Below are 68,839 nucleotides of genomic sequence, written 5' to 3' on the forward strand. Positions count from 1 at the left end.
GCTCTGAAAATGGACCTGTATCTTTTGGCTGGGCTAAAAATGAAATGTTTGAAAATGCTATACAAAAGTAATAGGTATCTAAGAGGACTAAAGAAACACTTTTTTGAAACTTTCTGAAAATGGGTAAATAATTTTTTTTTTTTTTTTCTTGAATTGATTATACATGTAATATATATTTTTCATTTCTGTGTGTTTGATTTTGGAAGTTGGTTTCTTTTTCACGTATTTTTTTCTGTTAACATCATTTTTCTATATTTTATGTCAAGCCCATGTAAGTATTGATTGCTGTTCATTTTGGAAACAGATAAACAGATATGCAGCATGTTGATTTTAGCATGTTTTTTTTATACAGTGTTTGTGCCATGGTTTTATATTTCTTTGACATGCTGTAGAATGAAAAGACATGATGGTAAACAACAAAACATGACATCATTTTTGCAGTTTACAGAAGTGTTAGGTGTTCTGCAGTTTTTATTGACAGAGTGCTATGTGATACAGTATGTCCTGACATTTTGTGCTTTTGTGTGTGAGAGAGAGAGAGAGAGAGAGTTACTGTATTCAGTTCTTTTTTTTTTTTTTTAGTACCCCAGAGTTTTGGACTTTTTTTTTTTTTTTTTGTCTTTCTGTATTTGGATGATGAATGATGTTCCTGCGATGGGGTTTTTGGATCTCCTGACAAGACTGAACTCTCATGATATATCCTGGCGTCAACCAGGCGTGCAAGATACAGACACTCGCAGAGTTGGTTAACAAACTCGAACAACCATGAAGTGGATGGCCCTCGACTATGAGGTCCCAGTCTTTCCAATGTGAGCTCACAGCACATTCAACTTTGGGTTGGAGCTGGCCACTGACCAAAAAAAAAAAAAGAAAAACAACAACAAAAAACAAAAACAAAAAACAACAACAACAAAAACCCAACCCCACCTGTGATAGGGTTCAAATCTGCATTTTCACAGTTGTCGGTCAGTCACACTAATCATTTTGCAACGGTAGCTTGTCAGGAACTGATTGTTTGTTGACCGACATTTAATGCTCCTAACTTCCTTTAAAACTAGTTTTTCATCATCATCATCATCATCATCATCATCATCATCAAAATTATCAGTAGAAAAAACAATTTTCCTTATTTAACCTGATACAAAGAACAATGAACCATGACAATTTCCATGGAAAATCAAACTTACTTGTCAAAGAAATATTATCAAGTGACCAATCTTATTCTTGGTTGTTATTCCAAAGATTTTTTTAAAATTTTTTTTTTATAAATTTTTATTTATTAATTATATTATTTTATTTTATTTTATTTTTTCAATTTATTTATTTATTTTATTCATTTATTCATTTTTATTTAATTTTATTTTTGTTTGTTTATTTATTTATTTTATTTTATTTTATTTTATATTTTTTTCTCAAGGCCTGACTAAGCACGTTGGGTTACGCTGCTGGTCAGGCATCTGCTTGGCAGATGTGGTGTAGCGTATATGGATTTGACCGAACGCAGTGACGCCTCCTTGAGCTACTGAAACTGATCCAAAGAAGCATGAGTTTTACGTAAATGAACAAGATGAGTAGTTTCAGTAGCTCAAGGAGGCGTCACTGCGTTCGAACAAATCCATATACGCTACACCACATCTGCCAAGCAGATGCCTGACCAGCGGCGTAGCCCAACGCGCTTAGTCAGGCCTTGAAAAATGAACAAGGTCAAGTTGCTACTGAGCGTGTATTGTTATGTTTGAAGATTTCAACACACAAGTGGTGTATGTGAATATGAAGAACTCGTAACTGCAGACAAACAGGGTGCACAGAAATTTCATGAAAAAAGATGAATTTTGATTATGATTATGTTTGAAAACTTTTACACACAAGTGATATGTGAATATGAAAAAAAAACCCTGTGATTGCAGATAAAGGATGAAGAGTCCCTGAAAAGGGAATTTGTGTGTTTGAAGTTTTTAACATACAATTGACACATGATTACTACTACTACTACTACTACTACTACTACTAATAATAATAATGGTATTTATATAGCGCTGGATCTTGTGCAGAGACAAATCAAAGCACTTTCACACCAGTCATTCACACGCATGCATAACTCTAAAACTGTAGAAACTAAAGACAAGGAAGATGCAGGCAAGGGAGGTTATTTTGGGAAGAGGTGGGTTTTAAGGCCAGACTTGAAAGAGTTGAGTGTGGAGACTTGACGAAGCGAAAGAGTTCATTCCAATCGCAAGATCCAGAGACAGAGAAAGAACGGCGGCCTACAGTCAAGTGTTTGAATCTGGGTATGCATAAACAAAACAGAGTGGATCCGAAGCCGATCGTAGTGAGCGAGATGGAGTGTAGAGGTGAAGGCAGCCACAGAGATAGGAAGGGGCAGTTTTGTGAATACATCTATAACATAGAGTGCTGATCTTGTACTTTATTTGGTGTGAGATAGGGAGCCAGTGGAGATGTTGCAAAAGACAATCAAGGGTATAACAACATGACAAGGGACTAAACTTTTAGTAAATTTTACAGATATTTGTGATGGATCAACTACCTCCCTTGAATATTGTGATAATACCTGTCTCTTTTTAAGTAAAAAAAAAGAAAAGAAAAAAAGAAAATCAACAAGCCAGCAAAATTATGACACACATTGTTCAAAATTAATGTTTGTTTTTGTCAACCTGGTTTGCAAGAATTGCTATGGTGACAAGTTTTAATTTATTTGTTTGTTTGTTTACAAGTAATGGAATTATATTGATATTTACAAAGCACTTATTTTCAAACTCGGTGTGTTTCATATTGTCAGGCTTGGCAGTCAGTATATGAATAAAAGCTTTGTTTTTGCAAATGTGATTATATAGCAAATTTCATATGTATAATTATGATTCATGTAATGTTTCAGATTGACATTTTGTTGTTGTTGTTGTTGTTGTTGTAAATCAATGGAATTTTAAAAATGTAATTAAGTGTTTTCTGTTTGTCGGCTAACACACTCAACACACACACGCGCGCACTCATACATGCGCGCGCATGCACGCACACGGACGCACGCACACAAATACACACACACACACACATACACAGACGCATCTTCTTTTCCCCTCTCCATGTAGAGATAGCTGGGGTTCTGTCACTTGTAAATCGTATTTGAATCTTTTGGAAGTTTTATGCTGGTTATTCCCCTTTTCTGTTCCTCTGCTTTAAGTCTAGAACAATTATTTTTTTAAATCATATTTTTGTAGATATTTTAGTTGTAAACTTCTCAGTGTTTGTTTTTTAAACTCAGATATGGCACTGTCAGCTAGATGATAGATCAATCGATCGATCAATCAATCAGATAGATATTTTTTTTTAAACAAATATGTTTCTGGTTTTTGTTGTTATATACTCTTTTTTTTCTTTTTTTTAAAAATTTACTTACACATGATTTAGGAATCAGCTTTTGCTTGAAGATGTGTAAATACCCCTGCAAAGCGAAAGTTAATTTACTATTTTTGTTATAGTTTAAAAGATGTATTGTTTTGACAGCTAAACTGGTGTCACTTGTGAATGTCTCCAGTGCATGTTCATTATGAATTTTCTGTTTTTGATTCCAAAACTGTCAAATAAGCTGTAATAATGAAAGTGTGACATTTTAAAGAAATATATTCCTATTTTTGTAGAATTCAAACAAGTCTTTTTTCATGGGGTGAATGGTATAAAGTCTGAACTAATTTTGATTTACAGTTGTAAGTCAGAAACGTTTTCTTGGTGAATGATGAAATGCTTTGGAAAAATAGACTTTGTTGAGATAAACACAGACTTCAGTCACAAGTATACAGTAAGGGCTACTATTTGAAGTCTTCCAACCCCCTCAAGAAGGTAAAGACCTCAGATTTAATGAGGTTATTTCTATCTGACATCTGTTGAATGACATAACAAAAGCACAGTCCAGTTTCACTTTCATAGAGGTATCAGAGTGTGCACTGACTGTGCCACACCACATCGATAATCAGTACGTTGCATCTAACCAAAGATCACATTGATCTGCTGTTACAAAAAAAAAGGTGTGTGTGGGGATCAGGGGGCACGGGCGGAGGGGGGGGGGCAGTGTGGGGGAATGGGGGGGGTGGGGGGGGGGGCAGGTGTCCAGTGGTGGTGAGAAGGGAAAGCAGATGCCTGATCTTTGATTAGATGCATCGTACTGATCAGGCCCAGAAAGCTTTCTATCCCTAGGTTTGTATGACGTATTAACATGGAAAAAAACAACACAAAATTGAGTAAATAGAACAAGATATAAGAAACTGAGGAGAAACATACACAGAGGGCGAACGACAGAAATAAAACTAAAAGAAATAAATGAAATATATGAATGAAATAAAGGGAAAGAAAGGTAGAAAGAAACACACACACACATGCACGAGCGCACACGCACACACACTCACAAATATGCGTGTGTATATGTGAGTGTGTGTGTGTGTGTGTGCATAGGTGGGTGCATGAGCGCATGCATGCATACACTGTGTGTGAGTGAGTGAGTACAGTTGTCCCCGCTTAAGTCGACCCATCGGGTAAGTCGACACATTTCTTTGGCCCCCCGGATGGATGATCATCCGCCTTCGTTATCTCTGTAAATTTTCCTCGCTTAAAACGACCTCGTGTAAGAGGATTCCTTGCATACGTTGACCAAATTCTTGTGCCCGAGTAAAAGCTTATACACGGATAAGGCGACACTGACGTCACGTTCCAGGTTGAAACAGAATGTTGCAAAAATTTGCCGCGTCAAACCCGATGCAACGTCACAAATCCCCGCCACCCGTCTTCCGTAGATCCTGAATCGTCACGGGGGGGATGTATCAGTGTCCTCCTTAATCGTCCCCCTGGGAACTAGTCAAGTCCTTAGCTGTCCCAGAACTTTGATCTGATTAAAAATAGAAGTAAATCTGACTGAGGGAAGTGAACAAAGAGTTAGCAGGGACAATGGAAGGATGACCCCGGCATTCGAACCCGTACCCCAAATTGTGATTGTGATTCCAGGAGGTGTTATTCACAAGAAAGACGTGCGAAATTCATGTTCTTCAAAATATCAGAAAGCCAATAGCACTACTTTTTTTCTTTCTTTTTTTTTTTTAATACCCTTGACAGGGTGTAATAATTAATTTGATTAAAATCAGTGAATTCATTCACGTTAATCTCTGATCCTGCTAACCCCTTTTTTAATCCTCACCTTTTTGCGCGCGCGCGCGCGCGCGCACACACACACACACACACACACACACACACACACTGACATACTCTCTCTCTCACGCAACACGCGCCTGCGCACACACACACAGATACAAACACATCATACTCGTGCGTGTGCGCATTCATACAAACACACACGCTCGTGCGCACGCTAACAAGTGCAGATTAATATATAGTAGTGTGTGTGTGTGTGTTTGGTTGGAGTGGGGTGGGGTGGCGGGGAGGGCGGGGAGGAGAGGGGGGGGGGGGGGGGTTAGGGGATGGGACATGTGCTTTTGTGACATTACATGAGGCTGAAACAGCACGCGGAAACGTCCCAGAACGTCGCCTGGGAGATGTCTTAACTCTTTAAGGATCCGAACGTTCCCTCGGGGAATGTTTTTTCCTGGGTGAGCTGCGGAAGTGGGGGACGTTCTGAGATGTTACACCGGTGCTGATGAATACATTTCCTTACCGAGTGTAACAGAGATAATAATAATAATAATGTTATAGTGTGTCAGGCACCTATGGTGGAAGCCTGGGATTTTCTCAGACACACTGCTCACTGATGGACCCCTCCTTCCTACCTCCCTACTCTTCTCCCCCCACCCCCCTTCCATGGCATCTATCCCCACCAACACCCCTCCCCATACCCTCTCTCCCTTTCCCCCCTTCCCTTGGCCAAGTACAGAGGGAGCAAGTTATCAAGAAATACTAAGTAAAGATGGTATCTCCTCTGACCATTCTCTTCCTATACACCCCCCTGCCCTTTTCCCTTCCACTCCCATCACCCTCAACCCCGTCCCCCCCTCCCCCTCCCCAATCCCCCTCCTTACCACCCCATGTCGATCTCTGACAGGATGGCATCTGCCTCAATGGTCACCACATGGTGTGGTGTGTTTATCATGAGCTGTTTAGAGCAGAATCAGGGCTGGGCGATCTTTCCTCCTCCTTACCTTCCTCTTTTCACCCCCCCCTCCCCTCCCCTTCTCCTTGACAATGCTTGGTTCTGTGAGAAAAGTGTTGGATGTGCAAGTCTAGCACCGTTGGTCCCAGATTGGTCTGTTAACTTCAGCCAATTGGAAACGTTCTGTGTCGGAAGATAGTTTGCATACGGCGCCAGCTTGTGAAGAGGATAAAATGAATAGGCAAGTGGGGTTTCTTTCTTTTCCTTCCTTGAAGCAGGCCAGGAGAGCCAGACGGTCAAGACAGTACCATGGGGGCTGTGTGCTGTTAAGTTAGAGAAATAAACACCTCAATTCATCTTTCTAAAAGACCCTGCTGTGGTACGAGGAGAGAGTGGATTGTGCACCTATCCTCTGCCTGTTATCCTACTCTACCTCTTCACCTTCTACACCTACCCGTACATACCCCTACTCAACCCCTACCCCCACCACTACATCCCCCCTTTTTAACACTAGTATTCCGAAAAATAAAACATACAAGCAATCTAGCAAACTGACGTTGAAAGTTTTGAAAGCTGTTTTACCTATTTGAAATTAACAAATAATGAGACCAAAAGATGAAATGACTGACAAATAGTAAAGAGTGATAACTCTCTCCATTCACGAGGTACACAACGTCTGGGTTTGTTCCAATGTATCTTTTATTTACCTCTGTGCTAGCTGAATCGGTAGCGTAAGCAGCACTGACTTCCGAAAAATAACACATACAAGCAATCCAGCTTGCAAGCAATGTTATACTAAACTAACAGCACATAAGTGAGTGCATGTCTTCTTTCAAAATTGAAGTTGAAAGTTTTGAAAGCGACGTTTTACCTACTATCCTGAAAAATAAAACATACAAGCAGTCTAGCATGCAAGCAGTTTTCTACCAAGCTAACAGCACATAAATCAGTGTCTTCTTTCAAAATTGACGTTGAAAGTTTTGAAAGCGATGTTTTACCTACTATTCCGAAAAATAACACAAGCAATACAGCATGCAAGCAATTTTATACCAAGCTAACAGCACATAAATCAGTGTCTTCTTTCAAAATTGACGTTGAAAGTTTTGAAAGCTATGTTTTACCTACTATTCCGAAAAATAAAACATACAAGCAGTCTAGCATGCAAGCAGTTTTATACGAAGCTAACAGCACATAAGTCAGTGTCTTCTTTCAAAATTGACGTTGAAAGTTTTGAAAGCTATGTTTTACCTACTATTCCGAAAAATAACACAAGCAATACAGCATGCAAGCAATTTTATACCAAGCTAACAGCACATAAATCAGTGTCTTCTTTCAAAATTGACGTTGAAAGTTTTGAAAGCTATGTTTTACCTACTATTCCGAAAAATAAAACATACAAGCAGTCTAGCATGCAAGCAGTTTTATACGAAGCTAACAGCACATAAGTCAGTGTCTTCTTTCAAAATTGACGTTGAAAGTTTTGAAAGCTATGTTTTACCTACTATTCCGAAAAATAACACAAGCAATACAGCATGCAAGCAATTTTATACCAAGCTAACAGCACATAAATCAGTGTCTTCTTTCAAAATTGACGTTGAAAGTTTTGAAAGCTATGTTTTACCTACTATTCCGAAAAATAAAACATACAAGCAGTCTAGCATGCAAGCAGTTTTATACGAAGCTAACAGCACATAAGTCAGTGTCTTCTTTCAAAATTGACGTTGAAAGTTTTGAAAGCTATGTTTTACCTACTATTCCGAAAAATAACACAAGCAATACAGCATGCAAGCAATTTTATACCAAGCTAACAGCACATAAATCAGTGTCTTCTTTCAAAATTGACGTTGAAAGTTTTGAAAGCTATGTCTTACCTACTATTCCGAAAAATAAAATATACAAGCAGTCTAGCATGCAAGCAGTTTTATACGAAGCTAACAGCACATAAGTCAGTGTCTTCTTTCAAAATTGACGTTGAAAGTTTTGAAAGCTATGTTTTACCTACTATTCCGAAAAATAACACAAGCAATACAGCATGCAAGCAATTTTATACCAAGCTAACAGCACATAAATCAGTGTCTTCTTTCAAAATTGACGTTGAAAGTTTTGAAAGCTATGTTTTACCTACTATTCCGAAAAATAAAACATACAAGCAGTCTAGCATGCAAGCAGTTTTATACGAAGCTAACAGCACATAAGTCAGTGTCTTCTTTCAAAATTGACGTTGAAAGTTTTGAAAACTATGTTTTACCTACTATTCCGAAAAATAAAACATACAAGCAGTCTAGCATGCAAGCAGTTTTATACGAAGCTAACAGCACATAAGTCAGTGTCTTCTTTCAAAATTGACGTTGAAAGTTTTGACAGCTATGATTTACCTACTATCGTGAAAAATAAAGCACACAAGCAATACAGCATGCAAGCAGTTTTATACCAAGCTAACAGCACATAAATCAGCGTCTTCTTTCAAAATTGACGTTGAAAGTTTTGAAAACTATGTTTTACCTATAGTTCCTGAAAAATAAAACACACAAGCAACGCAACGCAACGCAGCATGCAAGATTGTTATACCAAGCTAGCAGGACATAAGTCAGTGCATGTCTTCTTTCAAATTTACGTGGAGAGTTTTGAAAGCTGTGTTTTACCTACTATTCCGAAAAATAACACATACAAGCAATACAGTATGCAAGCAATTTTATACCAAGCTAACAGCACATAAGTCTGTGTCTTTTAAACTGACGTTGAAAGTTTTAAGTCTCGTAGTCTTGACGGGCGCAATAGCCGACAGGTTAAAGCGTTGGACTTTCAATCTGAGGGTCCGGGGTTCGAATCTTGGTGGCGCCTGATGGGTAAAGGGTGGAGATTTTTTTCCGATCTCCCAGGTCAACATACGTGCAGACCTCCCAGTGCCTGAACCCCATTCGTGTGTATACGCACGCAGAAGATCAAATACGCACGTTAAAGATCCTGTAATCCATGTCAGCGTTCGGTGGGTTGTGGAAACAAGAAAATATCCAGCATACACCCCCCCGAAAACGGAGTATGGCTGCCTACATGGCGGGGCAAATAAAAAAAAAACGGTCACACACGTAAAATGTAAAATGTTACATGTTTGAATGTGTAGTCGTGTGTGCCTAAAATATGGTTGAATGGCACAGGAAACGAATGATGAGCGCCCAATGGCAGCTGTCAGTCGGCTCTACCCAGGTAGGCAGCCTGTTGTGTAAATGACTCCGTGTTTGTAAAGCGCTTAGAGCTTGGTCTCCGACCGAGGATAGGCGCTATATAAGTATCCATATCAATCAATCAATCAATCAGAGTGATGGCCTAGAGGTATCGCGTCCGCCTTGCAAGCGAGAGAATCTGAGCGCGCTGGTTCGAATCACGGCTCAGCCGCCGATATTTTCTCCCCCTCTACTGGACCTTGAGTGGTGGTCTGGACGCCAGTCATTCGGATGAGACGATAAACGGACGTCCCGTGTGCAGCATGCACTTAGCGCACGTAAAAGAACCCACGGCAACAAAAGAGTTGTTCCTGGCAAAATTCTGTAGAAAAATCCACTTCAATGGAAAAACAAATAAAACTACACGCAGGCAAAAAAAAAAAAAAAAAAAAAAAAAAAAGTGTGGCGCTGTAGTATAGCGACGCGCTCTCCCTGGGGAGAGCAGCCCGAATTTCACACAGAGAAATCTGTTGTGATAAAAAGAAATACAAATACAAATAATAAGATACAACACGCGCGCGCGCGCGCGCGCGCACACACACACACACACACACACACACACACACACACAGCAGCAGCAGCAGCAGCAGCAGCAACAGTAGCAGCAGCAGCAGCAAATACAAAATTCAACAGTGAAGCCTGAAGGAAAACAACAACTAAATGTCGCTTTAAGTTGTGTGCTGCTTTATTTTCCAGTAAGAATAACAGCTCTAATGTGAATGAATACAGTCTAACTTTGTTTGTTTGTCGGATTTGTGTGTGGTGGAAATTAAAAAAAAAAAAAATCTTCATTCTTTACCTGTTTGTTTTGGTGCAGTTTCCTTAATTAAGCCACAGCAAGACTCTTGTCATTCACAAATATTGCAATATTAGTAGACTGAGCTTTGCCATTTCTATTCATCAAGATAATAGAGGTGTGTGGCCCGATTGGTTCGTCTGATCCAACGACAGAGGGTGTCTGCATGATGGTGTGTTCTTGGGAAAAAAAGTGGAGTGATGGCCTAGAGGTAACGCGTCCGCCTAGGAAGCGATAGAACCTGAGCGCGCTGGTTCGAATCACGGCTCAGCCGCCGATATTTTCTCCCCCTCCACTAGACCTTGAGTGGTAGTCTGGACGCTAGTCATTTGGATGAGACGATAAACCGAGGTCCCCTGTGCAGCGTGCACTTAGCGCACGTAAAAGAACCCACGGCAACAAAAGGGTTGTTCCTGGCAAAATTCTGTAGAAAAATCCACTTCAATGGAAAAACAAATAAAACTACACGCAGGCAAAAAAAAAAAAAAAAAAAAAAAAAAAAAAAGTGTGGCGCTGTAGTATAGCGACGCGCTCTCCCTGGGGAGAGCAGCCCGAATTTCACACAGAGAAATCTGTTGTGATAAAAAGAAATACAAATACAAATAATAAGATGCAACACGCGCGCGCGCGCGCGCGCGCACACACACACACACACACACACACACACACACACACACACACACACACACAGCAGCAGCAGCAGCAGCAGCAGCAACAGTAGCAGCAGCAGCAGCAAATACAAAATTCAACAGTGAAGCCTGAAGGAAAACAACAACTAAATGTCGCTTTAAGTTGTGTGCTGCTTTATTTTCCAGTAAGAATAACAGCTCTAATGTGAATGAATACAGTCTAACTTTGTTTGTTTGTCGGATTTGTGTGTGGTGGAAATTAAAAAAAAAAAAAATCTTCATTCTTTACCTGTTTGTTTTGGTGCAGTTTCCTTAATTAAGCCACAGCAAGACTCTTGTCATTCACAAATATTGCAATATTAGTAGACTGAGCTTTGCCATTTCTATTCATCAAGATAATAGAGGTGTGTGGCCCGATTGGTTCGTCTGATCCAACGACAGAGGGTGTCTGCATGATGGTGTGTTCTTGGGAAAAAAAGTGGAGTGATGGCCTAGAGGTAACGCGTCCGCCTAGGAAGCGATAGAACCGAACCTGAGCGCGCTGGTTCGAATCACGGCTCAGCCGCCGATATTTTCTCCCCCTCACTAGACCCCTCCACTAGACCTTGAGTGGTAGTCTGGACGCTAGTCATTTGGATGAGACGATAAACCGAGGTCCCCTGTGCAGCGTGCACTTAGCGCACGTAAAAGAACCCACGGCAACAAAAGGGTTGTTCCTGGCAAAATTCTATAGAAAAATCCACTTCGATAGGAAAAACAAACAAAACTGCACTCAGGAAAAAATACCAAAAAAATGGGTGGTGCTGTAGTGTAGCGACGCGCTCTCCTTGGGGAGAGCAGCCCGAATTTCACACAGAGAAATCTGTTGTGATAAAAAGAAATACAAATACAAATACAAAAACACTTCACCTTTCTTCACTCTGCACAGGTGGGTAAATCCACTTGGAGCACCGAAAAAGAACCCAATGGCAACATGAATAATTAATGCTGTCCTCTGGCATAATTCTGTAGACGTTCAGTTTATTTATTTATAGTCTGTTCATCTAAGATGATGATATTAGACTGAAAATAAATGATATTATTATTACTATTATTATTATTATCATTTGGATTATTATAATTTCTATCAGTCATAATGATGATTGTTATTATTAATTAGAAATCGACATTTCTGTATATTCGAATGAAAAGGGGGGCGGTTGAGGTGGAGGGGAGGGGGGAGGTTGGGGGGGCTGGGGGCAAGGGGGAGGGGACTAAGAAAGGGTGAGAGTGATTGGAGAAAGAAAAAAACATTATATTGGAAGGGTGTGTGTGAGAGCCGGGACGGGGGAAGCGGGATTAGGACAACAACAAAAAATAATCAATAATCAAATATTGTATGCACTACTTCTGAAGATTATTATTTGAAAAGAGGTAGGTCATGTGGGGACCTACAATAAACAACCAAATGGACTATTTAATACATAGCTAAGCTAACCTTAATCAAGGAAGTTTGAAATATATTACTCTGACAGGCACACAAACATATTTAACACATGCACTCAAGGCTTGATTTCGGATCGTTGGGTTATGCTGCTGGTCAAGCATCTGCTTAGCAGATGGGATGTAGCGTATATGGATTCGTCCGAACGCAGTGACACCTCCTCAAGAAACTGACACTGAAACTATCAGCACGGGAAAGTAGTGGTCAGTGATACTCAGGAGTAGTCAGCAGTGCTCAGTTAATGGTCAAATCCTGTCAAAAAGTCCTAATACTTAACATCCATCACAAACTAATGCATTCTGAACAATCATATAAAAAAACCCACAATACTTAACATCCATCACAAACTAATGCATTCTGAACAATCATATAAAAAAAACCCATATTTAACAACCATCACAAACTAATGCAATCTGAACAATCATATCAAAAAACCCATAATACTTAACAACCATCACAAACTAATGCAATCTGAACAATCATATCAAAAAAACCCAAAAATCCTTAACAACCATCACAAACTAATGCAATCTGAACAATCATATCAAAAAACCCATAATACTTAACAACCATGACAAACTAATGCAATCTGAACAATCATATCAAAAAACCCATAATACTTAATTCCAGGCTGACATCTACAAGTATGGAGGCGAGGGGTGCTGACAGACAAGCTGATCGCCCTGTTCCAGTCTATCTGAGAGAGAGGGGAGGTCCCCCAGAATTTCAAGGATGCTTCAATTGTCCACATTTACAAACGGGAGACAAAACATCCTGCGATAACCACCGTGGAATCTCTCTCCTCTGCATCGCCGGCAAGATCTTCGCCCGCATCATACTGAACAGACAGGTTGACCATATTTCCAACACAGTCATCCCTGAAGCACAGTGCGGCTTCCGCTCAGGCAGGGGAACATGTGACATGGTGTTTGCCGTACGCCAGATGCAAGAGAAGTGCCGTGAACAGAACAAGGAGCTCCACATGGTCTTTGTAGACTTAAGACCTTCGACACGGCCGTGAACCGGCGTGGTCTGTGGAAGACCCTCCTAAAGTTCGGCTGCCCAGAGAGCCTAATCCAGCTGATTGCGTCATTCCATGATGGCATGCAGGCGCAAGTACGGGAAAATACTGACATACCGGATCCCGGTTCCCTGTGTTAAATGGAGTGAAGCAGGACTGCGTCCCGGCACCCACACTGTTCTCCATTCTCTTCTCTGCCATGCTGATTGACGCTTTCCAAGACTGTGACCGGGGCATCTATATTCAGTTTCGCACAGATGGCAAACTTTTCAACTGCGGCGACTCCACGCCAGGTCCAGGGTGTTTGACTGAGGCACTGTTGAGAGAGTTCCTCTTCGCTGATGACTGCGAAAGCCTGCTGATCCAGTGCGGCCAGCTACGCTGGACAGGACACGTTGTCCGCATGACAGACAGCAGGATCCCGAAGATGCTTTTGTATGGTCAGCTGAAGGAAGGCCACCACGAACTTGCCGGAACTGCCGGCTCAGACCCTGCAAGCACTTCAAGGACACCTTGAAGACAAACTTCAAAGTCTGTTACATAGACATCGCTTCCTGGGAAACTGATGCCCTTGTGACCGCTCTCGCTGGAGGATGCTGTGCTCTAGTGGCGGCATAAAGACGTTTGAAAACAAGCCAAGAACGCTGGCCGGCCATTAAGGAGAAGCACCAGAGCGAAGGAAGCAGCCGGGCTCAACTTCTGGAGAAGTTTTCCCTTGCAACACTTGTGGGAAGTGCTGCGCATCCAGAACTGAATCGGCCTCTAGTTCTCCCATATGAGGACACACTGACACCGACAGATAAGCCTGCCTGCCAACTCATCCGTCGGTCCGACGGGAGACTCCATTGGGGGCGTATATATATATATATATATATATATATATATATATATATATATATATAGATGAATATACTACTGATATACACACATATATGTGTGTGTGTGTCAGTGTGTGAAGAATGAATAAATAAATAAATACTTTGTAAACAGGGCTGCTACGGCACCATTCCTGGAAGAACGATGCTATTCCCCCCGGTGGTCAGCTGACGGGCCTGCACACCGAATGCCTTCATCCGCTGAGTCAGAAGTATTTATGTGTTTTCCGGTAAGGTTCACCCGATCGTCGGTGGAATACCCACTGCTTTCCTGGGAACAATACCCCAAAGTTACCAATTAAGTGCAACAGACTTTTCAGCCTATGAAATGGGGATCCTGAACTTCACACACACTGACTGGACACTGACACAAATACACATGAATACAACTGAAAATAAAATTATACGCTGCACAGAACCATACATCATACACACCAGCAAATGGGAGAGATAATGTGAAAGTGTACAAGCCTGACCAAAACCCCAAAGGAACGACAACAAAATTTGTCAACTGGTGGTAGAAGTTTTGAAGTAGCAGTGGTAATGAATAGGCTACTTAGCACTCTATCCAGAAAACTGCGCTCTGGGTGCTGTTACAAAACATACGATATCAAAAGAAGCACGTTTGCATTGCATATTTCATCAGTGAGCAGGAACGATAACAAGTCGAAACGTTTTTTGTCCTGTTTTAGCAATGACGCGAACTGAATTTCGTTTGGTCGGACTTCAGACACACGTGTGCATGAATCAGACGTCATTCAAAGTTGACTCACTGAACTTGCAACGAAGGGAAGTAAACGTAGCAGAAGTCGACGAAAAGGTTCACTCGTCTGCCAAAGGTACAATATTAACCAATGAGGTTTCGGCTCGAATTCCGTGCGGTGTTGATATTGTGAAAGATCGTCGTTTTCCGCAGTGCTGCTGCTTGTTTGCTGCATTTAATCTTACTGAAAATCTGGTAAATTATTAAGTCTATTTACATTTTACAAATCAAAATGAGCGGCATAATGGCAAAGCTGTTCGGTGGTGGGAAGAAAGGTAAAGCTCCCACTCCACAAGAAGGAATCCAGAGGTTACGCGAAGTGGAAGAGATGTTGATGAAGAAATCGGACTTCCTTGAGAAGAAAATCGAAACAGAACTCCAAACAGCAAAAAAATATGGCACAAAGAACAAGAGATGTAAGTACACTTTAGTTCGTTAACATGAATAATCATTACTCATACGTATTTTGAGCAAATGAATTATGAGATCTCTAACTAGTTTGAAAATAAGGTCACGCCCAACACAGTACCCACAGTTCCGCGATAGCTCGGCTAATTTCATTATTATCACATATTATTATATATATACTGTATAGTGTTTATACTATAGATTTGCAGTATATATGTATTACAGGCCTCATATGAGTCTTTTGCCTAGCATGTAGGTTTATTTGATGAAGTGTCAGTTTGTTGAGGTATCCCACCAGCCACAAATTTTGGCTTGCTTCTATTAATGAACTTAAGTGCAGAAATGAAAATAAGTTTGGAAGCAATTTTATAAACACAGTGTTTATAGTGTCTGTCAGTTTCATTTTTGGAGATAAAAAATGTTTCTGCAGTTACAGTAGTGCTTCATAACAATTGGTTTCATAACAATCAGCTATTCACTTGAATAAGCCATTATAACCTGAACCCCCTTCGTGTGTATGCGCACGCAGAAGATCAAATACGCACATTAAAGATCCTGTAACCTATGTCAGTGTTCGGTGGGTTATGGAGACAAGAAAATACCCAGCATGCATGAACCAAGACAGAGTCATCGGCAAGTCAGTGTTGGTCGTGCAATGGAAAGAAGAAGAAGAACTGCTCCCTCTATTCATGCTCTTGGCTCAGCTAAGTTTTTTGATATCTTTTTGTCAAGATCTTACTGCTACCATTGATCATATAACACAACCTGTCCCTTTACCCACACTGACTGAAATATGTGCCAAATAAAAAAAAAAATAATGTGGAGGATTGGGGCTCTGTCAGTCAGGGTATATTCCCGAGGAATGCTAAAGCAGCACTGGCTCAATCTGGATGTTACAGTTGTACAAAATGAATACTTAAGTACATGGTAGTGGATGTGTTAGAGAAGTGATGTGTGTGTGGGAGGTGGGTGGGTGGAGAGGGGTTGAGGGAATAGAGCAAAAAAGGCATATTCTTCTGAAGATTTGTATGTAAGCAGCAGAATCATTTCTAGTATGGTGGCAGGACTGACTGGACTGTAATGATGTAAGGTTTTTAGTAGTTATAGTTTCCTCAGCCAAATGAAGCTGTGGGAGTCAAATATCAAGTGGCAAGACTTTCGTAAAATGTCATGTGATTTCTGGGTATGCTTTGTAAATGTTAGGTACATTGATCGTAAAACCCAACGAATTTGTAGAGTTCCTATTCGATTTGGAAATGAGTTCCGAGGCGTCTTTGGTCTGGGATGAATTGGTCACCTTCGTAAGTTAATGTGAATTTATTTCATTTTGTTTCAGCCGCGTTGCAGGCATTGAAGCGCAAGAAGCGTTTTGAGAAGCAGCTGCAGCAGATTGATGGAACACTGTCCACCATCGAGTTCCAGCGAGAAGCTTTGGAGAATGCCTCCACCAATACTGAGGTGCTCAAAGTCATGGGCGTTGCTGCTAAAGCCCTGAAGGAGACTCACAACAATCTGTGAGTGTGTGTGTCTGTGTGCTTATTTTTCATTTCGTGTGTGTGTGAGAGAGAGAGAGAGAGAGAGAGAGAGACCTTTATCACCACCGACCAAGTGTAGGAAAAAGATTCAAATACAGTGTTATTTGTACTTTGTAGGATCTCTCAATGATATTAGTAAGATATTCATACAAAATGCATGTATACAATCTGTGTCAGACTGACTCTAAACATAGAATTAATTCTGCTTAGAAAAGAAGACCATACAAGAACAGATGAAATCTTTGATTTGATCAAATATTTTGTTTATGAATTTTTTAAATGCAAGTTGAATAAAATGCAACGAAGCATAGATAATTTTCAAAATGCCCTGAACAATAAGTAGGAAGTGGAAAACATGGAAAACTTAGATTCTTGTAGGTACAGACAGCCTCACCTGCTACTCTGAAGATGAGACTGAAAAACGGAAGTTTTCCCTACTTTCCCCAAGCCTGTAACTTGACTGATGTTTAGGAAATAGAGATATGCTTTATATGGAAATATAGTCGAATTTCTTCTCTTTACAGTGCTGCTTTTGTTTTTCTTCTAGTTCTATGGTTTGTCTTTGTTGAATAAACTAATTAAAATTTAAATCCATTTATAATTATTCTTGTGTTTGCATTAAAAATTGATTGAAGAATAATAGATTTGATCACTGTACGCTTGTGTCATTGCAGTGATGTGGACAAGGTACACGACCTTATGGACGAAGTTGCGGAGCAACAGGAGATAGCCAATGAAATTGGGGAGGCCATATCCAACCCCGTTGGCTTTGGTCAGGAGGTGGACGATGTGAGTTGAAATGAAAGAAGAGAAGATGCATGTTTCTCTGCTCTCTTTGGATATGCTTGGTGTTGTGTGGACACCAAACTCATTCAGCTGGCTGTTTTGACCAGTATTATAGTATACTATAAATAGTTGCTAACTGTGGTATAGTCATGAATAATAATAGAGCATATTATTTTGGGAATACAAGAGCAGCAGATCTTTGGTGTTGTCCTACATGCCAGTGGGCATAATTGGCAGTAAGTAAAGTAAGTTTTATTTTGGGAATGACATCGAAAGCTAAGCCTGGAAAGGTTTTCTCAAACAGTTGTATGTGTCACTTCACAAACCGCATTGCCCTTGGTCTGTTCTCTCTTTCTCTGTTTGTCTTCTCTCCTTTTTTTCTGTTTTTCATGAAATATTTTGTTCCATGAATCAGAAAAACAGCTCACAAACGTCACACTAGGGGGAGTGAGAATAGGCTCAGAAAGGCAGATTCGGACAGAGCAGACAAGTGAGCAGATGATGCAACATGTGAAGGTAAAAAGGTAAAAGTAAAAGTAGTTCCAGTGATGACACCAGGACTTAAATATTGACCAGTTGAAGGTGCAAACAAAGCCATGGTAGAGACAGCAGTTGACCCATCAATGGTCAACTTCTTGTTTGTCATTTTGCTGAGCATCTTATAATATGTTGCACCTTATTTGTTGTAAAAAAATCAGAAATTGGTTTAAGAGGATATGCCATGCAGTCTGTACTCTGATACTGCCTTGCAGTCTGAAATTAGAATATGGTACTGACTGTGATGTGATGGATGGCAGGATGAACTGTTAGCGGAGCTGGAAGAGATGGAGGAAGAGGAACTGAACCGCCAACTGCTGGATGTTGGTGGATCTGTGACAGATGAACTGCCTGCCGTTCCCTCTGCAGAACCCTCCAGGCCTGAACCCCGTGTTGGTAAGTCACAGTATGTGTGTGTGTGTGTGTGTGTGTGTGTGTGTGTGTGTGTGTGTGTGTGTGTGAGAGAGAGAGAGTGTGTGTGTGTGTGTAGATATTTGCATGCATTTGTATGTCTCGTACAAATTTTGTGTTGCATGGAAACCATTTTATGACTTTGAAACATTGAATACCATGTTGATGCCTTTCTTCTCATTTCTGCATGTTTCATGTATGATCTTCCTTCACTGATGAGAGCACAAGTTTCTTTCATTTTACCAGCCACAAGCACAGCGTTGCTGAAGAATGTGTGTGTGTGTGTGTATTTGAAGAGCATGAAATTCCATTATGTCAGGGAAATGTACATTGCCTTTATTTACAACTTGGAAGGTGTTCTATCTTATGCTTCAGCAAATATTGGCACCCAGCACTTTCAAGTCTGGCCTTAAGCCTGCCCCTCTCCAAAATAACTCCTCTTTCCATCTGAAATTTTTTAGCCTTCTATCAGTGCATATTTTTTTAGTTTTGTCCCTTATCCCTTTGATTCGGAGATATGCATGCATGTTAATGTCTGGCGTGAACACTTTGTCTCCACACAATTCTGTGCTGTATAAATACATTTTTTTTATTAATTATTAATCATTTATTATTATCATTATTATTATTATTTATTATTATTGTAATGATGATGATGAATGTTTGACTGTACCCATTGTCTTTCATCAGCGCAAAAAGATGACGACGATGAGATGAAGGAGCTGGCGGCCTGGGCATCCTAAGACCAGCATGATTGTTGGCGTCTCCCACTGTGTGTGAAGATCAACCCATGGGTGCCGCGGCTGCTGAGGCTTCAGGGCTGGGGGAGTTAGGATAGACAGAAGAATAGACAGAAGTGCCAGCGTCTTCCTGTTCGTCCAATAGGGGTGGAGGGGGTTTGGGGGGGACATAACTCCATCATAGTCTGTTCCACAAGTTGAGGGGACAGTGTGAAAAGGTATGCTTTTTTCTGTTGTTTTGTTTTGTTTTTTGCCTGTGTGTTTTAAATTCTGATTGATTGGTCTCTTGTCAAGATGATGTTTGGTTTTCAGAGATTATCAGTTTGAAATGTGGTGTTTGATCGGGCTCTTGTCAAGATGTTTCAGAGATTATCTGTCTGAAATTGGTTGTTGTTTAAAAGGGGATAAGGCAGGATATTCCATTATGTTTTAAGATCAGGACTGTGAGCAAAATTATACTAATTTTATTGTTACTATATTAATGTCTACATTGCTGCATATGTATTCAGCAGAGTGTAGAAGAGAACAGCCTGTGCCGGCGCAAGAGTTAAGTATCAGAAGAGGAAAAAAGCCACCACCATCTGTGACTTGTTTTGTGTACCAGTGACGAAGATAAGGGGAGTGGTCAGTTGGACGGGGGGATTACTTTGGTTGCCACTATCTCAACAAAACAGGAAACCAGCCTGTGCTTTGTCGACACATTTATTTGTACATTCATGTGTGTACATGCATACATGTATCTGCATGTGCAGGCACATAACAGCACACACATACACCAGCTCATTCTTCTTTCTCTTTGCACATTAAAGAAGGAAATAACGTCTGTGCCTGTTATAGATCAGACTTGTCAGCTCCTGTCCATACTAACTCGGTTTCCCTCAAATGTGCCCCTGGCTGCTTCGTTTGTAGTCTGTCAGCTGATGTGCTTTCAAGTTGATTGTCCATGCTTTTTTTTTTAATAATTTTTTTATTATTATATAATTCTTGTCCAGTCTTTGCTTGACTGACATATATTACCATCATGTTGGGGTCGTGTTTTCAGTTATGCTCTGCCCTCATCTTCCTGTCGTTCATTGAGCTTGTGTGACTGGTGTGCATAAAATGATGTCCTTGTTGTGGATCAGTTCCTGTTGAAAAAGAAAAAGCTCTTCAAGTCACCTAAAGTAACAGCAGACATTCAGCTTTGTCATAGAACTACACAGTGTGTCCTGTTTGGCTGTGGTGTGTACTGCACAGGATCAGTGGGCTTTACTGGTGTGGTTGTCGGGTAACATGTTGCACTCTCACATGTTACACTCTCAGCATCAATAGAAAACAAGGAAGGCATACACCATTATATGAGACCGAAGGTGGGTGAGGTATTGGACAGAGTTTGGTTTGTGGCTGTGCCTTTGTAAGAGGTACACAGCTCAGTGAAGGCCCTGCCTGTCATTCAGGGACAGGAATATTTGAGCTTTTCCCTTATATTTAAGATTCTTTGTACCTCGTAGGTTAATGTGAACATCAAGGGGTATAGAATAAGTCATTACAAGTGTTGCCTTTTTTTTTTTTAATGAATGGAGCTGAAGGAAAAGTAAAGGAAAAGGTAAAAGTAAATGATCAGGTACAAACTGTTATTATATTAAAAATAATACATGTAGAATGAAAGGATTGCGGTGTTCAAGAATACAGAAGGAAGTAAAAGGTGTAAGTGGAATGAAAGTTTCAGCTGTGGTAAACTTTGGTTATGTGTTGGAACAAAGTTGAACAGACTTGAGAACAAAAATGTGAACTTGTGATCAGATATTGTACTCAGCACAGTTTGCTATTTGCACTTCTTTTTCTGAGAAACAAAGAGGAATTTGTTTACAGGAATCATCTTAGGTTTTTGTGAGAAATTTTTTACAGTTTTTTTTTTATTTTTATTGTTTGCATTTTAGTCACCATACTGTTGTTGAAATCAGCTTAGAAAAACAAAACAAAACAGTAATCTGATCCTTCAGGTGGTATAAGTTTTGATTGAAGGTTGATTCAAGTTCCTTAAGCAATTGGGGATAATTTTGCAGTTCAAATTCAGCATACGAAAAAGAAAGGGGAAACAAACAAACAAAAAAAGAACTATGGTTCAGTCTTTCCTGCATGAGATGAACCGATCTTTCCTTGTGAGCAAATGTATAGTTTGACCCTACACAGTTCAACTCGTGTCACAGCTTTCTGTGTTCTTGTTCCAAGTCCAACCAGATCCCAAAGGTGCTTTTATTCATTTATTTAGTTTATTCATTTATTACTTTTTATGTCCATGATACATGTGCCAGCAGTTTGTGATGTAAAAAAGAGCAGTCAGTTGATATACATTTCTTTTGGGCTTTTTCCTCTGTTCTTTTTCCAGTGAGACTGTTCCAGATAAGTTTCAGGCTTTACTTACTGATTCTGGTCCAGCACTCAGATTGTTACAGTGCTGCAGGGTTGGGGGCATGGGGGGAGGAATGGGGGGTTCAGGATTGTTCAGTATTCACAACAGCCAGCTGAAGTTGTTCACTTTCTTGTGAAAGTGAGCAGTACAGTGTGGTGTGGAACTAAATGCTTATCATACGCTCACATCTAGTCTTTGTCATGAGCTTTTTCAAAGCTTCATGTATGTTCTGTGTTGATTTTTTTTCAAGAGGAGTTTGGGGTTGGGGGTTTTAATTCAAATGTAAGGTAAGGGTATTTATTTTTTTTTAAAAAGAAAAAGAAAAAAGCCTTGTTAGTATTTTTATTCTAAAACATCTTGTTCATATTTCAAGTCTGGATTGCATTGAAGCTGGACTGATCCTGTAGAAAATCAGACGCGGGTATAGAGTTGTTACCAGTTTTCAAACATGGTAGGAAACCAGCTGCTTGTAATTGAATGTGCGTTTCAGTTGATACCAGTGCAAAAATATTGATTTTCCTCCAGATTTGTGACGTCAGTAAATTAAGCCACACAGGTTGGTCTAGGTGATGGACTGTTGGTTCTGTCATATGTATTGTATAATGCTTCATTTACCCAGCACATTTCTTTAGCTTTGTGTGTGTGCGTGTGTGTGTGTGTATGTGAATTGTCTGATAAGGTACAAGATCATACGTCTGTGACAAATGTTATCCACTGGGGTCTTCTTTGCAACAACCTATAACTAAACAAGCAATGAATGTTGTGAATGATGCTTTTAAATGCCAACATTCTTGACCTCAAGATCATGCATGAATGATTGCTAGAAAAGCAGGGAATGTTAGTTGAAGGAAAATCAGTCTTCTTGCCGAAAGTGCTGGTGCCATCGTTCTGCAGGAACCATTGCCCCTTATGTTCTGCAACAGATGTTCAGGAATAGTTAGCTTGAGTGTGGAATTTGGTTGATCCTGTGCAGTGATTTATCACTGATTGTTACAGCAGAAATGTGCCCCCCATGCCTTTCACAAGCTTAACATAAACATGTTGTTTGGTAGAATTATCATCTTTGTTGACTTTTGTTTTCAATTACAGAGAAGAAAAAATGCAACATGCTTGATCTTCAATTGTACAGAATGTGAAATAACTGTGTGTGTTATCATGTATAACTTATCAGTTGGTTTTTATTTTTTCATTCTTATTTCTTTTTTTTTTCTTTTTTTCCCTTTTTTCCTGTGATGATGTCATGCATTATTTTCCAAAATTTTCTTAAACTTCAATAGACTCATGATTGATATTGTAAATACAAACATTTTACCATCATTCATTTGTGTTTCATGTGTGACTGTGTTTTATGAGTGTGTTTCTGAGACATGTATTAAAATTTTGTGAAATGTATTTAGTAAAAAGCACATTTGTGACAAAACTGATTCCAGAACAGCAAAAGCGTGTGAAATTCAAGACACTCTGCTTCCTTTAACTGATATGACAATCTCAAATGCTCCAGTGCTGAAGTGCAAAATGGACCAGTGCGTACACACTCACACATGTACACACATGCATTCATGTTCAGAAGACAAATGACCTTTTTTTTTCTTTTTTTTAATTGACAAACATGAACCCTCAAAGTTTCATAAAGATTAAAAAAAAATCATGACTTGAAGCATGACAATTGACCACTTCCCCCCCTCCCCCCCCCCCCCAAAAAAAAAAATCTAGAAATGCATGTGAATAAAGGGAAAAAAGAAAATAAAAGAGAACAGCATTCATTCATTCAGCAGATTCCATTATGGGATTGGTTTGTGGAGAAAATGTTGAGGAGGCTGGGAGGGACCCCAGGTCAACAGTGGAAGAAGTCACGTGATGCAAACACAAAGAAAAACTGATGGGGTTGAAGTAGGAAGGACACAAGAGTCTAAGAGTTTGCCAAATTTAAGAAAATTCTATCCTGTGCTCCTGACATAGTTCTTGAATTTAGTATCAATTTATGAGAAAGACCTTGTCAACCCTTGTCCTTGACCTTGAGAAAGACCTTGTCAAAGTTCATGGGGGCATACTTTGCTGGAGACAGACCCATTGACCCTGGTCTCTGTCTTCTGTTTGTGGGCTGCAACTCATGCATTCACTCCTGTCTAAGAATGCGCTTTCCTTGTAAATCCTTGACTGTTGTTACCCCACCATGTAAGTAGTTCTCCATTATTGGGGGTGTGCATGCTGGGTATATTCTTGTTTCCAGAACTCAAGAAATGCTGATATGGACTACAGGATCTTAAACATTTGTATATGATCTACATTCATGTACACACGAAGGGGGTTGGACATTAGCAGGTCTGCATATGCAGACCTGGAAAATAGGAAAAAATCTCCACCCTTCACCCACCAGGTTCACCGAAAACGTAGATCGAATTTAGAGCTCTAACCATTCAAACAGCACACCCACTGAACCCAGGTGAAAATTTATGGGTGGCATACTTTACTAGAGACAGACGTGTTGAGCCAGGAAGCCTGCAGATTGACATATCAACCCATGTAAGTTTACAGGCGCACAGGTGAAAGGTAATGGGTTGCATGCATCCTTCAGGTGTTTTTCATTCTGTCTGCCCATTTTTACTTTCAAACAAGTATTTAAAAAATTAGAAACGATATACACATGGAGATCTTCCATAAGTTTTTCCTTTCTCTTTTTTAAAATTTTTTCTTAATTGATCGAACAAAAAAGATTTTTTCCCCTGTTTTTTTTTAGCAAGGACAAAACCAAACCTACAAACTGAAGGATACTGCAGAGATAAAAGATGAAAAAAAGAAAGAAAAGCTAGATGTGAAGAATAACAGTATTAATATTCAAAGCATTCAGACAACACACAACACATGAACTTTACAAATGTGCATCAGAATTAACCACAGAAACTGGAAATGTAGTAAGAAAATATAGGAAAGGAGACATATGCATAGGTAAAAGGTTTAGATACATCAACTCATTCATCACAATCATTTACAACAAAATCTAAATCATAACGTTTCAGATGACAAAACTAACACATCCATACATATTATGTAACAATGGAATATTCATTCTAATTCAATGATAATATCTAATAATAATTTAATCAAATTAATAAATTTACACTAAAATTTTACTTTCTGATGGCACTTTTGAACTTGTAATAAAAATTTTTTTGAAAGTTTAAGAAAACCAACGTTTTACCAAGGTAAAAATACAAACAAGCAATAATAACAAAAACAACAAACCAGTCTCTGTTGCAACAACTCTGTGGGCTTGTCAACTTATCTTCTTCAGCTAGCTTCAAAGGCATGACCGTGAACAGACGATGTAAAAAGACACAGCTAATTTCTTTCTCACTACTTTCATTATTCATAAAAGACATTCCCTGAAACATGGTGGCACTGACCCAAACACAAGGGAAACCCTTGTCTTCGATCACTCAGCATGGCCCAGCAGAGTCTGCTCTGAGGAGCAGAAGATCAGCAACGCCATTCTGAAATGCCAGCAATGCAAGGAGAAGGCTGACACATAGCCCAACTGCACCTTGATAGCACCAGCTACACTCCTGTCTGTAGTGCCACCGACATTTCAGAGCATGGGTTGGACTTGTATTAGTCATTTATGGACCCAGCCAGTGTGAAATTACTGCTCCACTTCGCTTGTGCAGGGGAAACGAGAAACAAATCAACCTTGCCACTTCATTTTGATCATTTATCATTGTTGCTTATACAACCGCCCTGCCGACCACACAAGGTCAAATCAGGGTTGAAAGCACAAAACTGATCCTGTAAAACATGAAAAAAAAGGAAAGAAAAAGACACAAATTCAGTCAGAATTAAGCAAATAACCCTTGGACATTCCTCTAATGATGACCATTCTGTCAATTTTTCATCAGAGGATATATATATATATATTTTTTTTAACCTGAATACAAACATACATAATGAACAAAATTATACATAATATGCATACAAAACCAAAAAATGCCAGTGGGCAACTCACATGTCCCAGGTGCAAAAAAATCAAACAAAACATAACAAAAAAACAACTGACAGTCAGAAAGCCCAATTATCAAGTCTATAAAGCCCCACTGCTTGATTTAAGCTGGCTGACTGGGTTGGAGCCGACAGCCTGTGATGGCTACTGCAACTCTGTGTGTGTGTGATTTATTCTATTATAAATCGTCTACTAATTCTGGAAACAAATGATGAAGAAAGCTGGAATATTTTACTTTTGCAGAGTATCCAATGCACTCAGAAACTTTAAAATGATGAAAACAACACCCCAAAGACACAACAACTACATTAGTTCACTGAAAGCAACATCATTTGGAGAAACCTGACATTGTAAAGTGTCCAGTTGCCACCAAAGACCTACACTAGGCAACACATATTCATGCAGGCTGCTTCAGCCAAAGACCAGACGATCAGCACTGCTGATGTGCACAATGATAGTTGGAGATCACCACCAACAGCCGCACAGACTAGAGTCTGCAGCACCTCAAATCACCAGCCATTCTCACTTTTGAAAGTCCATGAAAGAGTGGAACAAGAAATGTCGAGATTTGGAATCTTTATTTTGTTATGAACCTGCCTGCATCTACACACAACAGTAAGAAAAAGAAATACTAAGAATGCATGATAAAGTATAAACTTTATTTACTGCGATACAAAATGCTGAGATAATAAAGGAAGCAGCAATGCCAGCTGTGAAACGTGTCCACGTAAACTCCCCAACCATGCAACACACACATGGATGGATGACTAACTGAACATGTGATTGTGAGCAGGTATATGACTGTGCATGCAAGTTGTTACATCCAATAACGCCTGGAACGCACGTCGCCTGTCACACAACCACATCTGGTAAGAAAGACCAGTAAACAACAACAAAAAACCAAAAAAAAACGGTGCCACCCAACAGTTCCAGTTGGAACGATCAATACAATCACCAATGAAACAGCGAACATGCAGTTGTTTACAAACTATTAGGATTGCACACAGCACCTCCAACCCACTTTTTTTTTACTGTCACCTGAGCAAATCACTACACAACAGGAGACCATGTGTCCTGTCCCCTGAGTCAACAGAACAATTCTAAAGAGGACAGAAAAAGAGAGAGGGGGGCAACCTGAAGAGACCACAGCTGCTGACTGAGGAATGCAACTGGTGATCTTGATGTTTGAAACCTCCGCAGTCATCACTGTAATCCCTTCAACAAGTACTGTGTCAGTGTGCATCCTCAACACTGCATTGTCTGTGTATCACCTTTCATGTCACTCTGTCCTGGTCTTTCCTCCAGTGTTTCCACAACACACAGGCCCAACTCCTAGTGAAGGAAAAAACCAGTGACCCTGACAACAGTTTCCTTTTCTCCCGAGATTCCATAACAACCCATTCTCCATATAACCAGTACTCCCTTTCAGAATATCTCTGTTTTGTAACTCTATTTATTTAAAAACAAAACAAAACAAATATTGCTCCTGACTGGTTTTTTCTTCTTCTTCTAATTCCCTCATTCAAATTTGAAATGAATAATAATGCTCCCTTTTGATTAAAAAGAAAAGAGAAAAAAAAAATCTAAACCTACCTTCTTAAATTCTCTTGCCCAAAATATAACTGCAACCATATACAATTCCTAACAATATACAGCCATTACTTTGTACACTTCCCAAAATGAAACAAAATCAATGTTTTAAACATTTCCTTGGTATAACTGGAAAGATTCAAGCAAAAGATCCAGCAGTTCTGTTAAGGAGGAAACTTTGTTCACCTGAGTGCAGTAAACAGTGTGCTGCTACATGCATTTGTTGTTGTTGTTTTTTGCAGAGATAAAAGGCAATGGTGTATTTACTGGAACAATGTCAGTGTGTACAGGTTGTTTAGCATCTTGTCTTTATACACCTCATGCAGAACTGGATTATTTGGTTGCAACTTTCTTTAATATGCATACACATCCTCTGGAAGCTGTTTCTACGTCAGGATCAAAAGTGTTTTTTTTAGATGCTTAGTAAAATCTAATCATTGTCTCATTTTATAAGCATGTTACATTGCAAGATGCAGTCTTGGGGCCTACTACCTTTATTCTTGCAGTTGCCCGAAAAAGAAAAAGAAAAGAAAAGAAAACAAAACACACACAACATGCATTGAGCAACAGATGCATATCAAACAAATATTCACACACTACAACATTTGTTCCATTATCATTTTTCACAAGTGACAGTAAAATTTTTACTTTTTTTTTCTTTCTTTTTATGGGAATCTTGTTTTTGTGAGTATGTAAACCTGGAATGCTGAAGCTGTGCTACCACATGTCCATGTGCTGACGTTGACATATGTGACTCATGTGCTGATGATGACACTATGGTGTGGAAGGGGGTGGATTTTTGTCGAAAATCACAATTGTGGATATACATTAAAACAACAAACGTTGACATATTCCTAAAATATACTGACTGATATATCTCTCATACTGATTGATTGATAATCTCTAACTGGTATAGCTGTTATAAGTAAAATCTGCAGAAGATTTTAAAACATTTAATACCAGCTCTCACGAGGTCATATATTTGTTTTCCTCAGAGATTTCAATGTTGTGTCATTTGATGTTAAATATTTTAAGAACCAGAAAAAAAAGAAAGAAATTTTGACTAATAAAAGCAAACAAACATGACAAAATGTTATCTTTATCAAAATATTGTTCCTAACAGACTTGTAAAATGCACAGTGCACACATTATACAAAATAGGTCGTTTTTTTAAATGAATCATCTGATAAATTGCCTCTGATAAGAAGCATTATGTTTAAACCAAGTGTTATAAGTGAAATCACACACTCTGATGTGCAACAAAAATAATCAGCAACAACCATAACAATCAAAATCATTTCACCAGGTGACAGATCACTTTTAAATTCTGTCCAACATATAAAACACCAAGAACAATCTTTGCAAACACACCATCATCAAAGGCTCTATGACATCTAAGTACGAAAATTTACCGGGCAAACAATGTAACTATTCCTACTTTTGCCTGGGACATGAAACGAATGTACTGATCAACTCATTTTCATCCCAATCATCTACCATCATTCATTCAGAGAATTCAGACATTTATCACCACAGAAGCCAATGTGTACACTCATTTACAACATTACTGTTCTATAGTTTCATGCAAATAAAAGACTAATCAGAGTTACAGGATCAAAGGAATGGGTTTTTTTTAACAAGTCCAAATACAAATAAAAAAATCTCCCCCCCCCCCCCCCACGCCCCTACTTTCAATTTTGTTTGAGTTTTGCCAAGTTATCCTATGCAGGGGTGACTTCAGTGATGACAAAAGAAATCAAAAGTTGTGTTTTGGAAGAGATATGTGGAGACAACTCCATACCTGATGATACTTCATCACTCTTTTGAGAAAGCGAGAGAGAGAGAGAGAGAGAGAGAGAGAACAAGGGGGAATCAGCTTACATCAAAGTTTGCTCCTTCTACACACAGTCCATCCTACTGAAATACTGAAGCTAGATGGCAACTCTCCATGGGCATCAACAGAAACACTGACCCTCAATTTTTTTTTTGGTGGGGTGGGGGATGGGAGTGCATTCTGATTCTGCATTCCAGTTCTACTATCATCAAAACAGAGCTAAAATGAGAAAACATCTCAGCTAAATCTACCACCGCTGATTCAACAACTCAAGTAATCACAAGCCTCCATACAACTACCACATTATCCCTACAGGTCACAAGCTTCACATCTCCCAGTCAGTCGCAGTCACACCGCTATGCTCTACCCTGACCTTGACGATCACATCACATCACGCACGCCACATTTCAAATCATCTGTCATTGGTTTTCATTATCACAAAAGTGGACCAGGCCATCACTCTGATCAGTCTATGATCACTCACACACACACCACCAGAAATTGCACTGAAGGGTCGATGCCAACACATGTAGAAAAAGCAGACCCTGCCTCAGGGCCCAATGTCCACACTCACTGGTCCACAGCGTGGAATGAGCTCTGCCCCCTGCTCCCACAGGTGACAAGACATGTCTGCTGACACCTGTCACCTCAGCTTTCTGTGCTGCTGTGTCTCCATGTCATGTCTGCCTCTGCCGTACTATGTGCCATCTTTTGGCAGACAGACTGTTTCAATGTCATGTCTATCCTTGCTGTTCTGTGTGCCATCTTTTGGCAGACAGACTGTTTCAATGCCGTGTCTATCCTTGCCGTTCTGTGTGCCATCTTTTGGCAGACAGACTATTTCTATGCCATGTCTATCCTTGCCGTTCTGTGTGCCATCTTTTGGCAGACAGACTGTTTCAATGCCATGTCTATCCTTGCCGTTCTGTGTGCCATCTTTTGGCAGACAGACTATTTCAATGCCATGTCTGTCCTTGATGTTCTATTGTTATCTTTAAAAGTTTATCTTTTGGCAGGCAGACTGTTTCAATGCCATGTCTATCCTTGCTGTTCTATGTGTCATCTTTACACCAAAGAGAAAAATTCACACTCATTTACAAGTGCTGATGATACAACTAGCACACCCAAGAGAAAAAAATCCCTATGCATAACTGGTGCTGTCCCTAGAACTAGTACACCCAAAGCAGCCACTAGAAAAAAAACAACACACCAACGCTTCACAGCTGCTCTATCAAAATAATGACAGACCTTCAGCTTGAAATACTTTAAATACTTAATAGGGAATGATAATGCTGATGTATTAGCTTGGAAATATAACATATACTAGCTCAGTCTGCCACCGAGATGCAGATTTGATCTAACAGCAGATTCAAAGTAACTATACTCTGTATAGTGCCATCTACCAACTGACCCAAAGAACATATACTCTGTCTTCTCATCTACCAACAAATAGATATACCAATACTCTGCATCTTCTCATCTACCAATAAAACCCACAGTAGCTATATTCTGTATCCTGTCATCTGCTAGTACCTATGCTCTGTAAGGTATCAACTGACAGAACCACAGTACCTATACTCTGTAAGTTAACTACCACCAGACCCACATTGCCTATCCTCTGTAAGTTATCTACTGCCAGACCCAAAGTACCTATACTTAGTAAGTTATCTACCAAAAGACCCACTACCTAAACTCTGTAAGTTATCTACTGCCAGACCCAAAGTACCTATACTTAGTAAGTTATCTACCAAAAGACCCACTACCTATACTCTGTAAGTTATCTACTGCCAGACCCAAAGTACCTATACTCAGAAAGTTATCTACCAAAAGACCCACTACCTAAACTCTGTAAGTTATCTACTGTCAGAACCACAGTACCTATACTCCGCATCTCATTTTGCCGGCTACAAAACCAGCAGCAGAGGCAGACACGACACAGAGGCAACAACAGCGTCTTCCATCCCAGCGGGTCAGTTTGTTGCTCGACACACACAATGCATAGCGTCGTTAAGGTTTCTTTCAGCACAGACCTCCGGGGAATTCGTCCTCTTCCTCCCCATCTCCTGCCCCCCCGGAGCCGCCGGTGGTGCCACCTATGGGAGACTTGCCACCGTTGCCTGATCCCAGGCCCACTGGAACCTTCATGTCCCGCGCCAACTTGGCAAACTGGAAATGGACAGTTTCCGTTTTCAGCTTTCTGTTTCAAGGAAGCATCACAGATTACAGACTGATCTGGTCTACTCTACACCTTATCTGCTGTTTGCAACAACAAAAAAGGAAGGAAAAGGAGCAGATGCCTGTTCTTACCTTAAACCCAACACACTGATCAGGCCTTGAGAACCTATCCTAAGTTTGTGTAAAACAGTAACAAAGAATGAAAAAAGAAGAAAAAAAAAAAGTGAATACAATAAAATATAGTGAGACAAAAGTTACATAGTGGTCAAATGATAGAAGTAAAACAAGAACCTATATGGGCTACGTGAAGCGAATCCATGCCCATCCACACACACCTGCACACTGACTTATAGTGAATAGACGTTAAACTGAAGAAAACCAGTGGTCAACACACACACACACACACACACACACACACACACACACACCAGTGAACTCAATGACAACAAACCAAACAAACTGAAACAAAAAGCTCATGACTAATGTAGGTTTTTTTTTCTCTCTCTTTCTCTCTCTCTGTCTCTCTGACTGAGGTGACCAAGTGACAGTGACTCACGGCGTTGTCCATGTACTTGAAGAGCGGCAGGGACAGAGTGCTTCGGACATTCTCGTCATCCCCGTCATCGTACGCCTTCAGCAGATCCTGCAGGGCACCCTGCCTCTTCACTCGATCCGAACTCCGGGAAGCTGCCACAGGGGAAAGGAACCCCACCAATGCAGTGATTCTGAGTGAGTGATATTGATAACTATTATGGCCATCATACAGTGGTTTGACTGATTGATATGGACACTTATGTAGCACTTAATGAGAAAGGAACCAGACCAATACAGTGGTTCTGAGTGAGTGATACTGATAACTATTATGCCCATCATACAGTGGTTTGACTGATTGATATGGACACATGTAGCACTTTATGAGAAAGGAACCAGACCAATACAGTGGTTCTGAGTGAGTGATATTGATATCTATTATGCCAATCATATATATATATATGACTGATTGATATGGACACATGTAGCACTTAATGGGGAAGAAATCCCACCAATATAGTGGTTCTGAGTGATAAGAATGACTGATATTGATATCTATTATGCCCATCATATATATATATCTATATGACTGATTGATATGGACACTTATGTAGCACTCAGTGGGGAAGGAATCCCACCAATATAGTGGTTCTGAGTGACTGATACTGATATCTATTATGCCCATCATATATATATATATATATATATATATATATATATATATATATATATATATATATATATATATCTATATGACTGATTGATATGGACACTTATGTAGCACTCAGTGGGGAAGGAATCCCACCAATATAGTGGTTCTGAGTGACTGATACTGATATCTATGCAGTGCCCATCATACAGTGGTTTGACTGAATGATATGGACACTTACATGGCGTTTTCAAGGAAGGGAACTGGACCAACACATTGCTTCTGAGTGATCGATATTGGTAAGTATACAGTGTCTACCCTTGGTCAGAGACCATGCTCTGGGTGCTTTACAAATATAGACACATGTAGCACTTAAAGGGGAAGAAATCCCACCAATATAGTGGTTCTGAGTGAGTGATATTGATATCTATTATGCCCATCATATATATATATATATATGGACACATGTAGCACTTAATGGGGAAGGAATCCCACCAAAAAAGTGGTTCTGAGTGATACGAATGACTGATATTGATATCTATTATGCCCATCATATATATATATCTATATGGCTGATTGATATGGACACTTATGTAGCACTCAATGGGGAAGGAATCCCACCAATATAGTGGTTCTGAGTGACTGATATTGATATCTATGTAGTGCCCATCATACAGTGGTTTGACTGAATGATATGGACACTTACATGGCGTTTTCAAGGAAGGGAACTGGACCAACACATTGCTTCTGAGTGATCGATATTGGTAAGTATACAGTGTCTGTCCTTGGTCAGAGACCATGCTCTGGGTGCTTTACAAATACAGAGCTGTCTGTCCTCCATCAGTGACCTATCGCTAAGTGCTTAACTCACTCATTATGGCCAGTCCCCTCTTCTCTACACAGACCCCTCGGATGTCCAGTGGGTGGCTGAATGACCCAACCTTTAGCTTCCGTCGTCAGAATTGTGGTATTCTTTGTAAACATTCACCTCTTCAGTATAAGAGCCTTCCGCCTGCAATATTTTGATGATGGTAATTGGGGTGAAATGCTGTTAACGTCGTCTCTTTTGCCGTTCATATGGAGAGAGTTAACAAACATGGAGTCATTTGCACAGCTGGCTCCTTGCCTGGGTAGAGCTGTTTGAGAGCTGCCTTTATACATTTCCTGTGTCATTCCGTTAGGCTTCATTTACACCCACACACACACACACAATCACATATATAATAGAGTGGATTTTCTTTGAAAATTTGCCAGCAACAACTCTCTCACTCACGCACCAGACATATGCCCCACATTCTTACCCCCACACACCCACCAATATCCCCCACAAATTCCCTTCCAATCAACCCCTCTCCTTTCTCCCCACCCATCTCCCATACATACTCATATACAGCAATCTCCCCTCACCTTTACCACCCCCTGCCTTCCTTTCTCTGCCCCTTCTTCTTCCCTTGCACACCTGCCAATATCCCCTCACCTTCAGCACCCCCCCCTCTCTCCCCAAATATCTCCTCCCCCTCCCGCCCCCCCCCCCGCCAACATCCCCTCACCTTTACCCCCCCCCCTCCTCCCCACCCTCTCACACACACACACACACTCCCACCAATATCCCCTTACCCTTTAACCCCCAGTCCACCCTCCCCCCCTTTCCAACTCCCCCACATCCTCTCACCTTTCTTTACCCCCACTACCATCCTCTCCCACACAGACACCCACACATATCCCTTACCCACTCCCTTTCCCCACCCCAAACCCTCCTGCCCCTTCTCCTTACCACCCTCTTCCACACAAACACATTCACAAGCACACACACACACACACACACCCACGGACACGTTCACAAACACATATACATTCACAAACACATGCACGCACGGACACATTCATAAACACACACATACGCCAATGCAAAGAGACACATTCACAAACACATACACACAAAAAAACATAAACATGCACACACAAATACACACACACACCCACAAACATGTAAACACACACACACACACAAAAAAAAACACACTTGAGAGCGTCCCTGAAGAAGAGGTCAGCAGCCACGTAGTCCTCCTGATGGAGGTGTATGAGGATGATGCCCATGACCAGTTTACGGATGTGAGCGTATCCCTCCACCTCCGCGTAGTACCCAATCTCCTTCTTCAGGCACTCCAGAGCTTCGTCAAACCTGCCACACCCAGCCTTCAGTTTCAGCTTCATCTTCAGGGACAAAAGCGTTGTGGACTGATTCATAATTATATGCTACACATCTGCTTAAAAAAAAAAAAAAAAGAAAAAAAGAAAGAAAGTGGGGGTGGATGGGGTGACAGTGGAGCAGATGCCGGACCCATGCATAGACCCAAGGTGCTGGTAAGGGATATTATTATTATTATCATCATCATTATAGTTGCTTGTAGTCCAGCCGACTGCACAGGACCACATCAGGACTGCCAAACTACACAAATGTCCAACCATGTTAAACCAAAGACTGTCACACAAATATAAAAACCTACAAAACACAGTTCATGACACATTATATTGACCTTTGCTCTTTTCCTCAATGATCATGTTATCTCTCTCTATATATACATATATGTAGAGAGAGAGTGACGGAAAGACAGATATAGATATCTATCTATCTATCTTATATATATATATATATATATATATATAAAAGAAGATCACACTCTCTTGGTGTCTTGGGCTCCACTCCTTGTACAAAGAACTGAGGTAAATTCCTGAGACCAGTAGATATAAAGATAAGAACGGCAGTAGTCTTGGCATGTCTTTAAATCTTGTAATTAAAATGCAGCAAATTTTCGCTGTATAACATCTTCTTCAAGCTTGCCCAGAGAGAGACAGAGAGAGAGAGAGAGAGAGAGAGAGAGAGATGGAGAGAGAGATGGAGATATAAATACAGAGATACAGATATATAAAAATTTCAGCTGCAGCTACTTTGAGTTCACAGCTTGGCCGCAGTGATATTTTGCACATGACAGAAATTCTACCCCTGCTGGAGTCTGCAGCAGTGGGACACGGCATACTGTGTCTAATTAAACCTATTTCAACCTAACGAACAACAAAGGTCTCGGGCCCAGAGTGTCAGCGAATCGATTGCGATCGCGCCTTAATTTTAGCACGATTCCCCAGTCGAGATACATAATTATGTGACCTGGTTGGAGACATAATTTGACAAAAAACAAGAACGCCAGAGAATCAGCAGACTGGCAGAAAATACGAAAAAAATTAGCCGTATGAAGAGCACAGGAACAGGAGTCATGATGGCTGCCGGAAAAAGAGGGCACTAGCTAGCGGGACAAAGGGGAGGTTACCTACTTCCGGGAGGTTATCGGCCGTAGTTGCTTTCGTTTTCTCTGCATAGGCGGATAGTAGTTTGCACAGGACAGGAATGTCAGACCCCTGCCGGAGTCTGCACTAGTTGGGTCACGGTTAAGTATGTGTAATTAAAACCTATTTCAACCTAACAAACAACAAAGGTCTCTGGCATGTACTACAAAGAAAACTTGAAAGGTGTGTGACAGACACTGATAACTAAAGGTCCAAACCACATACCTGTTTTCTTTCACAAGCAAACGTGCCGCTTTGCCAATGGCCTCCCCTGACTGCCGAGGTCTGTCTTCACACTGACACACACACAAACACACTGATATGTACACACCCACAGACACACACACACACACATATGTACAGACACACATAGATATGTGCAGACACAACACAAACACACTGATACACACACACACACAGATATGTACAAATGCACACACAGAGATTTATAGACACATGCACTCAGACACACAGAGATATGTACCCACCTGCATGCATATACACACATGCAGACACATACACACACACACTCACACACGCACACACACAAGCATACACAACACACACTCAACATACATAATAATATATGCACACACACACACACACACAGAAAAAAAAAAGAAACACCACTGAGAGAGAGAGAGGAGAGAAGGAACCAATACCAAATATGTAGAAGGATGAAAATTAATAATGATAATAATAATAACATTATCTTATTTTAATATAGCGCTATAATTCAAGCATAAGCAAGCTCTTCTTCTTCTTCTTCTTCTGCGTTTGTGGGCTGCACGCAACTCCCACGTTCACTCGTATATACGCAAGTGGGCTTTTACGTGTATGACCGTTTTTAACCCGGCATGTAGGCAGCCATACTCCGCTTTCGGGGGTATGCATGCTGGGTATGTCCTTGTTTCCATAACCCACCGAACGGTGACATGGATTACAGGATCTTTAACGTGCGTACTTGATCTGCTTGTGTATACACATGAAGGGGGTTCAGGCACTAGCAGGTCTGCACATATGTTGACCTGGGAGATCGTAAAAATCTCTACCATTTACCCATCAGGCGTCGTCACCGTGATTCAAACCCGGGACCTTCAGATTGAAAGTCGAATGCTTTAACCATTCGGCTACTGCGCCCGTCATAAGCAAGCTCTACGCTCTAAATTTAGAGAGAAGAGAGACAGGAAAGGAGAGGAGAGAAGAGAGAGATGAGAAAGAGAGTGTGTGTGTGTGTGTGTGTCACTGTGTGTGAGTGAGTGTGAGAGTGAGACAGACAGACAGACAGACTTTGACTTGACTTGGCAGACAGACCGACGGACAAAGGCAAACCAACAGAAGGAAACACACAGAGACAGACCGACCGACACACAGCCAGGCAATCAAAACAGGATGAAACACGGAAGACACAAAAGAGCAGCAGTGAAGAGAGTGAGCCAGGCCCCACCCCCTCCCCCCGCACCCCTTCCCCTCCCCCCGACTGACAAGACTTCTGTCAGTGTTATCAGCAGCACCACCCACAGCATCAGCACACACAGCATTACCTCTCCAACTTCACACGCCTTCTTGTACAGTGTGATGGCTTTGCCTGCGTTCACCTGTTCCACCATTCTGAAAAAAATACAAGAATACTCTACTGTCTCTGCGCATATGCTAGTTCGGCCATGAGAGCCTAAAATGAAATGAAATAAAACAACATATAATTAACAAATGAATTAATCAAATAAAAATAGAATAAAAATGAATGTCAGACAGTCACAAATATATAAGAGGGTCAATCATCGACACAGATGAATGAACACCAACAAACAGTAACTTGGCAACCAGTCACCACGGTGAAGTGGTCAGCATCGCAGACTGACTACTGTGAAGATGTGGGTTGAACCTTCATCAGAGGTGGAATTTTTCAGCCCATACCCAGAGCTTGCCAAGTTGAGTTGGCTCAAATGGCATGACTGGGACCACAATGTCAAGAGTAATCCATCTTGCCTTTGGGAGGGTTGCTCAAATCTGCTGACCAACACTGCAGGTGTCTGTATCTCTAAGCTTCACTGATGATGCTGGGATACATTCTAAGAGTAAAGCCTTGTCAAGCAGCTCCAGACTTTAAAATGGACACCCTTGGCAGCCATCTTCATCACCCCCATCATCATCGAAATGAAGGAAACAAAATGTCCCAAATTCTAGGGCAAAATGAACAGAAACAAACAGAAACAAACAAAAACAACAACAAAAACCCCACTGACTTGGCGGCTTTTTCCAGACAGATGGCAGCAGTGTCAGGGGTGCCGTGTTCCTGGAACATGTAGGATGCCATCTCCATAAGACGGACCGCTTCGTCGTACTCCTTGTTCTCCTTGCACAGCAAGCCGGCTTGTTCGTAGCTCCTGTCCACACACAACAGTCACCAGTCACACGCCTGTACTATGCATGAATTAGATGGGTGTGGTGGCCAAATGGTTACAGAGCTCGATTCTTGTCCAAGTTTCCTGGGTTCGATTATAATTTGTTTCGGCACACCCTGAGGGTTAAAGATGGAGATTTTTCTTATCTCCCATGTCAACATATTCAATTCAAAATAGTTGACTGCCTGCTACAAGCAAATAAAACAGAAAACTTTTCTTTTGGCTCATTCAAACGCTTGTCAACAAATATCAAGTGAAATGAAAAATGAATGAGTAACTGGTGCACCTTTACCTGATCACCATGCAGACATCAATTATCATGTGAAAAGAATTCATTGAGTGATTGAGGTAAAAAAATATTACACTTTATGATACAAGTGAAATAATAAATGAAAAACATCTACACCCTTCCTTGATTGCTTTGTACATTTGAATCATTGTACAAAAGTTAAATATTCAGAAAGATAATTGTAACAATTTCAGATGCAAATCAAATGAAAATAACTGAATAACCTGTACATCCTTCCCTTCCTACAGTGCAGGCACCAACCATCATATAAAAGGAAAATAAAGACAAATGACAAATGTAACTTTTCAAGTCATGAAATCACAGTTGAAAGTTCTAAAACTGCCACTAACATTACAAGCATGCAATATGTGCAGACCTGCTATTGCTTGACCTCCCTTCAGGAGTATACGCATGCAGATGTTGTACGCATGATAAAGATCCTAAAATCCATATCGGCTTTTGATGAGGTATGGAAACAAGAACATATCTAGAAAGCACATCTCCCAAAACAGAGTGTACTGTCTAGATGGTGAGCTAAAAACAGTCATATATGCAAAAGCACACTGGTATACTGTGTACAGAAGTGAACATGGGTGTTGAAACCCACAAACACAGAAGAAGACAGTGGCACTGCCTCATGCTGTTTGACAGTTTCAGTTTCAAGGTGGTGTCATTGAGTATGGACTGATCCTTGTACGCTACACCACATCTGCTGTGAAAAAAGAAAAAAATGAAAAAAGAGAAGTAGACTGCTATTCATGTATATACATCAGTATCAGCAAACGAAAATTGTACGAGTCACATCACACGGTAATATTATTGTGCCTGACAGTGGAATATAAATGAGAAAAAGAAAAGACAAATTCTTAATAAATCATAGTGGCATGAGATTAGAAGACCAACGCTAAAACACTGTACAAAACAAAAACTAAAACAAGCAAACAAAAAAAAGTGGAGAACAAGATTACTTACTTGGCAGCATGGAACGGGCTGAGGTGAGTCAAGGTCAATTATAACTCACAATTTAAAATGTAACAATCAAAATATCAATCATGTAAGCAGGTAATGAAACCACAATATATGTCTGTAAGAATCCGCATTTTTCTGAATGCGTGCGTGCGTGCGTGCGTGCGTGCGTGTGTGCGTGCGTGTGTGTGTGTCTGTTTGCCCACATGCTTGTACACAACTACTGAATTCAAAGGATACGAGTTCATGGCTTTTTGAGCATCTGCAGCCTTCATATAGCTTTCTTTGGCTTGCTCAAAGGCCTTGGCATTCTTGAACGCAGTGGCTGCAACATTCAGAACTCATTATTGCAATAACCACACTTTGTGCTATCTGCTGGCACTCAAAAGTGATGATGATATCAGAAGACTAAAAACAACAACAAAAACAAAACGTTTAAAAAGCAAAGTATTTCCTCTTTTTTTTCTTTTTGCCTCTAAACTGATGTGAATTACTTGTGATGGAGCAGGTACTGATTACACTTTAGTTCAGTGTTTGATTTAGAGAAATAATGCTACATTGTTTTTTTCAAGTGTAATGCGCTGCTACAACTTGTAAATGTATCTCTGTCTCCATACCCCCACTCTTAGAAATAGTCACAGTTTGTTGCGGGACCCCAGGCCCCCTAAGCAAGCCAAAATTGCAGTCAAAATAACATTCATGGTTTCAGATTAAAAAATATATGTAAAAAAGATATAAATGTTAAATAACTGGGCAAGATTAGAAAGGGTTCTCTTCCTTCCCATTCTTTAAAAAAAAAAGAAGAAAAGTTTTTAAACAGACTGTCCCTAACAATATGCTAATTCAAGTCCTCCTCTCCCTAAAGTGAGCAAGAGGCAGATAGAGGGGGGCAGAGAGAGGGAGAGAGGAGAGAGAGAGGAAGAGAGGGAGAGAGAGAACGGTAGGGAGGGATTCTACAAAAATCAAAGAAAATAGCAGAGAGATCAAGAGTCATAAAGAAAGGCAGAGAGGGGGGCACAGACAGACAGACAAACTGACAGACAGAGAAACTAGAATTCATGAGAAGGGGAGGGGGGGTAGGAGGGGGAGGGGGGGGGGCACAGAGAGAGAGAGAGAGAGAGAGAGAGAGAGAGAGAGAGAGAGAGAAACAAGGAACATTTAAGTGTGAAATCAATAATGCATTGTTTATTCAGTATCATCATATTCAAGATGTTCCACTACATACCTGCTTTTCCATATTCAGCAGCTGCACCATCAAAATCTGGCTTCCATTTAAACAATGAGGTTTTCATGCTGAAACAAAAGAAAAAAGGTGAACACATACACATACTCATACACACATTCAAACACACACACAAGCACAAAGACAAATAAACCCCACCCACAATCACATACTTACAAACACACACACAAACACACTCAAACACACAAGCACATAAACCGAGTTTCAACATCACTCATAGATCTGCTCAAATGGACATGGGACATGGATTACAGGATCTTTAACGTGCATATTTGATCTTCTGCGTGCGCATACACACGAAGGGGGTTCAGGCACTAAGCAGGTCTGCACATATGTTGACCTAGGAGATCAGAAAAATCCCCACCCTTTATCCACCTGGTGCACCGAGATTCGAACCCAGGACCGTCAGATTGAAAGTCCAGCGCTTTAACCATTCGGCTATTGCACCCGTGCTTTATCTTTGATCTCAATGGTTCAATGCTCACCCAATGTCCCCCCGAGGACTTCATAATTGGTTAAAAACTAATCCAATTCAATTTCAGCAACTTTCTTTCAGCTCTAGAAATCATTAAATAAAAAGAGTAGTAAAACCATTAAAACTGCATAATTATTATCATTTGATATCATTATCCCCTCGCTTTAAATGTTGTCAGATTCTTCGAGCTCTGTCTATTTCAGTCAAAACTATTCTACTGCTTTAAACCAAAACAAGCAAAATATGCCACATATGTAAACAACATCGTAATAATATTACTTTAGCTATTAGTAATGCTATTTTAAAAATAAAAGATTGATCACGCCTTCTTTATTGACATAGCACATTAGCAGCGATTATTTTCATAACCGAACAGACAATTTTACATTTTAAACGTTTGTCACTTTTCATATGGTGTATCCAACAATAGCAAATACAAGTCCGATTTATTATACCATATACGCACCATTTATCAGCCAGACGAAGGTGTTCTAAACCTTCACACAGCTTCTTGTCGCTTTGAGTCGCCATTTTGAAAACTCGTCTGCTAAACTCTCGCGGATCATCACATTATGACTTTCTGAGAATCGCCTCCCTTGGAGAAAAAAAAAAGAAGGAAAAAAAAAAGCAAAAGAAAAAAAAGAGAGCGCGCAGTTTCTGTTCTTTCGAGCGCAGTGTATATGCCAGTGCAGTGCATGGTTATTTGTCAACTTCTTGATTCAGGCTCATTCACCACCACAATGTTTTTGCACATTTACGTAAAAACGACTTTGCATATGCCATAGCAGTCGAAGAGGTCAGCCCGATACTCCCCCGTGTCGATACTACCCCCGCCGGCGTCAATACTCCCCCGTGTCAATACTCCCCCGGCTCGATAGTCCCTCTCACAAAGACATAGAAACAGTCAAATACAGATGTATGTATAATATATTTGTGACTGATTATGCTTTCTGCTTGATCAAAGATGTGTTGTGGAATGAATGTGCTATGTGTTCTCTTCGTACCACCAGCCGGCCGCGTTCCGAGTTGGCAGCGACTTGTGTGTTGGGCCCGCTGTTGTGTGGGCTCCCTGCCTTGTCCGGGCCGGACTTAGACTTTTTCATCACGACTCAGTGTGTCTGCGGGGAAACGCTCTCTCTCTCTCTCTCTCATTTTCTGTTTCTCTGTCTCTCCCCCTCTCTGCCACTCTCTCTCTCTCTGTGTCTCTCTCCAGTGTCTCTCTGTCAGTTTGTCTCTCTCTCCGCCGAGGCTCACTCACTCTCCGTCTCTCATTTTCTGTTTCTCTGTCTCTCCTCCTCTCTGCCACTCTCTCTCTCTCTGTGTCTCTCTCCAGTGTCTCTCTGTCAGTTTGTCTCTCTCTCCGCCGAGGCTCACTCACTCTCCGTCTCTCATTTTCTGTTTCTCTTGTCTCTCCCCGGGCCCTCTCTGCCACACACACACACACTCTCTCTCTGTGTCTCTATCTCTCTCTTTCAGTTTCTCTCTGTCTCTCTCAGATTCAGATCTCTCTCTCTCTCTCTCTCACTCTCCGTCTCTATATATTGGCGCTGTTCTTTATAATGGATGTTAACACGGAAGCCCCCCCCCCCCCCCCCGGCCCCCCTTACCCCTGTTGTCACGGACAGAAAGGCCTAAACAATAAACCATTCAGTTTCAGACTCTCCGTCTCTCATTTTCTGTTTCTCTGTCTCTCCCCCTCTCTGCCACTATCTCTCTCTCCCGCTCTCTCTGTCTCTCTCTGTAAGTTTCTCTCTCTCTCTCTCTCTCTCTCTCTCTCTCTCTCTCTGTGTGTGTGTGTGTGTGTGTGTGTGTGTGTGTGTGTATCTCTGTCTCTCTGTCTGTCAGTTTCTCTCTGTCTCTTTCTCACTCACTCTCCGTCTCTCATTTTCTGTTTCTGTGTCTCTCATCTTCTCTGCCACACACACACACACACTCTCTCTCTGTCTCTCTCTCTCTGTCAGTTTCTCTCTGTCTCTCTCTCTCTCACTCACCGTCTCTCATTTTCTGTTTCTCTGTCTCTCCCCTTCTCTGCCACACACATACACACACTCTCTCTGTCTCTCTCTCTCTCTGTCAGTTTCTCTCTCTCTCACACTCACCATCTCTCAGTTTCTGTTTCTCTGTCTCAGGCTCCCCCTCTCTGCCACACACTTCCTCTCTCTCTGTGTCTGTCTGTCTCTGTCTCTCTGTCAGTTTCTCTCTGTCTCTCTCTCTCACTCACTCTCCGTCTCTCATTTTCTCTTTCTGTCTCTCCCCCTCTCTGCCACACACACTCTCCCTCTCTGTCTGTCTGTCTGTCTGTCTCTGTCAGTTTCTCTCTGTCTCTCTCACTCACTCACTCTCAGTCTCTCATTTTCTGTTTCTGTCTCTCCCCCTCTCTGCCACACACACTCTCCCTCTCTGTCTGTCTGTCTCTGTCAGTTTCTCTCTGTCTCTCTCACTCACTCACTCTCAGTCTCTCATTTTCTGTTTCTGTCTCTCCCCCTCTCTGCCACACACACACACACTCTCTCTCTATCTCTCTCTGTCAGTTTCTCTCTGTCTCTCTCTCACTCACTCTCCGTCTCTCATTTTTCTTTTTCTCTGTCTCTCCCCCTCTCTGCCACACACACACACTCTCTTTCTCTGTGTCTCTCTCTGTCAGTTTCTCTCTGTCAGTTTCTGTCTCTCTCTCTCTCACTCACTCTCCGTCTCTCTCTGTGTGTGTGTGTGTGTGTGTGTGTGTGTGTGTGTGTGTGTGTGAAAACAATCAATAAATAAAATCGAAAACATGAACAATACGTGCAAATACGCATAACCCCACCCCCCTAAACCATATGCCTTAAATATATTAAAAAAATTAATATCTTTTTCCCCCGTTTGTATGTTGCAAATCACATCAAGTTACATGATATTGCTTATCAGTGCTTAATCATACTGATTCAAATCTTTAATTACGTTCGCTTACTGTTATCATTAGTATTTCGTTCGAAGGGTGTTATATTGTAATCTCATTTTTTACACAAAATTTCACCAATTATAAGTTATCTAACACACACACACACACACACACACACACACTGCGTGAACAGTTACTTTTCCCTCACAAGTAGCCGTCTTTTTCCTCTATGTTTGTCAAATAACACTTATGGTTAAAAGACGCTAAACTGAAGAAGAAGAATAATACAAAAGCAGCAACAACAACAACCACACACACACACACACTCGTGGGAGTATCGACACACGGGAGAGTATCGACACGCTCCCGCAGTCGAACACTGAAGAAAGAAATTTGATGAATCGGTTTGAACTGTTCGCAAAAATAAAACAGCAAATAAGCCCATATGTTATGGCACAACAGTGACCAGGCAAACTGAGAAGGGGATGGTTGGGGAGAGGAAGGTGGATGACAGAGGGAAGCAGGAGTTGGGGGAGGGGGAGGTAGTTAACATGCTTGCAGGCAGCCATCTTTGGCACGACTTGAAGGCCGTGCATGGCCAGACTGAAAGGCAAGTTGCATGACGTCACAGGGCTTTCAACATCACTCAGAGCACCAGGTATCGATGGCTTTCCCAAATACATTAGACTGAGCAACACTCTTAGACGCAACCACTGTATGGGACCCCCACCAAAAAGACGACATCAGCAAGCTCGAGGCAGTACAACACAGAGCGGCGAGATTCGTCCTAAACCGACACAGAAACACCTCAAGTGTCGGAAATATGCTGGAACAACTAAAGTGGCCCAAACTACAACAGCGAAGGAAATCAGCTAGACTCGCCATGCTGTACAAAATCCGTCACAACCTGGCCAAAGTCGAGACAAACAACCTCATACCAAAGAACAGAAGAGGGAGAGGCCACAACCAAGCGTACAGAATACCATCATGCCGCACTGACTACAGGAAATTCTCATTCCTGCCACGTACCATCAGAGAGTGGAACTCACTACCAGAAGCTACTGTCACCGCCCCTTCCCTTGAGGCTTTTGCCTCAAGGATGACCCGAATGTCTCAGTAAAAGCCCTGCCCCGCCATCATCCAAAGTAAGTCAAGTGAGGGACTAGGACTCTGCCAGTCTGGACTTGACTCCGGGGGCCGCTTCGGTAGCCAGAAGGTCTGGTCCTGATGCCTGAAACAGATGATGCCTTCCTCCCCCCCCCCCCCGCCCATCCCCCCCCTGGGCCCACCATCTTCCTACCCCCTCCATCCAATCACCTAGGAAGGTGGGTCATGCTGCTGCGCTCTTCCCCATTATGGTGTCAGAATGGTCAACGTGATGACCGTGGACTCCTAACAGGAAGAAGAAGAAGAACCTGGTTCATGGCATTGTTTCCCCACCTGTCTCTTGCGGCCAATCGGTGGCAGTGTGTGACACAGACAGAGAAACAGAGAGAGAAAACTTCAGAAGCTGAACTCAAAATGTGAATCTCATTGATTTTGATATGCAGGGGCCATTGCATTGTTGTGAGTGCACACATGCATTGTTGTGAGTGCACACACACACACCATACACACACACATGTAGGGGGAGGGGGGGGGGGGGGAGGTGAGAGAGAGAGATCTAAAAGATGAACTCAACACATGGTTCTCTTTTATATTGATATGAGCATTTTAAACACACACACACACACGCAGAGAGAGAGAGAGAAGATGAAACTCAGCAAGAAATTAAAGATGAACTTGCCAAATATGAACTTGCCAAGTATTTTTCGTTTATTTCGATATCAGCAGGGGCCAATGCTTTGTTGCATGAGAGAGTGAGAGAGAACATAAACTCAGTACGTGAATCTTCTTAGCTTGAGCAGGAACCATTGGATTGTTGTCAGCACACACACACACACACATACACACACACAGATTCAGAAATTGAACTCTCATGTTTTTTTCCCTCTATATCGATATGAGCTGGGGCCATTGCATTCTTTTCAGTACACACACACACATACACAGAAACACACACACACACACAGAGAAGGGGATGGGGGAAGGGGGTGGTGGAGCCAAAAGATGATGAGTCGTGTTAATTTCAATCTCAGTATTGTTGGGAGAGAGAGAGAGATTTAGGTGAACTCAACACATGATTCTCTTTCATATCAATATTATCAGGGGCCGTTGCCACACACACACACACAAACAGAACAAACCCTTTTCAGGACATGTGTGTGTGTGCGTGTGCGTGTGTATGTGTGCATGTCTGTATGTGTGCATGCGTGTGCATAACACAAAACTGTCCTGTTACTCGAAATGACAATGTGGCCTGTCTGGTCATGTAAATGTTGTGCTAGGTGGTCCCCAATACAGAAAAGTGTGCTTTTAAAAAAAAATTATTTAAAAAAATTTTGAATGCAACAAAAAGACAGTGATCATGAGGGAACACTGGTTGTGGATAAAATGAGATTTTAGATGGAAATGTTTCTAAGAATGCCCGTTTTAGTTTAAATTACATCACATGAAAAAGACAAGACCTGAACAGAAGAATTACACCACACAGATCTTACGAGTTTTTGCTTGTTTATTTTCATTCCCAAATAAAGTACCAATGACAATATTATATACAAAACAATCATATGTTCTCAATGACTGACGATATGTGTGTGTGTGCATGTGTGCATATGTGTTTGTAATTGTGTGTGAGTGTATATGTGTGTGCAAAGCTGACATCCACAACAAACTGGGAATCACCTACACACGCTGACCACAAACTTCAAAGTTAACACATGCTGAAGAGCAAAAGCCACCATCCAAAAATAAAGTGTTGAACTCTGTTCGATAATTATGGGCATGCTTTGGTAACACATCTATTCTACAATCACTGTTCAAACCCAGTCCAAAGACGAATTATCTGTCACCACCCACTTCTGTAGCTTTCTGTTGCATCATGAGACACCAGCAAAGATCAACCATGCACTGGACAGACAACAATAACATCAAAACATATACATACACAGGGTCATGAATGAGTTATGAGATAACAGTTGATAAATGCATACAATCAGTTTGTTATGACTTAAATGGTTCTTGTTTGAACAATCTGAGAAGTGGATATGGGGGTTAAATCATCATGTTATTCAGACTTTCTGTGTGTGTGCATGCGTGTGTGTGTGTGTGTGTGTGTGTGTGTGTGTGTGCGTGTGTGTGTGTGACAGTGTGTATTGTTTCCTCTTTTTTGCAATTGCCGCTTTAACAAATGAATGGGGCTGTAAAAACTTCTGTTCTGAAGATGAACTTATTCAGCAATTTCACCACAGTCCAGGATATTAAAACCACAGAATGTTTGATTGAAAAAAACATCCAGTGGTCAAGTTTTGAACAGGATGACAATTCAGACAAAATATACCATTACTCTGAACATCAACAGTCTCAACTTGCACACAAACATAAACATGGGAAAACACATGCACTCCCCAGAGACATCTTCTCACCAGCATATTTGTTTTTAATGTGTGCACTGTAACATTATCAAAGCAAGAAAAAAACCCATTTCTTTGTAAGTCCCATATTTCCGAGTACCAGTCTTTTAAACCAGCTTAATTAAAAATAAAGAAGATGAGATGTTGGGAAAAGAAATGGCTCGATTCTGACAACTGACATTTGATAAAAGAGAGACAAAACCAAAAAACCTCAGCTCTGCTGTCTCTGGTGGCAGACTTGCCTGCCTAAGAATCTGACAATTAGTATTGCTGCCTCAAAAAAATCCAGAACATACTAAAACTATCAGGAAGACAATGTCACTAATCCACATTTGGGAATACTATTTTGTGTAGCTCTGAGCTTGTCACACTGCTATAGATGACACTCAATCCAAGTCTGCCTTAGGCAGTGTGTTCAGCACACATCCTCATTGTCACTGCTTAAAGACCTTTCAGTGTAGTTCTCACACATATTCCTCTTTGTTGCCATGTTGGTTTGTTGCTGATTCATTTCTAGTACTTTCTTCATTTCAGGTTCTAACAAAATGCCGAGGCATGCACGTCGAATCTGCTGTTGCAACTGACTGAAGAAATCAACTGCACACCATTTGAGAAAAAAAAAAGAAAGAAAGAAAGAATGAAAGGAAAAAAAAAGAAAAAAGAACTGACATAATAAAATTTTTGATATTTTTTGTAATGCTGTGAACATTTTGTTGGTTTTCCAGAATATTGAGAAAGTGGGACAGTAGGCACGTCTGTGGTTGCAAGCTGTGTGATCCTTCTGTGCAGGTGTCAACCAGACTTGTGCCTGCATTCTACATGGTGTGTTTCTGGACATGTCCTTTTCAGACATGAAACTTGGATGATATATGACAAAACAACTCATCAGCTGATCATTAACAATGCAATGATAGCTATAATAGTCATTTTTGTTGTGAAGTCTCCAAAATTGCACTGTTGTTTTTTTGTTGTTTTTTTGTGAGTGTGCTTTTTTCTGTTTCATTTTTGCATGTCCTGATGTGCTCCAATTGCAGATAATATTTTCAATCGGCTCCTGGAGATGATCTGTAAGATGAATGGCTGGTCCTGGGACTTGACACATATTTATCAGAAACCCTGTAATACATGAACGTACAAGTAATTACAACCCTATTTTCACTTCAGTCCTTTTCTGAGAATGCTTACCAATGAAAGCCAGAACACTCAGAAATAACACCTGCACAGAGCTGAACAAACATCTCCACATCAAACACAGGCGAAACACTTCACTTAATGCATAAACATCAAATCAAAGTTAAAACATATAAGCTGTTTTAACTCTGTCACCACTATAGGTGATTTTAGTGGACTTAGACAGTGCACAGCCATATGTGACTTGAGATCAAGGGGTCATGTTAAAAGAACCGTTTTTCACATTGTAACAATGCTTGACAGTTGCAGCCAGTTTTCTGTGCGACAGAACAATGACTAACCTTCACCCCCTGACTTAGCTTGAAGTGAACAAGTCCACTGTATTGTTTTTACATGAGCCAAAGCCTGTGACTGAGAGCTGGGAGTGTTTTTCACACAGAAACTTGGTGGTGAAAGAGACAGAGGAAAACAAAGTTCAAAGTAACTTCCGAGCACCACAACCTGCTAGACACCATGATGCTGCAGATAAATATGATGAAAATGATAATGATATTCTCATGTTCAAACGTCTGGGATGTGTACAACGGCATAACAACAAATCAGAAATCAAGGGCAACATCGTACTGGATAAAAAAGTCGTTCACTTTCAAAACTAATCATTTGACTGAAGAGACACAACAGTCAACGAATAAATGTCACAGAATGAGAAACAGCAACTGAAAGACTCATCTTGAATTTTTCCCTGTAGACAATATATAAGCACAAAAGCTTCCAAATTAAATATATCTGTGTATTTTTCAACAATAAAAAGCAACACATAGTAATATCTTAATTATGCCAATTAAAAAACTGGTTCTAAGAGAAAAAAAAGAGCTGAACAAAACAAAAAACAAAAAAGAAAGAAAAAGCGACAACCTGTCACCTTCATTCACAGCAAAACTAGAGTAAGTGCTACAATCAAAAGTGTCAAGGGAAAATATTTTGTACTCACTCCTGTCAGCAGTTGTTTTTGTACTCGCACACAAATCATACAATTTATTCAAAGATGGAATCACTTTCAGGTATGATCACACAAACACTGAAACGAACATGTATGTGCTGTATCTATCAAACACTTCTTTTTCAAGTATTCTGGGGAGTCAAAAAAAAGAAAAAAAAAAAAAAAAAAGAAAAAAAAAAAAGAAAAGAAAAAAACTATAAGTTAAGAACACTCCTTCCTCTCTCTCTCTTTGTAATCTTTTTTTTTAATTTTTTTTTTTTAATCATTTTTATATCTTATGAGCAGTGAAAGAAAGTGTGTAGTTTAAAGGAATAGTTAATGAAGATGAAAACATGGAAAGTTCTTCACTGCCTTACTTTCATTCAATAGTATTTCATTCCATACTGTCTTCTTGACATGAAAGAAGTTTAAATGACGCTGTATCCACAAGCCCCTCCTAAGAAGAGGGACATATCTTTCATACTGTCAGTACTTAATATGCACAGCTCTGAAGTGTTGATGATATTAGGAAAGAGGTAAGGAATTAGAAAAGAAAAAGAAAATGACCCCCCCCCCCCCCCATCCAAAAAAAAAAAAGCATGACTCTTTTGCTACCATGTTTTTATTTGGAAGGCTGTAAAACAAAAACTCTTCAGCAGACTGAATTTACCATTCATTTTTAAAATAGAAAGAAAGGAGAACATATTAGTAACAGACACTGTACCTTGTACCATTTGCCTTGGTGGAAAAACTTCATGTCTCCACCTGAGAGATGTCAAAATTGGAAGAAAAAAAAAAGGGGTACGGGGGTAGGAAGAAGAAATACACTCCACTGTAATTTTCTATAATGAAGGGAAGAGCCTCTCAAAAGATGATGAAAGAAACATTCCAATGATTCTTCAGTCTCGTCCAAGCTGTTGGCCTTGACCCCAGTTGTAGCGACCTCCGCCACCGTTGTCGTCAGGCCGACGTCTGCTGGAGGGCGCCATGCCAAAACCGGCAACACCACCTTGTCGGTTTGGGAAGTATTTGTACCTGGAAGACCCAGAGCATCAGCACATTCAGTTTGTGAAAAGAAAAGTGACTGATGCAGTAGATGAATGGTTACAACACTGGACTGTCAATCTCAAGGTCCTGGATTGGATCCCGTTATCAGCTTCTGGAGGGTTAAGGGTAAAGATTTTTCCTATCTTATCTCCCTGGTCAACTCACAGACCTGCCAGTGTTTTAACTCTATTCATTCGTACACACATTCTGAAGATCAAATATGCACGCTAAAGATCCCATAATCCATGTTAGTGTTTGGTGGGCTATGGAAACAGTCCCAGCTTGCACATCCCTGAAATCAGAGTATGGCAACACACACAGCTGGGTTAAAAATGGACTTCTTCTCCTTCTTCTTCTTCTGCGTTCATGGGCTGCAACTCCCAAGTTCACTTGAATGTACACGAGTGGGGCTTTTACGTGTGTATGACTGCACTGTTTTCATGATACAACGTGTGCATGACTGCACAGTTTTCATGATACAACGTGTGCATGACTGCACAGTTTTCATGATACAACGTGTGCATGACTGCGCTGTTTTCATGATACGTGTGTATGACTGCACTGTTTTACATGTGTATGACTGCACTGTTTTCATGATACAAAGTGTGTATGACTGCACTGTTTTCATGATACAACTTGTGTATGACTGCGCTGTTTTCATGATACGAGTGTATGACTGTGCTGTTTTCATGATACAAAGTGTGTATGACTGCACTGTTTTCATGATACAACTTGTGCATGAGTGCGCTGTTTTCATGATACAACATGTGTAATACTGCACAGTTTTCATGATACAATGCGTGCATGACTGCGCTGTTTTCATGATACAACATGTGTATGACTGCACTGTTTTACATGTGTACGACTGCACTGTTTTCATGATACAAAGTGTGTATGACTGCACTGTTTTCATGATACAACCTGTGTATGACTGCACTGTTTTCATGATACAACGTGTGTATGACTGCACTGTTTTCATGATACAACGTGTGTATGACTGCGCTGTTTTCATGATACAACGTGTGTATGACTGCACTGTTTTCATGATACAAAGTGTGTATGACTGCACTGTTTTCATGATACTTGTGTATGACTGTGCTGTTTTCATGATACAACGTGTGTATGACTGCACTGTTTTACAACGTGTGTATGACTGCACTGTTTTCATTATACAATGTGTGTAATGCTGCACTGTTTTCATGATACCACTCGTGAATGACTGCACTGTTTTCATGATACAACGTGCGTAACACTGCACAGTTTTCAAGATACCACTTGTGTATAACTGTGCAATTTTCATGATGCAATGTACACATGACTGCGCTGTTTCCATGATTGACTTACAAGATGCTGGGCACAGAGAGCAGGCGGACACCGCCAAAGTCCTGGGGGTACTTGAACATGAGGAAGAAGTACAGGTGGCCCACCACGATGCCGAACAGCTCCATCATGCCCCTGACACAGCACAGCACCACCACCATTATTAGTGTCACCTGCCTTCTCGTTGGGATAATCACACTTTTAATCCAGTCATGAACAGATCAAAACATGTAATGAAATCTTATAAATACACCGGCACATAACCATCATCTTGTTTAAGTATTTCTCTTTTTTCTGCTCATGCCATTATAACACACACACACACACACACACACACACACACACACACACACACATGCATGCACGCACAACATGCACACACACACACATGCACACAAGCACATTTACACACTATCACTTTATTAGTCTAAAAATTAGTAAAATGATGAATTAAAAAATAAAACAAAAACAAATCCACATTAAAAGAAAAAAAGCATTGAATTTGGCTGGACGAAATTCACAATCATATAACACAGAGCCAAATAATTGTCTGTAACAGTTTTAGATTAGTCTGTGAGACACTGCGCAATACTTTCTTCCTGCCCCCCCCCCCCCCCCCCCCCCCAGTCCTTTCACTGACAATTATAAATTGTACTTCTATCAAATAGTTGTCAGTACATAAACACAAATATATACTTTAATTCCTTGCATAATTACTAATACCCACTAACAGATTTCATTTTACACACATGCTGAGGGTGCAAGGGGACATTTGCACAAGGAGTGAATTACTCCTCATGAACGCAAAGCCTACACAACCCAAAATGGTATTCAAATAGCTGCTAAACAAATTACCACTTTGTCACAATGCAAAAGACAATTTCTACTTCATACAAACCTTTAACCTATGTTCATACTTATGCAAAGGAAAGAGAGTACCGATCAATACAAAAAGGGCCTTGGACAATCATGTACTTCATAAACATTTTATTCTGTGTGTACATCAACTGAAAAAAGAAAAAAAAAGAAAAGCATATCAGTAATAAACTGTACAGTTATTTTCAGACTCTGACTGAAGCAACTAAACAAGCACCACCAGAAAGTATGGCAGACCAGAGGGAATATCAAATGAAAGTAGAGAAAAATTGGAGGGAAGGAAATGATACTTACCCACTGCCAATGATGAGATTGAAGGCAAACAAAACCCACGGCAAATACATGGCCTGAAAACAAACAAAACAGAAACAAATGTGATTATTTTTGTTCAAACTGATGTCATGTTTTCCTTTCCAGAGTGCCTACTGTCATGGTCACAAAGTTTGAATGAATGACTCTGTGACTAATTTATTTCAATCATCAAAAAAAGACACAAAAAAAAAAAGACAAGCGGACAACCCAAAATAGACAAGAGGAAAAATGTTTCGTTATGCCTAAAACCATAACCAGAGGTCTTTCTTAATTTTTGTATGAAAGAACTTTTTCTGCAGGATGGGAACCTTCTCAGGTTAATGTTAATTAAAAACATAATCTAACTTTTACTTTCAGACTCATCTTTATCAGACAGAGAGAGATTACTACAACAGATTATCTAAGAAAACACAGAATTTGAGACGTATAATAAATATCTATCTGTTACTTCAATGAGATGTATAATAAATATCTATCTGTTACTTCAAACATGTGTGCGTGCGTGCGTGCGTGTATGCGTGGTACACATGTATGTGATTGTATTGTGTTCATAAGAAAAAATGTTTATATTTAAGTTCTTGGAGATAACAACTCTGCCTGCTCATATCATATTACCATTTTCATTATTTTGTTTCCTTGTTATTTCCCTATCTCTTTGTCTTTTTAGCCATGTAATTTTCTTCAAAAGAAAAAATAACTTTTTTTTTTTAGTTGTATTTTCAAAGAATCTTAGATCTACTCTGAGGTCACTGAGCAAACATCTAAGGTCTCATCAATGGCTGATGTAGTGTCAATTCTTTCTGCACTTCAGTCCTATTGAAGTCACGAAACTTTCAGCTTGTGGCAGGACAGAGAGGACCAAGGTACTCACCTTGAAGCGTGTGCCGAACCAGAACTGGACAATGACGTCTTTGTTGAGCTGACACCACACGTACAGAACACTCAGCACAAGTGGATCCATCAGCACCTGGAAACCATACATTGTATTGTGTTGTATTGTGTTGTACTGCATTGTACTGTATTGTATCAAGTTGTGTTGTATTGTGTTGAGTTGTGCTGCTTTGCACTGCATTGCATTGTATTATCAAATTACTTTTTTTTGCCACCAGAGATTTCTCTGAGTGAAATTCAGGCTGCTCTCCCATGGTAGAGTGTGTGGACCCTGTGCAGCACACTCAATATTTTGTTTTCTCATTTCCTGTCTGCAAGAGTACTTTGTTTTCCTATCAAAGTGGATTTTTCTATCAGAATTTTGCCACAGACAACCCTTTTATTCCTGTAGGTTCTTTTATGTCCCCTAAGTGCATGCTGCGCACAAAACTTTGGTTTATGTCTCACCTGAATGTCTAAACAGACCCCTTCCTCCCAATTTCCTGGGACGTTTGTCCTCATCAGTCATATCCATCACTTGTCTTTATGGAATAGAATGCCTTCATTTTGCGCAGACTGCTTGAAAAGAAATGTTTTTATATTTCTTTTAAACAAGATGAATGAGGGACTGTGACGAACTGAAAAAGGCAGTGATTTCCTGGTTTATTGAGCTGAAGAATTGAAAGCTCTCCCACTGTGTATCTCTCTGCTGAATTTGGGAATGCAAAATATTCTGTCATGAGAAGATGATGATGATATGTACATGCAATGCAAGTACAGAAATGAACCAATTATAAACAAACAACAACAAAATCTCCTGTATTGTTCAACAAAGCCAAGTTTGTATTTCTCTTTTTGTCACAACAGATTTCTCTGCACTGACAAAAGTTAGATCCTGAATTACAGCAATGGACATTAAACAGCAAAATGTTGTTATTTTCAGAAGTCAACCCTTTCTCATTATTTGAGAACACTGAAATGAATGCAGATAGAATTTTAATTTTTAAAAATCAACAAAAGAACTTACCATCAGGTCAGCTACCAATCCAACAATCTTTCATTTGATTAAGGAACATCAGCATTTGTCAGTGGAACATTGACAGCAATCATCACTGATACCAATATCATATTCATCAGATATAAAGTAAGTTCTATTTTTGTAGCAATAAACTGCAGGTCTAATTCACCAACTCGTTTCTGATGAAGTATTGAAGTAAAGACAGAAAAGAGAATCCTAGGAAAGTGAGAGACGGACAATTAAATCTTGCAAGTAATCCAAATCATTTTAAAATCATGGTTACTATTATCCAGACCCATGCACTGGTGTGCAATTTAACACACACACACAGACACAAAAAGTATGAAGTTATTAAAAACCAAGGAGCCTGGGTCAATTTATTCCTTCATTTTCATGTGTTGGATCACAGAATCTTTTAAGACTTCTAATCTGCTGTATCTGGCTCAGAGTCTACATGGAAATGAAGCTGGAATTGTTACTTACTTCTTCCTAGCAAGGTTACAACTTCAAAAGCATAACAATAAAGTCATGAACAAGTCGCAGAACACTTTGACACATGCTCTTTTTATTTTTCACTGAGTGGAGGGCTTAACAGTACATGGAACTTGGAACTTGTTTACAATGATGACACTGAAAGGCAATCAACATAAACATGGAAACTTCTCCGATACATATGGCAACAAGTGCCCATAGATCCTCAAAGAATTTTAAGTTGTCCAGGCATCTGTAGTGTGAAAGACTGGGACAAAAGTCTGATGTGTAAGCCTTACAAGAGTGCAGCTGAGCCAATGGAATGTCTGAAGAGTTAGTACACGGTGTCCCCCCCCCCCCCTCCTGCCCCTCTGAAATGACTATAAAAAAGGTTAAAGGACATATAGCCTTTTATGGCCATTGGGGCAGTAATTTCAAATCCACTGTGTCTAGAGCCCTGCACAGAAAGGTGGGGCCCAATCCTCTCCTTCAGCAGTTTAAACCATCCCCAACTGAAGTCAGGTACCCATCCACACCTGGGAGCCTTTTCCAAGGATGCAACACCATGCAAAAACAAGGCCCTGAACCCTGATCACTGGTGAACACTGGTTAATAAGTCAAATGCCTAACTGACTCTGCCACCGTGCCTCAAATAGCTACGGATACAGCATTAACCACAATTGTAACAAACCTTCCATCATGGATGCTCTATACACCATTTCCTCTGAATTCAAAGGATACAACCAAGCAGATCCAGTTGAAGAGAATCATAAACAAATAGTCTGCTGGCCGACCATCAAACACGCCTGCAACACACAACATGTCTTCTTAGGATACAGTCTGCAAGTAACTGAACTTTAAAAAAAAATCAGATACTAGGTTTAAGTACAAATAATCCTGTCGTGCTCTCATCACACTTTTTTTTGTTTCCATAACCCATCGAATGCTGACATGGATTATAGGATCTTTATCATGCGTATTTGATCTGCTTGCATATACACATGAAGGGGGTTCAGGCACAAGCAGGTCTGCAGACATGTTGACCTGGAACATCATACCCAGCATGCACACCCCCCGAAAACGGAGTATAGCTGCCTACATGGCGGGGTAAAAACGGCCACACATGTTAAGGCCCACTCATGTACATATGAGTAACGTGGGAGTTGCAGCCCATGAACAAAGAAGATGTAGGACTTCTTTCATCCAATTAATTACCAGACAGCAAAGCAATAGTTGAAAAGCATTTGATTTTATCTGAAAATTTCATCTAGTTTAATTTAATGGAACAAGATAAAACAAAATCTAGACCTCTAAAATGAGAACACACACACACACACACACACACACACACACACACACAAACATGTACAATCACATGTAAAATCAAATAAATCAATAAAGACAATATTAAGAAGAATGCATGCAAAATACATTCAAATAACTGTACCTTTTAAAATTTATTGAAATTTTAACATAAAAGCAATCAACCCATAGTCACTAGTAATGTAGTATTATCAGTTCTAATTCCTCTGGCTTTTTAAAAATGTGCATAAACAAAAGGGGTGTGTGATCACCTTGAATCTGATAGTCTTTCTAGCAACACACAAGTTGTTTGAATTCAGAAACTTAGGAAACATTACCTGTTTCTAGACGAGTGGAATATGAGTACAAAAAGTATAAGTTCATCAGGTAGTGGAACCCTCGAGGCCCAGATATTGGATAATACAAGGCAGCTGTGATGGCACGCCATATCTGAAAGTCAGAAACAGATCCCCATGAGCTATATTATCATATACGGGATATAACTTTTAAAAGAAAACAGATTTTACAGCTATACAAACCAAAGAAAAAAACATCAACAGATTTTAAACAGAATGTAAAACTCAATTTCAGTGGAAGGAATACATTCTATATGGGCATTTCTCGTAACAACAACAATTACATAATTATAAATGTGACACCTGATTTCAATAATACCACACATCAAAGATGTAACTAGTCTAATAACATCATCAGACAAAGTGTTTTGTTTTCCACTTCTCATTCCCAACAATTTAGTCAGGAAACAGATACATGTTACTTAATAAATCATGAATTTCCCCCCAAGATTAACACATAGACAGAGGGCATGGTTTGGGACACAGGACAAACTACTTACTTAGTTACCTTCTAACTAAATATAGTCAGTGTTTGTGTAAAGTTATCAAAATTTAATCTGTTGCTCATGCCTGCGCGAGCATAAATGTGCGTGAAACTGTTACCAGTACTAGTGTAACCATACTGTACATAAAGATCTTATTCTATTTTTTTCTGCTGTCATGATAAAATGAAGAGAGAACATCGGGAAATATTGTTTAAATGTTTTCTTTTTAGTTATTTTGAGTCAAATTCTTTAAAAAAAAATATATAAGCAATGAGGTCAAATCAAACTAAACTGTCAATATCATCCATTTTAAGCAACACTTGATTCTCAAACTTTGAAATAAACATGACCAAAACTCCTGTTATGCTTCTCTCACCAATACACTTGTAAACATGATACTGTGATACACATGTATGCAAAGACTGAATCAGTACAGCTTATGGTAGAGATGATGACCTGTGTACATACAGTAACTGTGAGTGTGATGAATTAAATCAGATTGCACTCTGGTCTTAATACCAACAAAGAAAACAACAACAAAAAACATTTCTAGAAGTAGAACAATCATAATATAAATAAGTTCATGTTGTGGTCAGTTGTTATTTTACTGAAAACAACCTTGTTACTGTACCAGTGAACTATCTTGTGTATATTCTGATTTACAACTCCTTTAAGTGTGTGATTTATCCATGCCTACAGTTGGGAAATATGATAACATACATACTATTGACACAGCTCTGTATGTATCTTAATAATGATAATGATGATGATAATAACAATACTGTGTGTGCAACACTTTGTTCTTTTTAAAACATTTACAGTATATATGACTTGAATCAGTGAATTAACTGAATAACATAGCATACACATATCATGTCCAAAATCAAATCTGACAAAAATGCACATGAACCCACCACCACCCCATGCCCATCCACACACACACACAATGACACAGTATGCATAATAATATTATACACATACCAATTCACAATGATTCAGCTGTCGCACCCCTAACTCATCCACACACAAACACACACACACACAATTAGTCAAGAACACATCTACCCCACCCCTTGTCAATCCACATACACACACATGCACTCAATCAGTCAATGACACACCTATCCTTCCCCAAACTTACACAAACACATGTATACAATGACACACCCATTCTACCTCAAACTCACACACACACATGCATGCACCCCCCTGCCCCCCCCCCCCCCCCCCCCCCACACACACATGTATCTGAATGCACATCCATACCAACATAAATCAAACAATAACATCAAAACATGAACATGCATGGAAAAAAAATAGATCCAGAGAATACAAGTATACATGTGCAGAACTAAAACTCTACAAGCCATAAAGCCTACTTAAAGAAAAAAGTTTTCACTTGTGTTATAAGTACCTTGTTTGAAGAAGTGTAATGGGCAATAAAGCCTGTGAGTTTAAGGATTGCAAAGCTGAAAATCTTAATGGTCCACTAACATGTTTCTCAATTATCTGTATTGAATTTGTGGACATAAAAAAGATTCTGTCATCAGCAGAACAGTGGTTCAATTTAGAAGGGACATACTTGTTTGTAATTCCGTAAATATATCGAGGCTTCTCATTACAAACCACTTGCATCACAATTAAAAAAACAGTCAAGTATGCATTAGCCTTACTCTGGTGTATTCTGATCCAAATTCCAAGACTCAGAAATGATATTGAAGCAGAGGTAGTTGAAGTATTGCTTCATAAGGAAGCCAGTACAGTTATTTAAAAAGAAGGGGACAAAACTGAAACTTATGTATGGTACAGCACATCCATTCATTCCATTCATTGCACTCTCACAACTCGTGTCTTACTATTCTTTCTTCCATTTTTGTTTATATTATTTACACTGTGTACATGTCCTTGATTCAGTCACTCCCTTAAAAATTACCCCTGCCGGAGTCTGCACTAGTGGGTCACAGTTAAGTATGTGCTGTTAAAAATTAGTTTATATATTTGCATATAATATACTGAAACTGCAGAGATTGGATTGTCAAGAAAAAGTAATCCACATTGATAACCAGTCTTCGGATCTCTGATCTTTTCTGCACGAGAGATCTGTGGTTTCATACGGTATGGAAGTCTCTCATTTTTGTTTCTCACATTCTTTTCTATTTCCACACAAACGCATATTCACACACACAACATACCTGAAACTTGTATACAAAGTGTTGTAAGGTAAGAACCAGCCACATAGGATTCAGCAAACCAAGTCTGGCTGCCACAGGCACCACCACAGTTCCTGTGAACCAGTAACGGGTGATCTGGGGGATGCCCCGATACCAGTCACCAATATCACTTGACGCCATGATTTTGTCTTCAAAACTGTTATGACACTATATCAGTCAAATTTGTTGTTTCACGGTCTTCTAATGCAATCGCAACGACCCTGACGTGGCTGCTCGGCGTTGGTGCTGTGCTTTTGCTTTCCTCTTCGGTGACGCATAAGATTTTATCCCTGTCAAATATAGGTGACTATAGATGAAGAAAGAAGAACGCTTAAGAAGCAAGTAACAGCATGTTTAAAGCCCTTGAGAATTCTACAGAGAAAATTCGTTTACTCTCTATGCTTAGTTATCAAATGATATTGCATGTATTTGACAATGGTTTAAGTTAACAGATTTACCACACGCAGTTTTTGATAAGGGGGTACAAATTGAATGAGCACACAAATTCAGACCGCAGAGAATATTATCGATCAGCCATCACAGCTAAAAAAAAAAAAAAGAAAAAAAGAAAAAAAATTCAGCGTTAACTCGTTTTTCTCATTATCATGAGCAGCATATGTAGCAATATGATTTCTTCTTTTATTTAGGAATAAGTTCATCACAACACAGCAGTCGCATCCAACTTTCCCATGGCTATAGACCATCAACGCAAAAGACGCCAAATGGCAAGTTCAACGAATGGATTCTCTCCCTTTAACCCATGTTTGCCTGAATTTTGTTTTATTTTTTGGTTACGTGGTAATAAACGATGGAAATAATGTCAGAAGTGAAGCCTGGATTCCAATTTTAAAAATATTTGAGTATATGGGGACGCTAGTCACCAGAGGGTACAGGTTTTTGTGTCATACAACCAAAAGGATTTAGCCGCACCAACACATGTCAGTAGAATACAACAATTCAAAGAACCATAATTTCAGCTTAAAATCATTGCGACATCTCAATAGTTCAGTTTCAGTTTCCCAAAGAGGCGTAACTGCGTTCAGACAAATCCATATATGCTACACCACCGCTTCTCAAGCCTTGAGTGCATATGCGTATATGCATTATGACTGACATAGTATATTTGTGTATCTCAGTATCAGAGCGGATTTCGTCAGCATATGTTGCTATGTTTTTTTGTTTGTTTGTTTGTTTGTTGTTGGTTTTTTGTGTGTGTGTGTTTGTCAAACTGTGTGTGTGTGTGTGTGTGTGTGTGTGTGTGTGTGTGTGTGTGCGCGTGTGTGTGTTTTGGGGGTTCCGGCGAAAAACCTATGCCCTAGTTGTGCCTAGTGTCTCCATATGAAAACAGCACTTTTTGCACACCGTTAGCAAGAAAACTATGAGTCACAGCACAAAATCTTCAAAACACATTCTAGATTATGTTCCAAGCTTCATTTTTGTTTCAAAAGTGTATATGAAATTGTTCCTAGTTCAAGGTATAATCACTTACCTATTTCGGTTGGCCATTGTAGTGTGAAAACCACCACCCGCTAACTGCAACTCCGCCACTGATCTTGAAACAAAACTAAGCAAGGGATATGCCTTTGATGGTTTTTATCAGATAAGTGTAATCACACACCCTCTACTGACCACACACTCACTCATCTAAGCTCTACGTGCTAACTCAGTAGAATGAAACCATGAAAGGGATAGTGTCCCCATATGGGAATACTAGGCATATAATCATGGGTTAATTCTCTCTCTCTCTCTCTCTTGCTCGCGCGCGCACTTGTATTGTTTGTATTGTATTGTATTGTATTGTATTACTCTTTGTCACCACCTTACAGATTTCCCTGTGTGAAATTCGGGCTGCTGTCCCCAAGGACAGCGTGTCACTACGGCGCCACCCGCCTCACTGTTGTTGTTTCTTAAGTCTTCTCCTTTTTCACCTCTCTTTTTTTTTTTCTGCCTGCAGATGTAATTGTTTTCCTATCAACGTGGATTTTTCTGCACAATCAAGTTTTGCCGGGGACAGTCCTATTGTTGTCGTGAGCTCTCTTCGTATACCCACAAGTACATGCGGCTACACCGCGGCTACTCAGCAGACTGGAGGGATCTTGCTATCATCTCTCTCCGAATGACTAGCATCCTGACCACCATCCTGGTCTAGTGGAGTGAGAGAAAATACTGGCGAATGTGGAAATCGATCCCATGCGCTCAGATTATCTCGCGGCAGGCTCCCCGGCGGGCTAGGCAGGCGCATTATCACTTCTCCACCACTCTGGTCGTTGCTTGGTCATTTTTTCATCAGTCTTCTGTTGTGCAGCGCGGTCTGTCATTCTTGCCACTCTCCTCCTTTTCATTCATTCTTTATTTTCATAATTTTAATTTTTTTTTTATTATTATTATTTTTTTTAATTCTCGACATATCTTCTGCCCTATCTTACAGGTATTTTTCAAACACTCGTCTATTCCAGGACACATACGTCACCCGTAGACCAAATCACCTAATATTTTTATTTATTTATTTATTTTATTTATTTATTTATTTATTCATTTTCTTTTTTAAAGTTTTGTTATTTTATCTTATCTTGTTAATTTTTTTTCTCTCTCTTTTAAATTTGTTTAAAAAAAAAAGTTTTGTTATTGTATACATACATACATATATATATATATAAATTTTTTTCTCAAGGCCTAAGGGCGTTGGGTTACGCTGCTGGTCAGGCATCTGCTTGGCAGATGTGGTGTAGCGTATATGGATTTGACCGAACGCAGTGACGCCTCCTTGAGCTACTGATACTGATACTGATACTGATAGTAATCACCGAAGTTGAATTTTATCTGGCTGCAGGGCGGACTGGCACTGCTGAGCGGACTAGATGTTAACAAACGGATTTGTTGGTTGTTTGCTTTTATCGTATCATTGTTATTATCATTATCACCATTATCATTGTGTTGTTGTTGATGTTGTTTCTAAGCGATTTGGGTTACGCTGCTGGTCGGGCATCTTGCTTAGCAGATGTGGTGTGGCGTGTATGGATTTGTCCGAAGGCAGTGATGCCTCCTTGAGTCAGTTACTGATACTGATACTGTTGTTGAGGAGTAAGAGAGAACTTGACTTTTTTTTTTTTTTTTTTCACTTTCGTTCAGTTCATTGTTCCAGCATTCTCCTTTTTGTTGTCCTTCTGTCCTGTCTTCCATCAGTGCTAAGTGGTAGTGTTAGAGAATAAAATAAAATGAAGTGATGATGTCGGTCATAGACAAACAGATAATCGATAGAAAGATATATATATATATATATATATATATATATATATATATATATATATATATATGTGTGTGTGTGTGTGTATCTCTCTCTCTCTCTCTCTCTCTCTCTCTCTCTCTATATATATATATATATATATATATATATGGAGAGAGAGAGACAGACAGACAGACAGAAAGGAGATAGGGACAGACAGAAATAGAGATAGAGACAGACAGAGATCGTACTGTATAGAAACAGAGACAGAGACAGAAACAGACAGACAGTGGAGAACCCGACCTTTTTCTCACCAATGAGTTGTTGAGAGTTCGGGTGTCCAAGGAAGAGCGTAATGTCAAGAAAGATATTACTAAGAGATTATGTATAACAATGTTTATTTATGTTTATTTCTGAAGTTGGTTATCTCTTCTGTTGGCCAAGTTAGTCGGTTTGTTTGAGACGTTGTTTGCTGTATCCTCGAGTCATTCTTACCTCGATGTTCTTGCATTGTTCAGGTAGGCCTATTGACTGATTGATTGATTGATACGGATATTTATATAGCGCCTATCCTCGGTCGGAGACCAAGCTCTAAGCGCTTTACAAACACGGGGTCATTTGCACAACAGACTGCCTACCTTGGTAGAGCCGACTGACGGCTGCCACTGGGCGCTCTATCATTCGATGCCTATCTGTTGCACTTGCACTTTCACATCCATCGACGAATTGCTCAACAGGCGGCAGAATTTCAACACACACGTTTGGAGTTTTTCAGCCTTGTTTTCTTTTCATTGTAGAGATTCTGGGTTTCCTTGTAGGTCCGAGTCTATGGTCCATTTGCGTCATCACACACACACACACAGACACACGTGCGCGCGCACACACACACACACACACACAGACGCGCGCACACGGTACACACACACACACACACACACACGCACACATAGACACAGACACGCACTCTTCTCTCTCTCTTTCTCAGTCTCTCTTTCTCTCTTGATTAATGTCTGTGTTACGTTTTATTAGTCATCTGTGATTGATTGCAATTTCTTATTACAAAAACAAGAACTTTTTAATGGGTCTATGCTTGTTTCGATTATTCTTCAATGTCTTATTGTATTTGATAGATTGTTTTTTTTTTTATCTGGTTACTGTTTGTTTTTTGCTTGTTAGTTTCATACTTTTTTTTGCCCCGTGGTGTGTGTGGGGTGGTGGTGGTGGTGGATGGAGATGGGGGGAGGGAGGGTCGAAGGCATAGGGAGGGGGTTATGACTTCTTTGTTTGTCTGCATTCGTTGTATTTTTTTGGAGGGCGATGGGGAGTGGAGGGGGCGTGGGGGTGGGGGTTGGGGTGGAGGGCAGTTGTAGGGGTGGGTAGGTTGGGGAGTGGGGGGTGTCAGGTTCATATTTTTTGTCTACTTTAGTTTGTCTCTTTGTTGTTGAAAACAGCAGCACAGCACTTACCTACCTACACGACCACCACATTAGAGGCGTTCTCTCTATCGATCCGAGCAAGATCGATTAAACCGGCGATCGCCTTCCGTGACAGCTTTCTAAGATCGATGGAAAAGCAAGGCAGCCACTTGGTTATGACTATCGATCTGATTTCTGTGACTGCATACCGCTGTGATTGTGGACCTAGTAGCATGGAACGAACACGCTCTGATTTACATCGGTACCTTAGTCAGTGCACGGCAGTCGAGTTTCACGTGCATAGGCTGTGTGACAGATAACAATGAAACAGGTGTTTTTGAAGTGGTTGGTACCTGGGATTTATTTCATTATTTTTCTATTGATTAGGCTTATTTTATCATATTTTATGTTTTGTAAATAGTGTTTTCAAGAGCGTTTTATTATAATATATATATATATATATATATATATATATATATTATATATATATATATATATATATATATATATATATATATATATATATTCGTAACTGTCTGAAGAACCGAGGCCATGACACACCGCTAAATAGCAAATGATGTTGGTTTTTTTTTTTTTCGTTTCACTACTTTTATTCATTGCTTCGCTGAGCTCTCTTAACAAGACACAGGCGCACGAAAACACATACACAGGCAGTCGCGCGCAAACAAATACACATTCGCATTATAGCATGTAGGGAGGCACACACACACACACACACACACACACACACACACACACACACACACTCACACCATCATCACCCCATCCCCAAACAAGCACGTAGATCCATATCCCCATCAACAGCCCCTTATTAACTCCCCTCCATCTCTCCTCCTACACCCCCCCCCCCCCGAACCCCCATCACCCTCCCCTATCTCATGACGCGGTGTTATGAAAAGTCAATTTCAACAGGGTCAGGTCTGCCTCCTGCCCACATTGAAGGCGTTAACGCCATCAGAAAACGATTGGCTTATCGACCACAGCTGGCCCACCCCATGTTCTTTAGTGTTCTGTATCTGGTGGGCCGTGTCACTCCGCTTATATGTGATTTATCAGAAATGAAAGGAAGGAAAGAAAAGAAAAGAGGGAAAGAAAGGAAGAGAGAGAGAGAGAGAGAGAGAGAGAGAGAGAGAGAGAGAGAGAGACGTGTGTGTGTGTGTGTGTGTGTGTGTGTGTGTGTGTGTGTGTGTGTGTGTCCCTCTCTCTCTGTCTGCCCCCCAATCCCCGTTTCTCTCTCTCTGCCCGTCTGTCTGTCTTTCAACCCCCTGTACCGGTATCATAAACAGAGAAACTAACCGCCGACCGATTATCGATCAAGCACTGGGTGAGAGTGAATTGCCTCGGTACAAACACATATGTCATTTATGGGAACGGCAGCGAGAACATGCCTGGTGTCAGATAAAGAACACAAATATGCTCTCAGGATACTATACTAAGAGAGAGAGAAAGAAAGAAAGAAAGCACTCCACTCAACTCAAGAACGGAGACCGAACGGCTACAACTCAAAACGAGACGAAATGAATGTTCTCACTACCGACATTATTATTGTCATAATTGTTCTTGTTGTTCTTGCTGCAGCTGCTGTTATTTTTGTATTTGTATTTGTATTTCTTTTTATCGCAACAGATTTCTCTGTGTGAAATTCGGGCTGCTTTCCCCAGGGAGAGCGCGTCGCTACACTACAGCGCCACCCCCTTTTTTTTTCTTTTTTTTTTTCCAGTTTTTCCTGCGTGCAGTTTTATTTGTTTTTCCTATCGAAGTGGATTTTTCTACAGAATTTTGCCAGGAACAACCCTTTTGTTGCCGTGGGTTCTTTTACGTGCGCTAAGTGCATGCTGCACACGGGACCTCGGCTTATCGTCTCATCCGAATGACTAGCGTCCAGACCACCACTCAAGGTCTAGTGGAGGGGGAGAAAATATCGGCGGCTGAGCCGTGATTCGAACCAGCACGCTCAGATTCTCTCGCTTCCTATGCGGACGCGTTACCTCTAGGCCATCACTCCACTGTAGGGACAGACTGGAAAACTTGACAGTGCACAACAAGTAGTTATCCTCGAGAAACTGTCTCTCTCTGTCTGTCTGTCTGACTCTGTGAAATGCCGTGTCTTTTTTGTTGTTGTTGTTGTTGTTGCTTTCAGTGTATTTCTCATTCTTTTTTGTATTGTATGGTGTCTTTCTTTTTCGTGTATTGCTTGCAATGTAAATTGGTAGTAGGGGTGGGGGCGTGGGGCGTGGGGATGGGGGGGGGGGGGGGGGAAGCGCTATCGACAATCTATCTATCTATCATTCTGTCTGTCGACCAACCAACGTTTATATCTCTATGTCTGCTTGTCTGTCATTCTGTTGTTTTACCTATCTACCTATATTATACACGCACATATACGGACAAGCACATACACATACACACCACGACCACTGCTATCCACCTTCCCCAACACACACACACACACACACACACACACACACACACACACAAACCAAACAATCATTAATCACCACCACCACCATCAACAACAACAACAAACCGAACAGAGGATTGGCTTGGAGCCCAGCAGGACTCAATAACACACGGTACCAGGGCGACAGAGAGGAAATGAAAACTGCGGAGCGAGCGAGAGACAGAGAGAGAGAGAGAGAAGGGGAAGGGGGGGGGGGTAACGATCACCTGTCCTGCCTGGCTGACTCACTGCTGGGGGCATGACACAACACCGTGTGCTGAATGCAATCCCCAAGAGGCAGGGCTCCCAGGATCAGGGTCCGGGAGTTAGAGGGACTTTATTTTTCTGGCAAGGAAAACCTTCAGATGAGACCAGGGAACATGGTGTGGGATTAAATTTCAGTTTCTCGAGGGGGCGTCACTGCGTTCGGACAATATACGCTACACCACATCTGCTAGGCAGATGCCTGACAGCAGCATAACCCAACGCGCTTGTCAGACTTCGAGTGCATGCTGATTTCTGTTTGTGTACCTATCTGAATGGATTTCATTTTACATAATTTTGCCAGAGCACAGCACTCTCGTTGCCAAGGTTCTTTTTCAGTGCGTCAAGTGCGTGCTGCACACGGGACCTCGGTTTATCGTCTTATCTGAAAGACTAGACGCTCAGTTTGATCTTCCAGTCAAACTTGGGAGAAAGGGCGAGAGCGGGATTCGAACCCACACCCTCACACACTCTCTGTATTGACATCTGAGGGTCTTAACCATGCTGCCACCTTCCTCCTGAGGGAATGGGATCCGCAATCAGAAACAGATTGCTGGGATTTACCATCCCACCCGTTTCTCCAGTTCCAATCTTCAATGAGACCAGTCAGCCGATATAATCACTGCCTATGCGCCAACGCCGACTTCCCCAGCAGACAGAAGTTAAGGACAAATTCTACGATAACCTTTAGTACTGTTATCAGAAGATTCTCTGAAAAAGAGTCACCGTTCATCCTTGCTGACTTCAACGCCAACCACCTGCCCTACCTGTATAGGGTCAGGTCGGCACTGGGAACATGAACGGGAGCGGGTAAACACCTGCTGGAGCTCCGTTGTCGTCATGGTCTCTGCGTCAGCGATATACATATTTTTTCAACACAGAGCCTCCTTGAGACACCATGGATCCAGGCACTGGCACCAACCCGACCTGATTCTCATGAACCGCGGCTTCAGCGAGGCTTGCCGGGACTTCGGAGTCACCACCAGTCTGAAGAAATGTCAGGTCATGGGTCAGGGCGCGGACTATACACCCAACAAGAGAATCCCTGACCATGAACTGGATGTTATCACGACCTTGTGTACCTGGGTTCGACGATCTGACTGTTGCTCTATTGACACCGAGCTAGGGAAGTGTGGAGGAGGAGGAGGAATTTCGTTTAATGTCCCGTCACACATATCGGCGATTGAAGACATTTTGTTAAAGTATTATGAAAACATTTGAGTGCTGTCGTTTTGAAGAGGAGTGGGATGTGGATGAATGGTGAGTTGGGGGAAACCAGGTGTATCTTCCAGAAAAGCTGCCAACATGTGCACATTGACAAAGACAGTAAAGCTAAAGAGGGAGTCAACGGAGCACACAAAGATCCAGGTCTACAGGACTGGCGTCATGAGCACCATCCAGTGAGTCTCGGACCCTGCGCACCATACAGGAACAAAAGTTCAAAACCTTCCACGTGTACTGTCCCCGACGCATCTTGAACATGACCTAGCAGGACAAAGCTCCAAACAACACCGTC

At 40.6% G+C, this 68,839-nt stretch overlaps 4 protein-coding genes across 4 annotated transcripts in view; 2 read left to right on the top strand and 2 right to left on the bottom strand.

Moving 5' to 3' along the window:
- The window catches only part of LOC143286121 (nose resistant to fluoxetine protein 6-like), a 44,200-nt gene extending 42,826 nt beyond the window's left edge, over positions 1 to 1,374 (top strand). Inside the window, exon 16 of the mRNA XM_076593713.1 lies at positions 1 to 1,374. This exon is cut by the window's left edge and continues 729 nt beyond it. The gene's annotated coding sequence lies outside the window, so the exon portion shown is untranslated.
- A 13,621-nt stretch (positions 1,375 to 14,995) lies between these two features.
- LOC143286122 (charged multivesicular body protein 4b-like) lies at positions 14,996 to 22,003 on the top strand. Its single transcript, XM_076593714.1, has 5 exons — positions 14,996 to 15,307; positions 16,636 to 16,813; positions 17,509 to 17,623; positions 18,418 to 18,553; positions 19,259 to 22,003. The coding sequence occupies exons 1-5, from the start codon at positions 15,124 to 15,126 to the stop codon at positions 19,309 to 19,311; spliced, it is 666 nt and encodes a 221-aa protein (XP_076449829.1). The 5' UTR covers positions 14,996 to 15,123; the 3' UTR covers positions 19,312 to 22,003.
- Positions 22,004 to 29,117: 7,114 nt separating this feature from the next.
- Positions 29,118 to 41,740, bottom strand: LOC143286123 (gamma-soluble NSF attachment protein-like). Its single transcript, XM_076593715.1, is given in 11 exon segments — positions 29,118 to 31,284; positions 31,850 to 31,948; positions 31,950 to 31,980; positions 34,497 to 34,655; positions 36,041 to 36,111; positions 37,360 to 37,426; positions 38,062 to 38,202; positions 39,482 to 39,499; positions 39,716 to 39,800; positions 40,701 to 40,768; positions 41,660 to 41,740. Coding segments are annotated over 11 exon segments (951 nt in total). The 5' UTR covers positions 41,725 to 41,740; the 3' UTR covers positions 29,118 to 31,137.
- A 4,927-nt stretch (positions 41,741 to 46,667) lies between these two features.
- On the bottom strand, positions 46,668 to 60,223 carry LOC143286124 (derlin-1-like). Its single transcript, XM_076593716.1, has 8 exons — positions 59,943 to 60,223; positions 57,248 to 57,359; positions 56,349 to 56,413; positions 55,146 to 55,172; positions 54,120 to 54,215; positions 53,231 to 53,283; positions 52,085 to 52,195; positions 46,668 to 50,728 (listed from the first exon to the last, which is right to left on the bottom strand). Exons 1-8 carry the CDS (start codon positions 60,099 to 60,101, stop codon positions 50,593 to 50,595), a joined length of 759 nt encoding a protein of 252 aa, XP_076449831.1. The 5' UTR covers positions 60,102 to 60,223; the 3' UTR covers positions 46,668 to 50,592.
- Between the last annotated feature and the right edge of the window lie 8,616 nt (positions 60,224 to 68,839).

This window comes from Babylonia areolata, chromosome 9 (assembly GCF_041734735.1).
Source record: "Babylonia areolata isolate BAREFJ2019XMU chromosome 9, ASM4173473v1, whole genome shotgun sequence".
NCBI lineage: Eukaryota > Metazoa > Mollusca > Gastropoda > Neogastropoda > Buccinidae > Babylonia > Babylonia areolata.

What these genes read in the sequence shown, in the direction of transcription:
- LOC143286124 (XM_076593716.1), bottom strand. Translation starts at nt 60,101, where the DNA reads ATGGCGTCAAGTGATATTGGTGACTGGTATCGGGGCATCCCCCAGATC. An exon ending in TTCCACTCGTCTAGAAACAG is followed by an intron (nt 56,414 to 57,247) that starts GTAATGTTTCCT and finishes TGTGTGTTGCAG; the next exon opens with GCGTGTTTGATGGTCGGCCA. An exon ending in CTCTCTGTGCCCAGCATCTT is followed by an intron (nt 50,729 to 52,084) that starts GTAAGTCAATCA and finishes TGGGTCTTCCAG; the next exon opens with GTACAAATACTTCCCAAACC.
- LOC143286122 (XM_076593714.1), top strand. Translation starts at nt 15,124, where the DNA reads ATGAGCGGCATAATGGCAAAGCTGTTCGGTGGTGGGAAGAAAGGTAAA. An exon ending in AAGGAGACTCACAACAATCT is followed by an intron (nt 16,814 to 17,508) that starts GTGAGTGTGTGT and finishes GTGTCATTGCAG; the next exon opens with TGATGTGGACAAGGTACACG. An exon ending in CAGGCCTGAACCCCGTGTTG is followed by an intron (nt 18,554 to 19,258) that starts GTAAGTCACAGT and finishes GTCTTTCATCAG; the next exon opens with CGCAAAAAGATGACGACGAT.